This window comes from Orycteropus afer, unplaced genomic scaffold, assembly GCF_000298275.1.
Source record: "Orycteropus afer afer isolate SDZICR_OR568_19922 unplaced genomic scaffold, OryAfe1.0 scaffold00292, whole genome shotgun sequence".
NCBI classification, from domain to species: Eukaryota; Metazoa; Chordata; class Mammalia; order Tubulidentata; family Orycteropodidae; genus Orycteropus; species Orycteropus afer.
The window spans coordinates 3650341-3704257 of record NW_006921879.1 but is presented as its reverse complement, the minus strand read 5'-3'; the positions used below and the strand labels follow the sequence as shown (position 1 = coordinate 3704257).

At 44.4% G+C, this 53917-nt stretch overlaps 2 protein-coding genes across 2 annotated transcripts; both read left to right on the top strand.

Moving 5' to 3' along the window:
* The first annotated feature begins 20988 nt into the window (after positions 1–20988).
* On the top strand, positions 20989–30783 carry CUNH14orf93 (chromosome unknown C14orf93 homolog). The gene is made up of 7 exons (XM_007951181.1): positions 20989–21567; positions 23844–24164; positions 28700–28761; positions 28986–29089; positions 29986–30098; positions 30370–30484; positions 30605–30783. Exons 1-7 carry the CDS (start codon positions 20989–20991, stop codon positions 30781–30783), a joined length of 1473 nt encoding a protein of 490 aa, XP_007949372.1.
* A 4328-nt stretch (positions 30784–35111) lies between these two features.
* AJUBA (ajuba LIM protein) lies at positions 35112–44647 on the top strand. The gene is made up of 8 exons (XM_007951179.1): positions 35112–36147; positions 38857–38958; positions 40646–40713; positions 40840–40902; positions 41701–41831; positions 41915–41966; positions 42678–42746; positions 44522–44647. The coding sequence occupies exons 1-8, from the start codon at positions 35112–35114 to the stop codon at positions 44645–44647; spliced, it is 1647 nt and encodes a 548-aa protein (XP_007949370.1).
* Positions 44648–53917: the final 9270 nt, after the last annotated feature.

The window sequence follows — 53917 nt, the reverse complement described above, 5'->3', positions numbered from 1 at the left end:
GGTAGTGGGTTTAATGAATGGTCAGGAGTTCTGGTGGTGCAACACTAAGTACTCACTCGGCTGTTAGCTGAAAAGTGAGCACTTTGAACCTACTCAGTGCAAGGAGAAAGACCTGAAGATCTGCTCCCATAAAAATTACAGCCTAGAAAACCCTATGGGACAGTTCTACTCTGACACTTGTACTTACTATGAGTCAAAATCACCTTGACGGTACCTAACAATAACAATGAATGATCAAGAGCACAGGTTCTGGAGTCATCTGACTTGGATTCACATTCTGACTCTACTATTTAATGAATTCAATGACCTTGAGGTAGATTACCTTCCATCTTCAAGTCTCATTTTTTCAGTTTCTGGAAAAACAGTTGCCATTGAGTTAACTCTGTTTCATGGTAACCTCATGCGTATGAAAATAGAATTGTGTTCTATAAGATTTGCAATGGCTGATTTTTTTGGAAGTAGATCACCAGAAATGTCTTCTGAGTTACTACTGAGTAGATTGGGACCTCCAGCCTTTCAGATAGCAGCTGACTCATTAACCATTTGCAGCACCTAGGGACTCCTCAACATTGAAAGAGGAAATACAATAGTACTTATCTCATAGAACTGATTAAGTGAAATAGAGTGTCTGACACCAAGTAGGCCCTCAATAACTGTTGATTGTAATAGTTATTATTAATATTTCTGTTTTCCCTGCAGCATAGTATTTTTAAAAAATGTATCACTTTTACATTTGAGGATATGAGATATTCTAGCATATTCCTATCAAAAGTTAATATTTTCCTAGTGATCTCATGGCTGGCTTATGTTATAAAAAATGTTTAAATATAAAACATATCAACGGTAACACAGAAAGTCTACAACCTTTAGGAATATAAATACTGCTGTTTCAATGTCAGGTAAAAGACAAAGCTGGGTTGTCACATAAAACTCATTACCAGCGAGTTGATTCCAACTTACCGCGACCCCCATTGGATTTCCAAGGATGTAATTTTTTTTTTTTTTAAATTTTTTGGTTTTGCAGTGTCTCCTCCCCTCGCCTCCCACCCCTGGTAACCAACAAAGAAAGTTCCCTTCCATATATAAACCTTTCCTTGACTTTTTACAGTAATGAACTAATACAATATTTATCCTTCTGTGATTGACTTATTTTACTCACCATGTTGTTGTTGTTATGTGCCATTGAGTCAGACCTGACTCATAGCGACCCCTCCTTGGGTTTTCAAGGTGGTATCACTACAGAAGTAGATTGCCCAACCTTCCTTCTGAGGAGTGGCTGGTGGGTTTGAACTGCCAGCCTTCTGGTTAGCAGTCAAGTGCCTTAGGCACTATGCTACCAAAGCTCCTCACTCAGCATATTGTCCTCCAAGTTCATCCACATCATGAGGTGTTTTGCAGAGCCAAAGATGTAACTCTTTACAGAAGCAGATTATCTTATCTTTCTTCCACAGAGTGGCTGGTGAGTTAAAGCCACTGACCTTTTGGTTAGCAGTCAAATGCCTTAAATCAGAGCTACATCAGAGCTCCCTGTTGCCATGTAAGCTGGGGATTAGGGGTGAGGGTGGGGGACAACATTGGAGGCAACAGATCTCCCTACTGAGGACCAGATCCTACCAAGAACTTCCTGGACTTTGAGAACAAGTGTGTGGACCAGGCCTAACTGAAGGCCAGTGCAGAAATGTGGGAGAGCGGATAAAACAGCTGGTGTGGGGTTTTGGGTCTGTCACTTGTTAGCTATGGCATCTTCTAGTAAGCTCTCCCTGAGCCTCAGTTTCTTGTAAAATGGAGATGTCCATAACTTGCCTATTTAACACTGATACAATCATGTTATCTAATAACCAGAGCATATTCAATTCCCCCCAATTATCCTAATAATGTCCATTATAACTTTTATTCTGACTCAGATCTGATCAAAGATCATACTTTGCATTTACTTGTCACATCTCTTTATTGCCTTTCATTTGGAAGAGTCCCCTCACCTTTTTGTATGGTTTTCATTACATTGATATTTTGGAAGCCTTCAAGTCATTTGTCATGTGACTGTTGTGAGGATCAAATGAAATAACAGTATTTTTAACAACTGTGCTGAGACATAGTGATTAAGAATTTGGGCTATGTAGCCAGATTTTCTGGGTTCAAATTCCAAGTCTGCCTATTGTTAGCTGTATAACCTTGGTCAAACTGTGCCTTAATCTCAACTGTAAAATGGGGATAATAATAATACCTACCTATTATTGTGGAGAGGAGCTCTGGTAGCATAGTGCCTAAAGCACTTGACTGCTAACCAGAAGGCTGGCGGTTCAAACCCACCAGCCACTCCGCAGAAGGAAGATGGGGCAATCTACTTCTGTAGTGATACTGCCTTGGAAACCCAAGGAGGGGTCGCTATGAGTCGGGTCCGACTGGACGGCACATAACAACAAGGACCACAATTATTGTGGAGATTAAATGAGTTAATAGATAAGTGTTCAGAACAGTCTCTGCACAGTAAGTTCTTAAAAAATGTTATTATAGAAGATAAATACTTGTGGTAGCTGTCTTTGGAAACCTGTGCTTTGGCTAAAGAATACCCATTCATTTCATCATAAATAATTTTTTTTCAGATCTTACTAAATGTCTACAATTAGCCAATGGCTGCAGTAAGAATCAAAGAGTTATTGAATGGAAAAAGAAGTTTAAGTTCTCTGATCTCAGATACCTTCCAAAAACCCAAAGTAAACCAACTGCTATTGAGTAGATTCTGACTCACAATGATCCTATAAAGCAGAGTAGACCTGCCCCATAGGGTTTCCAAGGCTATAAATCTTAAGGGAAGCAAATGGCCTCATCTTTCTCCTACAGAGCAAAACCAGCTAACTAATTACTAAAATAACTGAAATAAGTAGAGATCGGTGCTGCTAACCTGAATAGTATGAAGTTCATGCTTAGAAGAAAAAAGGAAGTAATCTGTGTAGAATTAAACAGTTGAAGAAGAATGAATAAAACTTGAATCGTCAGAGAAGAGAAAGCAGGCATTCCAGGGGGACAAGACTATTTTAACAAAGGAATATTTTAGGGGTGCAAAAGTGAGGGTACTGAAAACTAGACGCAAACAGGAAAGGTGGAAACGGATTATAAACAGCCCAAAATCTACACAGAGGCAACCAGTTTTCGCGCAGGAGGTAAAGGGGAGCCATTTTAGGTTCTTGAGAACTTGGCCCTAGCAAAGCAGAGAAAAATGGGAGCTCAGGTTGAGCAAAAACAATCCCAAAGACTACTTTGTCTTTCCCTTGAAAGATGTCATATACTCATAGGAATGTTAATTTAAATGTTGAAGTGTTAAGCAATAGAAGTTACTCAAAGATACTGGCATCCGGAAATCATGATTTTGGGCCCACCACGGACCTAATGTATGAGTCCGATCCGACTCGACAGCAGTGAGTTTGGTTATTTTGGTTTAATGCTTAATCCCAGTCTAGAATTTCATTACCTATTTAACTGAGTTTAGTAAATTGTCAGAAAGGGGTTCTCTCACCGGAGGTTATACTGGTGACTGGGGGCTGGTTTTACTGAGAAAAGAGAAGAGGGAAAAGGGTGAGAGGACTGTGAGAAAGTGAAAGAAAGAGAAGTCTTGGTAAAATAGGCGCGAGCAGGGCTAGCAGGTTGATGGCTTGGGAGGTCGGGGGTCGGGCGGCCCTTAGGGGCCCCCCTTGGGGCCAGAGCTTCGGGCATGGTGCGTGTGCTCGCGGGCGGGGCGACCGGCGGCCGCCGGCGGCCAATCCGGGCGGGCGTCCGTGGAGGGGCGGGGCTTGCAGGCTCCAGCTCCGCGAGTCCTCCTTTTTGCACACACACGAATACAAAGAGCCATACGACCTTCGGGTATCCTTTTTCCATTTTTTTTCCCTCCTTAATCTTGTGTGTGTTTTCAAAAATTTAAAGAAATAGAGATCGGTGGCAGTGCTGGGGTGAGGAAACTGTTGCTAAGGGGAATTTGTTCTTGCCCCCTTTTCTTTCCTATCTCTCCTTCCTCTTTCTTTTTCCTGGTCAAGGTTTAAATATACCAAGAAGTTGAGACGCAGGATGGCCGTGTACAATTGTTTCCAGCCACATATATAGAGATTTTTTTCTTTTTGCTATCACATTTTGAGAACTGGTAAATTTTTGTGGTTGAGGGATTTAAAAAATTTAGCCGCTTGGAAAGTAAAGATTTTTTTTTTTTTAAAGCGGGCTGAAGGGATAATGTAAATTTCTGCCAAGGGCAACAGTCAAATGAAACAGATTTGAGATTCCCTCACAAAGCTGTTTGCGAACGTTTTACACACCCTCCCCCAGAAGCAAAAAGCAAGTGGCTTGAGTGTGGCAGTTGTCCAAGGCCAATAGGTTAAAAATACTAGGATATTATAATTAAGACACTTATTTCCCTGGGGAGAGGAGAAAGCCCTTTCAGTCTTAGTGTGTCTTGCACACGTTTTTTCATGAGGACATTTCTGGTTTTTTTTTTAAGCAAATTTCGTAAAGATTTATCTTGGGGTTTTGTTCTTTGTGTATATGTACAGTATGTGTATATGTGCCATATCGGATTTTATTTTCAAAAGTGACTTCCTTTGGTTTTATGTATGCAAAGTAGTAGGATGTGCATTTTTTGTTGTGTTCCCAAATGCGATCAAAACAATTTTGTGTGCAAAGTAGAAATCCTATGCTTAGCATACATAGGCACTTTCGTTCTGTGTGCATTTATTGTTTTCTGCTCTTTCTAAAGGATCAGATTAGTGAATAATTAACTAATTGCCAAGGAGTATATAATCCATGTGGCAATCGAGGGTAGGCAATTTATTGAATCTGCGGTTCAGAGCATTCTTCAGTGACTGTTTTGCTTTAGTGATTTTGCTTTTTATTGTCTCACGTGCTTAAATGTACAGCTTTGTGTATTTTGGCCTTTATATGTGGTTTGGTCGGTGTGTTCAGAATGGAAATTCTCTCTTGCCTGTTTAACAAAATAGTCGTTTATAGGTTGAGATTTGTTTGAAAAGCTTCACAGCTGACAAAGTATCAGGCAAATAATCCAGTCAAGTCTAATTCCCAAAAAACTGCTCATTGTGGTGGTGAGGGGGCGGGGAGCGGGGGCGGCAAGAGGAGGCAAAGGCAAAATGACAGGAGAGATAAGAAATGCATTTTGGCTATCATTTGCATTTTTGGAATGAAAAGCCTCCCCATACCTAAGTCACAGAAACGTTTATGAATTAGAGAACAGGACCTCCTGTTATATGCGAGGTAGTCATACTTCATTCTATTACAGAACCGTTGTCTCTTCATTAGAAGTCACAGGGAGAAAACACGTATCCAAATTTGTAGTCACAGATTGGAGTGAAAGCATAGGAAATACATGAGGTGGTGAGGGAGAAACTAGAATGTCACTAGGAGCAACTGGAAGATAAAGGATGTACTGCAGGGTTCAAATTTCATTACAACATAACTCTATAACGATAATACATTTCTATTCCTCAGCTCCTACTCAGTTTCAAGCAGTATTTAAAATATCTAAGAACTGCAATATAATTATTTGCACAGGTCTTCAATTTCATTACAATGAAATTGGACCTGTGTGGGCTTTCTGGGTTTCTTACCTGTACTACGTGTGTTTTATTCTCTAATGATGAAGTCAGATCAGGCTTAATACATTTATTTCAATTGTGGGTCACGCCACAAGTTCAGATGTGTATTTACTTGAAATCTAGTCAGATTCTAGTGACCTCTGTGATGCCTGCTGCGATGAAGTTTTAATGGAATTTTACTCTATTCAGCCTCACTGCTGGTCATCACGAGTATTTTTTACCTCATTTCTCACACATCTCAGAAAAGGGAGAGCTCCTCCTGGAGCGGTACACATCCCACATCCTTGACTTTCAAGGTTATTTTATTTCTAGGTCTAGAAATTTAGGTTCATATCCAATCCCCTAGCTTTGAGTTGCTTTCTTTGTGAGAGAGAAATTTCCCTCAGGAACATACCGTTGGCTTGGCCTTCCTATGCAAAACAAAAGTAAACCCGGTTGGTCAATTTGCTTGGGAATCCGCGGGGTGCCTTGAGATGAAAACTCTGAATCTGAACTAAGGGAACTGCATCTTTGTGCTAGTGTTATCTGAAAGATCTGTAACCAAAGTCAGCAGGAACTAAAATCATCTACCACAAAATGTGTGAAACCTATTTGTGGCCCCTGTACTTAAAATCGTGTACACCCAGCTTTGTGAGCAACGGGAAACAAAAGAAAGTAAACAAAATAAGCTAAGATGGCGTCTGATGGCCTTGAAAAGGCCTGACAAGTCGTGTTCCTCCCTGAAGAGGCCCCTCCCCATTCCTTGCGCGTTGAGTGACTGTGAATTACAGCCAATAGGGTCCTTGGCTATTCTAGCGCATGGCCCAACCGCCAATCACCGGGAGCCAGAGAGCAAACGGGGCGGTGCCTCTCCGCGTGCGCGCGCTGACCGAGTACACGGGCGGGCGCTGTTGCCGCCTTCTAGCTCGCGCGTCCGCCTCAGCCTCGCTGAGTAAGTGGGCGCGGCTGTGCAGGGCACACGCTGTGGAACACCCTTAGGGCTTCTAAAACGCGACCGACGCTCACAGCCCCAGCCCTTTGACCTTTCAAGGCTAGGGCGATCCAACGAGATCCTCGATCACGCCTCAGGCCACTTCACTCTTTGGCCGCCCCCTTCGGAATTGCCCCTCTTTCCGTGGAGCCTCCCAGGAGACACTTTCTGGTTGGGCTGAGTGGCGGGTCGTCCTGTCACCTGCGGCCTCATTGCTCGAGCTCTTCGCTCACCCTGAATAGCAGCTATCGCCCTGTCAGCCCATTCGGAAAAGGTTCTGCCCTCCGTGGTACCCACCTTGTCATCTTTGACTTTAATATTTAATCAACTAACATTTACCGACGACTTCCTGGGCACATGATATAATTCTAGGAGCTAGTTTTTAATTTTCTCCAGAAACGCAGTAAGAGTCCTTTATGTCAGGCACATTTATATGAAAATCTTAAACCAGAAATTTTAATATTACCAAATTGTTGCATTTAGCAAATGTAAATAAAAGGGGTTGTGTTGCTGTGGGTTGAAAACTCTTGTACTAGTATACAAGTATACTTGGAAGTTTTAGATTACATGGAATCCTTTTTGTTAGGATCTTATTCTGCCCTCTTGGCCCACAGTTCTCCTTTTACCCCATAAATGAAGTCTTAGGGTTTTTTTGATCATTGGACCAGACACTTTTAAAATGTAGGAAAACAGTGATGTTATGGTATTTGCTTACCTGCTTTTGTGTGACAAGGAGCTATTTCTGATAGAAATAGGTTTTGAGAGACCCTTCCAACTGGTGAGCCATTTTACACCTTGAAGTGGAGGAGCAGAGCGGACCAGTACAGCAGGAACTTTAAGTGGCCATTTTATTTTTAAAAATGAAGATTATGGTATGAATTGCCATGATTGCAGTAATCACATTTATGGAAGTCCACTGCTAGCCTGACCCTGAATGAGTCAAGGGCCCATTATAAAAAAAAAAACAAAAAAAACCATGTATCATCTGAGTGATGACATACTATACACATGTATTAAGTAGTGGAAAAGCTTTTATTTTTCATAGTTTGGAGGTGAATGCAGTCATGCAGAAATTTCAAATCCAGAATGGGGAGAAAGTAAGCAAGGGAGCTGCCAAGAGTATGCTATATTTAGTTCTAACAAAAATGCATGTGACTTGGGAGGAGAGGGGTAGTTAAGATTATGAGCAGCCTCACCCTGAACAGTCTATCTAAAAGAGATGAGTTTTCTTTTTAATCTAAATGTGGAAAAATAGAAAAATTACTGAAAAGTACATTTTATGGGCACTTTTCACATGTATTAAAATTAGACTAATACTGAAATGAGCACCAAATATGTATATTTTATGCAAACCTAAATTTGCTATCTACTGTAATTTTATGTTGGCAACTCATCATAAGATTGAAGATAATTTTCCTAACAATTCATGAAGCTGATAGTATTTTGCAAAAGGCAGGTGTGTTATTCTATGGTGGTCCATCTTAGTTTATTCCTATGTTTTATTTCTTGAACAAAATATGAACTTGGTTTAAAAATAAAATACCTAGCAATCTGAAATAGCAAAAGTTTATATTATTAATATTTAATAACATATAGATGCTGCCTGGGTAACTTACCTGTGCTAACCATTGCTTTGCCAAAAATTCCACAGATTGCTTCCTGGATTATTGAATTAATTTGCTCTGCCTTTTGAGAGGTAAAATAAGAATAAACCAAAACCAAAACCAAACTCACTGCTGTTGAGTTGGACCCGACTCTTAGCGACCCCTTCTTGGGTTTTCGAGACAGTATCCCTAGGGAAGTAGGTTGCCCGACCTTCCTTCCGAGGAGTGGCTGGCGGGTTTGAACCACCAGGCTTCTGGTTAGCAGTCAAATGCCTTAGGCACTGCGCCACCAGAGCTCCCAAAATAAAAATATCTGAGTAAAATCGACTTATGTTAATGTTGAGAGGGATAAGTGGTCTGGAGAAACTTAAGCTTGTGATGGAAAAGAAGCAAAAGTAATTATATTAGGTCTGAAGTACAGAGATGTGTGGTGCAATGGATTGCTTTACCTAACGTGGTCTTTCTTGCCATGGTCTTATAACTCCCATCAGATGATTGGGTGGGACTATGTGAATAAGGTGCCTGTGACAGCTTGCTAATAATGCAGATAAGGTGCATGGCACCCTTGTAGGGGTGGGACCATGAAAATAAGGTGTGTGGAACCCTAACAAGGGGATTGGTCAGTTTTGCCATCCTGCTAGGCTTAAAATGACCGAACCCAGAGTCAAAGGGGATTCACTGCAGTCAAGAAAAAAGAGCTAGGAGTGGAACATGTCTTTGGGCCTTGGGTCTCTACGCTAAGAGCCTCCTAGGTACAGGAGACAAAGAGGGAGCTGTAACGCAAAAGACAATGAGAGATGGCAGAGCAGCAGTAACGAGCAATAGTACATGAGACAGCAGGAACCAAGAGATCGGATCAAGACGGCTGAGGTGGGGTTTGCCAGCCCAAGGAGCTAAGAGTTATAACACTTGCCCAAGAAGCCCCCCAGCAGGGCCTGGCAGCAGAGGGCAAGAAAAGCTGTCCTGATTAAGAATTGTATTCTGAGTTGTTCCTGTTACTTCTAAATTGATGCTGATCCTAAGCTGTACTCTTACTTCTTTAATGAACCCCATAATTGTGAGTATTGTGTGGGAGTTCTGTGTGGCCATGGCAATGAATTTCCAACCTAGCAGAGGAGTAGAGAATGCTGTGGGAGGGATCTTTGGTATCAGCATTGGTAAAAAGATCGGAAGAAGGAGTTATGTCTGATCTCTGCCTCAAGGGAATCAGCCTTGGGCTGTTGATCTTCCCCCTTGTGAAGTTAAAGGAAGTGGGACACCCCCTGCCACATCATTTTTCCAGATGGTAGGGATAGAAAAGCAGAACTTAACAACAGATAATGCAATAGCGACTATAATAAAGTTCTTCTATCAATTTGAATTATTCATATTGAGAAAACTCTACCTCCAGAGTAAAAAGGATGTGTCTATAGTATACAGCTTTGTCTTCCTTTCTCCACCTCAACAAATCTTTGCCCCTGCATCCATTTTTTCTTCTCTGCAGTCGCAGGGGAAGGAAGAGCTTGTCTTGCTTCCTTCTTGTATTGGGAGGATCTTTGCCATAATAAAACAAGTCCTTTTCTAATGTCTTCATTCTTTTAATTTTTCACTGACTTTTTCCTTTCTGCTTTTTAAATATACTGAAGCTTTCTGGGTCTTAAAGGTACTTTAGGTTTAAAGCCTCTTCTGACTTTCTACTTCATTTCTTTTTCTTTTTTTTTGCATTTATTGTGGTGAAAACATACATAAGACGTTTGCTAATGTAACAGCTTCTCTATATACAGCTCAGGGACATTGATGACGTTTTTCATGTGCCATCGTTATTACTATCCTTTTCCAAAATATTCCACCACCATTAGCATAAACTCAGTGCCCTACAAAGAAAAGCTTCCCCTTTCCCCCTCCCTCCTAACTCTGGTAACCACTGATAATCTTTGGTTCTTTATATATACTTTATTTTTCAACCTATCTAGGAATTTAGCCTCCCCTTCCTTTCCATTTCTGGTAACCAACAAAGAAAGTTTCCTTCCATGTATAAACTTTTCCTTGACTTTTTCCAATAGTGGACTAATAATAATATTTGTCCTTCTGTAATTGACTTATTTCACTCAGCATAATCTCCTCCAAGTTCATCCATGTTCTGTGGTGTTTTGCAGTCTTCATTATTACTCAGGGTTGTATTCCACTGTGTGTATGTACCCTAGTTGGGTTTATCCATTCCTCAGTTGATGAGCACTTAGGTTGTTTCCATCTCTCTGCTATTATGAGTAGTTCTGTAATGAACATGGATCTGCATACATCTGTTGTGTCCTGCTTCTTACTTCTTTAGGATATATACCTAGTAATGGGATTTCTGGATCAAATGATATTTCTATTTCCAACTTTTTAAAGAATCACCATGCTGATTTCTACAGTGATTGTATCATTTTACAGTCCCACCAGCAGTGTATGAGAGTCCCAGTCTCTCCACATCCTTGTCAGCATTTGTGATTTTCTGTCTTGTTGAACTTTGCTATCAATGCTGGGATGAGATGATATCTCATTGTTGTTTTGATTTGCATCTCTCTTGGAAACCCAAGGAGGGGTTGCTATGAGTCAAACCGACTTGACGACCATGAGTTCGGTTTTGGTAATGGCTAATGATTGTGAACATTTCTTCGTGTATTTGTTGGTTGCCTGAATATCTTCTTTGATGAAGTATCTGTTCATGTCTTCTGCCCACTTTTTATTGGATTGTTTGTCTTTTTGATGTTGAGGTGTTGAAGTTTTCTGTAAATTTTAGAAATAAGTCCTTTGTCAGGTATGTCATTTCTGAATATTTTTTTCCCATTCTGTAGGTTTTATTTTTACTCTTTGGGAGAAATCTTTTGATGCACATAAGAATTTAATCTTTAGAAGGTCCCAATCAACTAGTTTATCTTCTTCTGTTTGTGCATCTTGGGTTATGCTTGACAGTCTATTCATGCCATAAATTAGGGCCCCTAAATTTGCCCCTATTTGTTCTTTGATGAACTTTATAGTTTTAGGTTTCACATTTAAGTCTTTGATCCATCTGGGGTTAGTTTTTGTGTATAGTGTGAGGTATGGATCTTGTTTCATTTTTATGCAAATGGATATACAATTTTTGCAGCACCATTTGTGAAAGAGACTATCTCTTTCCCATTGAATAAATTTCGACCCTTTGTCAAAAATCAGCTGACCATAGGTCGATGGATTGATTCTTGGTTTTCAATTCTGCTTCACTGGTCTATGTGTTTGCCATTGTACCAATACCAGGCTGTTTTGACAACTGTGGCTGTTTAGTAGCTTTTGAGATCTGGGAATGTGAGACCTCCTACTGTGTTCTTCTTTAGGAATGCTTTGCTTATCCAAGGTCTCTTGCCTTTCCATATAAAATTAGTGATTGTTTTTTCCATGTCTTTAAAGAATGTTGATGGAATCTGGTTTGGGATTGCATTGAATGTATAGATTGCTTTGGGTAGTATTGACATTTTCACAATGTTCAATCTTCCTATCCATGAGCATGGTATCTTCTTCTATTTATGTAGCTCTCTTATAGTTTCTTGAAGTAGTGTTTTGTAGTTTTCTTTGTATAGGGCATTTGTGTTCCTGGTAAGATTTATTCCCAAGTATCTTAGATTTTTGGTAGCCATTGGTTGATGGTTGAAACCTGTCAGCCACTCTGTGGAAGAAAGACTGAATAATCTACTTCTGTGAAGATTTACTGCCTTGAAACCCAATGGGGGTCACTATGGGTCAGAATCGACTCGTTTGCCGTGAGTTTGGCTTTTTGTTTGGTTTATTGTAAATGGTATTAATTTCCTTATTTCCTTTTAAGTGAGCTCTTTGTTGTTGTTGTTGTTATGTGCCGTCGAGTCTGCCCCGACTCATAGTGACCCCTCCTTGGGTTTCCAAGGCAGTATCACTACGGAAGTAGGATTGCCCAACCTTCCTTCCAAGGAGTGGCTGGTGGGTTTGAACCGCCAGCCGTCTGGTTAGCAGGCAAGTGTCTTAGCCACTATGCTACCAGAGCTTTGTTGGTGTAGAGGCATCTAACTGATTTTTGATTTATGTTGATCTTGTATCCTGCCACTATGCTAAATCTTTCAATAAGTTCCAGTAGTTTTCTTGAGTTTTCTATATATAGGATCATATCATCTGCAAATAGAGATAGTTTTACTTCTTCCTTACCGATTTGAATGCCTTTGATTTCCCCTTCTTGCTTTATTGTTCTGGCTAGGACTTCTAATAGTGTTGATTAGGAGTGGAGATAGAGAACATTCTTGTCTGGTTCCTGTTCTTCAAGAGGAATGGTATCAGTCTCTTTCCATTGAGATTAATGTTGGCTATTGGTTTTGCATATATGTCCTTTATGAGGAATTCGCCTTTTATTCCAATTTTTCTGAGAGTTTTTGTCGGAAATGGGTGTTGGATTTTATCAAATGCCTTTTCTGCATCTATTGATATGGCCATGGGATTCTTTCCTTTTATCTTACATATGTGATGGTTTATGTTGATTGCTTTTCTAATGTTGAACCATACTTGCATAACTAGTATGAATCCCACTTAGTCATGTTGTATTTATTATTTTTATTTTTTTAATATGTTGTTTTTATTTTTTAATATGTTGTTTTATTATTATTATTATTTTAATATGTTGTTGGAGTGTCTTGGCTAGGATTTTGTTGAAGATTTTTGCATCTATATTCATGAGGGATATTGGTCTGTAGTTTTTCTTTCTAGTGGTGTCTTTGCCTGGTTTTGGTATCAAGGTTATGCTTGCTACATAAAATGAATTTGGGAGGATTCCATCCTTTTCTATGTTGTGAAATAATTTGAGTAGGATTGGGGTCAGTTCATCCCTGAATGGTTGGTAGAATTCTCCAGTGAAACTATCTGCATACAGCTTTGTCTGGGCCTCCACTTAAATGTCTCATTTCTATCATTCCATCTGTGGTATCATCTTCTGACCCTCAGGCTTATAATCTTGATGTTGTATTTAACAAATATCTTTAGTTCCCATATTTATTAATCAGTTCTTCCTCCTTAATATGGAACCTTCATATCCACAGCCCTCATTCTCAGGAGCTCATTCTTCATCACTTAAACAGTCTCATAATCTTTAACCACTCCATTTTAGGTATCTAAAACAAGGTTGACAAACTATAACTAGTAGGGTAAATCTGACCTGCCATCTGTTTTTGTTGGCCTACTGGCTAAGAATTATTTTTACATTTTAAAATGTAAATATTAACTGTAATATTTTGTGACATGTGAAAACTATATGATGTTCAAATTCCAGTGCCCATAAATAACGCTTTATTGAAACACAGCCATGCTAACTTATTCACATATTGTCCATACTGCTTTCATGCAGAGTTGAGTAGTTGTGACAGAAACCACATGGCCTGCAATGCAAACCCTAAATTATTTACTATCTGACCCTTTACAGAAAAAAGGTGTTGACCTCTGCTTTAAGGATTTCCTTAACTTGGTTTTCAAAGTCTTCTGTCAGCTCTCCTTACCTTGCTACATAACCCCCTTTGCTCTAATTTCTGACATGTACCGTATTAATTTCTTTGATGAGTATGTTTTTTCTCTTCTTACTACCCTAGCAGTTCATCCTATCCATTGTTCAAGACTTGGTTAGAGGCTTATCTTCTGTAAGAACACTTTGTCATATGATTTCATTCTGTGTTGATCTTGCTGTTATTTTGAAGTAACTCTTCAAAGAATTTTTTAGTCTCTACCATATTTAGGAGCTCTGGTAGCATAGTGCCTAAGGCACTTTACTGCTAACCAGAAGGCTGGCGGTTCAAATCCACTGGCCACTCCTCGGAAGGAAGGTTGGGCAATCTACTTCTGTAGTGATACTGCTTCGGAAACCCAAGGAGGGGTCACTATGAATTGGGTCCAACTCGACAGCACATAACAACAATAACCATATTTTTAGGCATTTATGTGTTTTATTTAGATTCAACTTGTATGTGAGCAGTTGATGCTCTGTTCTGCAGTTCTGACTGATAATATTGAGCTTCTCCATTGTCTCTTTCCACAGATGTAGTTGATTTGATTCCTAGTCTATCCCATCTGGCAAGGTCCACAATGTAGTCATTGTCTTAATTATGTAGTACTGCTATAATAAAAATACCACAAGTGATGGGTTTAGCAAACAGAAATTTATTCTCTCAGTTTAGGAGGCAAGAAATCCAAATTCAGGTAGCCAGCTCTGGGGAGAGACTTTCTATCTTTGTGGGCTCTGGGGGAAAGTCCTCATCTCCTTTCAACATCTGTGGGTCTGGCATTCCTCTATGTGTCTTGGCAGCAATTTTCCCCTGGGTCTAGGAGGTTCTCAGCGCAGAGATCCTGGGCCCAAGGGAGATGCTCAGATCCCAGCTCTTTTTTTTGTTTGTTTTGGTGATACTGAAGTCCTTTCTCTGCTCACTTCTGCTTTATCTCTTGTAAGATAAAAGATAATGCAGGCTACACCCCAGGGAAACTCCCCTTACACTGGATCAGGGCTGTGACTTGCTTCTGACCCTAATCCCCTTACAACTGATTGACTGATCATATCAGATCAAATCATGGTGGATGATCACATCATTACATAACGGTCAACCACTGAGAATCATGGCTCTGCCAAGTTGTAAAAATAGTGTGGAGGTGGTGGTATCTGACTGCCTCTAACTTCACAAGAGGAAAGGAAAATCAAAGTTAACAATATCAGTCCAAGGCTGATTTTTATGATGTGGAGGTTAAACTTGCCTCTCCAACCCCCCCCCCCAAAAAAAAGCAATATTTAATCTTCTGGTTAAATTTAAGTCATCTCTAGTTGGCCTGAAGGCAGAAGAAGATACTGGGAGGAGCACAAGAGTTAAAAGTAACAAATGTAGACACTACCATATACACAATCCTACTTTTAGTTTAAAATCCACAATATATACATACTACAATACCAGCAATAATAATAATCTACTTAGATTACACATGTATGGATACATAGACACTAAACCTGAATAAAGATGGAAGATGAATGGGATATACCCATGAATATATATAAGTTTGACATAGTATAGTTCTATTTATGTATTCACAGTTACTGCAAATATACCCATGAATATAGTAGAGCAAGCAGGGGCAAAGCTATGAAGACCCCCCAGCCACAACCAAACACCCTGAGAGAATAAGTCTCAAGGGTTCAAGTCTCAAGGGAGCTCAGGACCAGTCTCAGGGAATACCAGGATCAACTGGCACAATAGTCTGCAAAGACAATGTTCCCCATCCCACCTTGTTTTGTTTTGTTTTTCAAATTTTTATTGTGATTTGGATAAAAGTTTACAGAGCAATTTCATTCTCCACACAGCATTTCATACACATTTTATCTATAACATTGACTGCAATTTCCCACGGTATAACAGCTCTCTTCCCACCTCCTCCCCATAGTTACCTCTTCCCTGTGTCCTTCCCTCCCATGCCCCCCTGCCCGCCAAGTGGTCTCCCTGTGCATACACAGTCCTTCTATTCTCCTATGATTGATCTCACCAAGGAGTGTGTCTACCTGATGTAAATGTTCAGCCCATATCCTGGTCTTTTATTTGCCATTCCAGGCTTTTTACCAATTCTGACAACAGTCCCTCCCAAGGCACTATACCCTGCTGGGTTCTATAGTTCTTTGCAGTGGCCACACAGACCATACTCACAATTACGTGGTTTATTAGGGAAATTATAGGATATAACTCAGAATTATGATCAACTTAGAAGTAACAGGAATAACTCAGAATACAGTTCTTAATCAGGATAACTTCTTCTCACCCTTTGCCATTGGGCCTGGCTCCGAAGGCTTCTGCCTTGGCCCTGCTCAGACCCTTCTTGGGAAAGTGTTAACAGCTCTTAGCTCCACCACAGCATCTCATGTTAGTCTCCTGGGTCCTGCCATCTCACGCTGCTCTTGCTCTTGCTCTTATCTTCTTGTAGCTCCTTGACTTCTGAGTCTAGGATGTTCCCAGTGAAGGGACCCCAGGTCCAAAGGACAGGCTCCACTTCTGTCACTTTCTCTTTCAGTCTACTTTTTCTTCTGGTAGGCAGGTCCCCCTTTTCTGCTAGCTTCCCTCTCCTTTTATAAGATAAAAGGTGTGACTCAAGCAAGGGCATGAGTCCAATAAGATGGTAAAGGAGTGGAGAGTAGTGACTTGAATAAGGGTGATAAGGGTAGTGACTGGGGTAAAGGTGGTGACTTGAGTCACACCCTCTAGTAAGGTGGTGACTCAAGATACATTGCATCTTAATCCTGCCTTGTTAACATAATGGACAACTCACTCCCAAATGGACCATAGCCATGGGTATAGAGGCTAGAATTTACAACACATCACAGAATAGAAAATAGATCACAAAATGGAGAACAACTACACAGTACTGGCGATCATGGCCTAGCCAAGTTAACATATAACCCCTACCATCACCGGTTCCATTTACTTTATTTGCATAGTGCCACCCAGTCATTGTGTGAGAGTCACAAAGACTATGACTCCATGGGGTATATTAAGTAATTCACTGCATCACAGGAGTTGACATATATTCTGGGGGGACACAATTCAGTCTGTGACAGTCACTGTTTATGTTGTTGAAAAAAATTTCTAATGTCTTTCCAATGAATAAGTCATTGGTCTTGCAAAATTCAGCAGTAGTGTCCATGGAAACCAAATTAGAGTTACTTGAATGCCCATTATGCTGTGTTGCACTATACCAGATTGTTAATAGACAGATTAATCCAAGAAAATACATATTTGTTGCCCTGAGTGTGACATTCTAAAATGGACACACTGTGATCATACACACAGGAGAAAAGTAAAGAAATTCAGGAACAAAATGAACTCACATGGGAAGATAAATATAGCATTAAAAACTATCAGAGTTGAGTATTATCTTTAATCTAAAGCCAGGTCATGTTGTAGTTAGATGCCATGGAGTCAGTTCTGACTTGTAGTAGCCCTGTGTGAACAGAATGAAACACTGCCTGGTCTTTGCCATCCGCCCAGTCGTTGCTGTTTGAGCCTATTGTTGCAACCACTGTGTCAATCCATCTCATTGAGTGTTTTTCTTTTTCACTAACCCTCTACTTTACCAAGAATGATGTTCTCCAGGGACTAGTCCCTTCTGATAACATGTCCAAAGTACATAAGACAAAATCGCACCATACTTTCTTCTAAGGAGCATTCTGTTTGTACTTTTTCCAAGACAGGTCATGATTGTTGCTGTTGTTATGTGCCGTCAAGTTGGACCCGACTCATAGCAACCCCTCCTTAGGTTTCTGAGGCAGTATCACTACGGAAGTAGATTGGCCAACCTGCCTTCTGAGGAGTGGCTGGTGGGTTTGAACTGCCAGCCTTCCGGTTAGCAGTCAAGTGCCTTAGGCACTATGCTACCAGAGCTCCCTCATGATAGTAAGTACTAAATTGCAAATACTCTGTTTTCTCAATTACCTTTCTAATTTGCATCATAGAAGGTTTTGTGCTGCAATACATCGTTATAGACTTGAATTTATTATTTCTTAAAAATTTGGTACTAAATTTAGAGGGGGGAAAACATCCCTAAATGCAGTTTCAAGCTGTTGCATTTTATTCAAGATCAGGGAATCAGGATGGGTGTCCAGGGTGAAAGCACAAAAGGTTTCAGGAATGATCATAATATTATCCAGATGAAATTTGTGGAACACTGCCTGTGTGCTGGCACTCTGGAGGTGCCTTATATATTGCTTTAGTTCTCTAGTGCTGCTGTAACCACAAGTAGGTGGCTCTAACAAACAGAAATTTATTCTCTCACAGTTCAGGAGGCTAGAAGTCCGAATTCAGAGTACTGGCTCTAGGGGAAGGCTTTCTCTCTGTATCTCTTGGTCATAGGAGGATCGCAGCGCGGGGACCCTGGGTCCACAGGATGCGCTGCGCTCCTGGATTTTTCCTGGTGGTAGTAGGTCCCCCCACACACACTCTGCTTTCTTCTCTCCCCTTTTGTCTCTTGTAAGATAAAAGATGTTTCAGGCCACACCCCAGGGAAGCTGCCATTACACGATCATGGCGATGTTGGGTCAAAGAGTGTTGCATCCCACCCTTAATTGTCTTATATCTGATAGGTTTATCACATCATATCACAGCATGAGGTATCATTACGTATCTGCCACATTACATCGTTGTTGTTGTTAGGTGCCATCAAGTTGACTCCAACTCATCGAGACCCTATGTACAACAGAATGAAACACTGCCCAGTCCTGCGCCAGCCTCACAATCCTTGGTATTCCTGAGCCCATTGTTGTAGCCACTATGTCAGTCCATCTTATTGAAGGTCTCCCTCTCTTTCTCTGAGCTCTACCAAGAACAATAGCAATTTTTCGGCAATTGGTCTCTTATGATGTGTTCAAAGTAAGTGAGACCAGGTCTCGCCATCCTCGCTTCTAAGGAGCATTCTGGCCGTTATCAGTTTGTTACTAGAAATGGGTTAAACAACCCACTCAGTGTCCCAGCCTGATGCTCTGGTAGCATAATGCCTAAGGTACTTGACTGCTAACCAGAAGACTGGCGGTTCAAACCCACCAGCCACTCCTTGGAAGGAAGATGGGGCAATCTACTTCCGTAGTGATACTGCCTTGGAAACCCAAGGAGGGGTCGCTATGAGTCGGGTCCGACTCGATGGCACATTACAACAACAACCAAAAGACTGGTGGTTTGAACCCACCAACCGCTCCATAGGAGAACAGTGAGGCAGTCTGCTTATATAAAGATATAAAGCCTTGGAAGCCCTATGGGGCAGTTCTACTCTGTCCTAAAAAGGGTCAGTGTTGGTCGAAATCAACTCCATGGCAGTGGGTTTGGTTTATTGGGTTTGGACCCATTGGCAAGTATTTGTATACTCTAGTCCATTATCCCCAAACCATAATTTTTTTTTTGTCCCTCACAGCATAAAGTTTAAGATTAAACTTCTTGCATGATGTTGGTTAAAAAAAAAAAAAAAAGAGAAAAAAATCTGAAGGAGTAGTGTAGGTCCTTTTTTAGGAAGGAAGAAGATATATAAATAATTCATCCATAAATTGACATAGAAACGCTTAGTGCTTTCCTCTAACCTTTAGTTTTAATTTGGCTTTAACCTTTAGTTTTAGGTTTAGCTATGCCTTCCAGTGACTCTAATGACAGGGAAGCTATAAATGGATTTGAGTTAAGTTCTTGCAAGAAGTGAGTATTTGGCACAGAAACGCTGTTTCTTTGATATAAAGGGTGGAAAGAGCAAATTAAAGACTATTCTTTAATAACCAAATGTAATTAAAATGCTTTGTCAGATTTACATTTCAGTACCTCAGAGGCACTGATATTGCCTGTTTCTGAAATGAGATTGCTGATTTAAAAAAAACCACCTCAATATATAGAAATTCTCTTAATCTGCTCTCCTTTTAATTGTGATGTTATAATTTATAGAGTACGACAGAACTGTATCTCTCTCTCTCTCTCTCTCTCTCTCGGAAACTGTAAAACACACTTAAGGTTTTGTCGCTTGTGAAGCTTCAGGTAGAAGTGCCCCCCCCCCCATAATCAAGTATCATTTAGAAAGTGACAATGTTTATTAAGTTCCTTGTAGTGTTCTCAATAGTACAAACCAGCCCCTGCCCCTTTCTACCTTATTTTTCCTGAGTAGTTTAGTGGCTGAACCATACTAATTGAGAAGAGAGGCAATTTCATTTATTATTGATATTCTGGGTTCTCCTTTTTGGGGGACTGGTCAGGTGGGCAAGCAGCAGCACTTAGATATGTAGACATTCCTGTTGAGCATGAGAAGTGGAATGAGGGGCCCAGAGGTGATTTCTCTGCCTGCTAGCTGGGGAACTCAGGGCAGCAAGGTTCCTTCACAGGGGCTGAGGCACAGGTGTAGCCCTGGGTCACCCCAGCTCACTTCCCCCATCCAGCCTTCATGTCATTTTCCTGCTCCCACCCTCAAAGAATCAATGATGTAATAGTTGGTGACATGTTGAGGGACATAGTGATTGGTGTTTTCAGAGTCTTCCTCTGACTGCATCTGTATGAAAATTATAGAGGGTAGAATCGTGATTCCTCGTGTCAACAAAAAGTGGTAGCTGTTCAGGAAAAAAAAAAAAGCACTAGACTGAAAGTAGCAATAACTGGATTCTGCTATCTGCCTCTGACCTTGAAAAAGACATATAACTTCTCTGCGTGTCTCTTCCCTGCACCTAGAGTAATACGTGTTTCCTAGAGCTTTTGTGTAGATGAGATAACCTACGTGAAGCATTCTGAACTCCTTCAGGAATAATGTCAAAGCAATAAAATGCTATTGTTATTATGGTAAGATAGGGAGAAGATGACAGATCTACATTTTCTTCCTTAATCTTCTAATCTCTCCAGATGCTGGTGGGTCCTTTCAAGTCCCCTCTCTGTTCCTATGTTGGGATGGTGGGAGGAAAGGGGAGGGCTTCCATGCTTGGGTACAAGAATGCCTTATACCCTCTGAAATTGTGTTCCTCAGGAAAGCCCTTTAGGCATCCCCCTTACGGGGTGAGCGTGACACCTGTGTACTGTGCTGGGGAGCAGATCTACAAATAGAAGAAAGCATCTCTCCTCTGCAGGCTACGGCGTGGCGCCATGGACTGTATATTCCTTCCCTGCGTGCATACTCCTCCTTCACAGATCCACCACCTGGTGTCCAGGCTCCTCTGAGTGCTCTCAATGAGAAAAGAAAGTAAACCCAAAGAAACCAGTGCTTTCTACCAAACTTGTGAAGTCTGGTTTGATTCAGGACTCTTTGGAAAGGTCCAGCTGTGTGAGCAGGGTTATCATTGCTTCAGGCAGCCATGTCCTTCAGTGCCACCATTCTCTTCTCCCCACCCAGTGGCAGTGAGGCCACATGCTGCTGCTGTGCCTGTAAGAATGAGACTAGTGGGGGCAGCACGGGCCCGCAGGGCGGGAATCCTCCTTCCAGCACCCCTATCACCGTGACAGGACATGGCCTGGCGGTTCAGAGTTCAGACCAGCTCCTACATATCATCTACCAGCGGGTGGAGAAGGCAGTGGGATTGGCTGAGACTGCTCTGGGTCTTGCCAGGGCCAACAATGAATTGTTAAAGCGTCTACAGGAGGAAGTGGGTGAGCTAAAGCAAGGGAAAGTGTCTACCCCTCATGAGGATGGAGAAGGTGGTGCACAGAGTTCCCCACCTGAAGAGCCTGGGCCTCTCAAAGAGAGCCCTGGGGAAGCCTGCAAGGCTCCGTCTACCATGGAAGAGGAATGTGACAGCGTGGGCAGTGGCGTGCAGGTGGTGATCGAGGAGCTGCGGCAGCTGGGAGCAGCCTCAGCTGTGGGGCCTGGGCCTTTGGGTTTCCCAGCCACTCAGAGAGGTGCCCTGGCCAGTGAGGGAGGCTCCCTGCTCAATCCTGTGAGTATGGCAGCAGAGAAGAGCCATGAGAGCTGCTGTTCCTTAGTGCTTCTGTCTCTTTTTCTTTCTCTGATTTTCTTCCCATCTTCAAACCTTTCTATTGTTGGATTTATGATAGAACAATAGTAGTACATTTCCTTGGCTTTTAGGGACAGTCAGCACTCCTATTTTCTTCCTAGGTCATAAGGTTCTTTGGCAGGAGGTCATTTTTGGTGTGTGTGGAAATGAGGTGCCCTTCTCTCCCTCTCAGTAGCCCCACATGGCACCTTCTTATCCACAGCTGTCTTGGCTGCTCCGTGGGCTCTGCCTCTCCTGGTGAGAATGCCTGCCGTGCACAGACGGCTCATTCATATTTTATCACGGCCCTCAGCTTGCCAAGAGGAGTTCAGTACAGAGAGAGGTGGGAGAGGGAGGCACAGGTGGAGAGAGAGAAGGACAAAGTGAGAGAGAGGTCAAAGATAGTAGGAGGTAGATGCTGGGAGGGAAAGAGGCAGGTGGGAATGGAGGGTTGAGGGAGGAGGAAAAGTGGAGTATGGAGCTTAGAGGAAAAGTAAATCTGTGTGGGAAGGGAGACTGCGGGGAGGATGGCAGGAGAGCCAAAAGGAAGGAAATCAAATGAGGAAGAGAAATGGAAAACTGAGAATTGATAGTAAAAGGAATAACAGGCAGGGACAAAGAGTGAAGGGAAAGAAGCAAGTGAGCACATTCGTGAGCAGGAAAAGACAGAAGTACATTGTTCTGTTTCAGTTTCTTTACTGCTCAGGGCCATATGAGCAGGGAAATCTGGCTGGGCAGAGTAAAAACTGCAGAATGTCACACATGAAAGTACGGAAAGGAGATGGAGCAACTATAGAGATTATAGAGATGGGAAAATAACAGATGTGTTGCCCCTTGAGAGACAGTGGGAGGTCTGTCAACTCTTCTCCACCTTGTTCCCTGTGTCGGCCCTCCCTCTTTTCCTCCCCCCCCCCCCGACAAAGCTCAGACACCCAGTGAAGAGTAAAGAGTAAAGGAACAGAACACGGGGTAGATAGAAGGGATGAGACTCCCAGCCCATCTGCTGGATCTGAGAAATGAGTATATAAATTCCCCTTGCCCCTCTAGTGTAACACAGCAACTGGCCACTGTTCGCCCAAAAGGCATAGCCATGTGGCTAATGGTCACTGCTGCTCACCCTGTCTGTGCCTTTTTAGGACCATCAGTGGTTGAGGACTGAGGGAGGAGGAAGTGGGAAGATGGGAGGCAGGAGGGGTCCAGGCCAAGCTACGTTCGGTTTCTTTCAGGCAGGGAAGTCTTCCAAGCTGACAGGATGGAATTAGATTCCACAGAGCAGAAAGCACCTCACAGGTCTATAAATCTCAGCTCCTCCCCTGCTTCTTTCTGTGTTTTTTTTTTTTTTTTTTTTTCATCCCCACTTTCACTGTTTTGTTTTCTTGGCTGCAGAAGTCCTCCCTCCTTTCTTCTCTCTCCCCCTTCCTCCCTTCTTCCTTTCCCTGTCCTGTGTGTCCTTGAGTGAGGGTGCAGACAATCAAGTCGATGTCAGGGCAGTGACTGTCAGATGCTGCCAGTGCAGCATCAAGGTGAGGACGGAAGACTGGCCCCACAAAGGGGATGTAGAGTAGGTGAGTGCAGCAGTCAGTGCCAGCCTCCCTAGAGATTTCTGACTTTTTCTCTCTCTCCTTCACTCACATTTTTCTCTTATTTCTCCTCTGTATTATTGCTAAGGAGCTCTGGTAGCACAGTGCCTAAGGCATCTGACTGCTAACCAAAAGGTTGGTGGTTCAAACCCACCAGCTACTCCGCAGAAACAAGACTGGACAATCTACTTCAGTGAAGATTTATCACCTTGGAAACCCAGTGGGGTCGCTATGAGTAGGAATCGACTCAGTGGCAGTGGGTTTCGTTTTTCATATTGTTGCTGTCATTTTTTTCTTGTTCCTTCTCTTGCTTAGTTTCCCTTTCTTGTTATCACTTCTCTCCCAATCCATTTTAGACAAAAGATTTTCCTAGCTGCATTTCTTACATCCAAGGCAAACTATAAATTACTACTCATAGAGCATCAGAAACATGCTTTGCCCTTGTAATCAGTCCTATGGTAATGACCCAATTTGAGAGGCCCTGTACACCCAAGAGATACTACCCAGGACTCCCATGGGAGTTCCAGAGAAACAAGCCATTGACCATTAAAGACTGTGCTAGGTTCTCCCCACGTTTCCACTCTCTGTTTACTGTTCTAAGTGAGCTGGCTAATAGGCTATTCTCTTTTATGTTCTTAGCTGGTGGATGATTACATGACCTCTGAAGGTGCAGTACAGCGGGTGCTGGTCCCTGCTTATGCCAAGCAGCTCTCACCAGCCACGCAACTGGCTATCCAGCGGGCAACCTCAGAGACGGGGCCAGAGAATGGAACCAAGTTGCCACCACCCCGCCCTGAAGATATGCTCAGTGCTGCTGCTGCGCTGGACAGTGCCTTGGAAGAGTCAGGCCCTGGGGGAACTGGGGAGCTGAGACACTCTCTAGGGTTTACTGCTTCCCAGTGCAGAACCAGAGGGAGTGGGCAGAAGAATTCCAGGCGCAAGCGGGATCTAGTACTCTCTGTGAGTAAGCTCAATTTCTATACCTTTTTTTTTTTTTTTAAGTTTGGAGAGATGAATGAAGATTGAAGGGTGGGTTGATTTTAAACCTCCTGTAGTGAATGAATGTTATCTTGAATCCTAATGGAGTAGAACGAGCAAGGAGACAGATTCATGTCATATCCCTAGTGATAGGATAGGCAAGCCCCCTGTGAAGCAGTTGAGGTTTTTTTTTTTTTTTTTTTTTTTTTTTTAGGCTTTTCTAGAGAGGTTAATATTTTACTTTTAAAGAAGAGAAGGGAATTATATCACATCTCCTAGTAACCTAATAATCCTGATAGGAGGATCTTTAAGGGATTGACCAATGACTGGAAATTGCCTGTAAATTTAACCAATGTACAGGGCAAGCAGCCAGGAGCCCCTTGGATGGAAAAACCAAATGTCAGGTTGTCCTAAACCCCAGAGATACAGAGGACCATTAGGCATTCATCTCAGTTACAAAGATTTGGAGATTCTAGTAATTCTAAGAGCTCTTGGCAGGGAAGAGGCTGGCCTGAACTGGTCTGCCTGAACCCTTGGGGTGGCTTGGAACCCTAGGAATATCCTGCTGAGCTGGGAGCCCTCTAGCCCGGCAGCTAATCCAAACCTACGGATCTTCAGGGGTGGTAGTTCTCAACCACGGTGATTTTTTCCCCCAGAGGACATTTGGAAGTATCTAGAGACATTTCTGATGGTTATAACAGGGGAGAGAGAGGGTGTTACTAGTGTGTGTAGAAGCATCTAGTGGGTATAGAGGCCAGGGATGCTGCTCAACACCCTCTCATACACATGACAGCCTCCCACAACAAAGAATTATCTGGTCCAAATGTTGGTAGTGCTGAGCTTGATAAACTGTCTTCTATGGTGACCACCAGTGGCGTCACTAGTAGGGTGTAGGGGGTGGGTGGTGTGGACTGCACTGGGTGACACCGTCAGAAGTGGTGATGCCAAAATGACTATAGCCACTCTGCAGAAGGAAGACTGGGCAAACTACTTCCATAAAGATTACTGCCTCAGAAACCCAGTGGGGGTCACTGTGAGTTGGAATCGACTCGATGGCAGTGGGTTTGGTTTGGTTTGGTGTATTGCTTTCTTGTCAGAGCTGTCACATTACCCAGTTACAATGGTGCTTCGAATCACCTGGTTTTGTCTGCATGTGATATAAGCACAGGCTATTGTTTTCGTTACTGCCAGTGTTTTTATAGTCATTGATTTTGTCAGATTTTCTGGTGTTTTTAGCCACAATATTGTGATAAGTAGTATTTGTAAACCTGTATCAATAACTTTTTTGAGAATGAAGTAGTAATTAAAGGAAAAGGAGAAAAATCAAAAGAGGTTTCCACTTACTTACTAATAATATTGTAACTAATAATGTTGCAATTGAATGTAGAAAGATTTTACAAAACAATTGTGTTGTTAATATTAATATACTGTAAGAAATATTACATCTAAGCAATTTACACGTATATTTATCACATATTATTTTATGATTTATATTGATAAAAAAAGATTATGTGTATGGTCTGGTATGAGAGAAGGTCTATGGGGTAAGTAACCACACTGGCTGATACCGACACTAGTGATGCCACTGGTGACCACAGTCCTTTGGATCATCTCTGTGCCCAAACAAAATCTTTTTGGTAACCTTGGGAATATTCACACACACATACACACACATATGCCATACAATGTCCATATTGACTGTAATGGGTTTCCATTCCCTGGATAATGGCTATTGTAAAATAACTTGAAAGTCTCAGTTGGGAGTGGAGGTCACCTGTCACATCATAATATACAGCCCATTTATTTTTGCTATTGTCTAGTTTGAAAGTCGCTGATTGCCATTTATATATCCTTTATTTATATTAGTCTCTTCCCTCTTTCCACAGATGCTCTATGAGCTTAATAGACTTAGTATCTTTTCCTTTTTCTCAGATCCCATTCTTACTCTCCCTTTCTTTTGATTTGTCTTTGTCTTCTGAAATCTTTTCTACGTGTATTTCCCTCAAGTTGAAGCATATGGCATTGGGCCCAGGACCCCACCAGAGGTTATGTAAGTCTGATTTTCCTCTAAGACCTCAATTTTACATTGAGGGATTCTTTTTTTCCTCGCGAAGACACCATTCATAATCAGTATCAATTTGCTTCTGACTTTCATTTTCCATTTTGGTTATATTCAGGAACACCTCCTCACTTAACAAGAACAGGAGATGGGTTGTTTCTCTGTCATGGATTTCTGGCCCAAGATAGCCACTCAATTCTTGTTGCCAGTAATAGAAATGGAGGCATATGGCTAGAAATACATTTCAAGGGATTTCCCAATACTTCATAATGTTTAAATCATGAATAAATGTGCAATAATTATAATTTGCATGAAGTCAAGATTTTCAGAGCCAGTCACTTCCATTCCATCCCTGTCTACTGTCTCCAGAGTGGAGCACTGTGAGATTTGCCTTTTTTCTGCCCTTTAATGAGCTCAGTGAAACTGGGAACCTACTGGGGAGAACAATATGCTCACTCATCATGCTTGCTATGAGAGTACTTGACAAGGATCTAGAGGGCCAGCCAGGGAATTCTGCTGCCCATCACAGAAGAAGATTTAAAATATTCTTGTGGGCTCAACAGCCAGACTGTGGTTTTGGGGAAGGAGAGAGGAAAAATAGTTGCAGATCTTTGTTATTCCAATCATTAGCTCTGGGGAAGAATCAGAAAAGCCTCTCTCCAGTGTGCTTCGGTGGCTGTGGATTGTTGCAAGGGATCCTGTGAACCAAAAGGACCAAACCAAAACTCTTAATTCCTTGGAATGCTGCAGACCTAAGCCACCTCTGGGAAAATGTATTTATTTTTAGCTCATTGAGGAGGTAGGTGAGCCTTAACACTTATTATTGTCTAGAGTATTTTCTCTTTCCACTTCAAGCTTGGTTTGATTTTTATCACCTGATCTCTTCTACGCCACTTGAGTTGGAAGCTATGCCAAGTCCCCCTCCCCTTTTTTGCAACTCTCCCAAATGCTTTCTGAAGCATTCATCCATCCCCTTGTGATTCCTTAAGTGTGGACTTCTAAGAGATAAAACAACTGTATAGATATGAAGCAAGTATAATGACAGTATGGTGGAGACCCTAGCCATAAAGATGTGACAGTACTTTCCTGAGCTGACATATTCAGTCAGCTATAGAAGCAGAACCTTAAATTGGGGATTTCTGAATGTGGAGTTAACGCCCTATTATCAGGATGTAAACCCATCAACATGGGGCTACATAAGTTCCATTGACTGAGAGAGCTTGGGATGAAAATCTAATCAGAAATAACAAAACTAATAGGAAGAATCATACAATCCTGCATTAAAGTTTTACAAACCAGTTGTAGAATGGTGGAGACTGTAATTCATGTGGAAAAATGTCTGAGGACTTGAGTTGACTATAAGCTCTTTATGAATGAACCCTGTGGCATTGTAAGTGGGTATGGGGTTACTAAGAAAGGTAACACCATCTTGAGTTTCATTCCTAGAAGTGTTGTGTTCCACTCAGGACGGTAATGCTCTCTTTGGCCAGATCTCACCTCCTGAGTTATACTCAGTTCCAGGTGCCACTATGTAAGAGGGACAAAGGCAAACCAGAGAGCTTCATAATTTGATGAGGAGTCCATCTGGAAACTCTTATCTTGAGGAATGGCTGAAGGACTTGAGTTTGTTTAGACTGGATAAGAGAAGACTTAGGGCTGTCTTTGAACATTTTAGGTGCTGTCATGGACAAAACTGGAGCCATATTTAGAGGCATCTAAAGCAAAATTTATTTAACTATTAAAGATGTTCAACAGTAGAATAAGCTGTCTTAAAAAGTAGTGAGTTGTATAAGCAAAAGGTAGCCTGTTTGATAACGTGAAAGGAAGGTTGGGTGATAGAGTCTCCAGTCCTTTCCAAAACATGCTTCTGTTATTTTAGGTTCATGTTTTTCAAACCATGTTATATGTACTCCTGGATTTGTAATAATGTGTAAAGGAATAGATAAAACCATTGATAAACCTGGAGCATGTTCCTGGATCATCAATTTTGCTAGACAATTTTGGAAGACATTTTTATATGAAAAGAAATATAGGTATATTTTAAAGAAAAATAAAAAATTTGCAAGAATAGGGGTTTCAAAAAATGTTTAGTTGCAGTAGCCATGGTGTATACTTGTTCTCTCCTGCTGTTAGGAGTATGTCGGTGGGAATGTCTGAGAACTTCTGTTTTAATGATCCCATTCTGCAAGAGCAGAAGTTAGGCCAGGGATGATCCTGGAATCTGGACACAAATTAAATGAAAAAGGGGAAGAAGGGCCTCATTACAAATACTAATTTTGATAAGTCTTTCTGGCTCTCTGGCTCAGATGAGGCATCTACAGAAATGGTACCCAGACTGTGGGAAGGAATCAGGCAGAGAACTACATAGGGACTATGCTTTTTCACCCTACAGACTCGAGGAGAGTTTTTTTTAATAATATCCACTCCTGATTTAATTTTTTTTTTAATTTTTTCCTAGAAAATGGTCCATAATGTGCATAACCACATCACCAATGACAAGAGATTCAATGGGTCTGAAAGGTATGGTCCTCTAGAGGGGAAATAATTCAAAAGGACCCTTATTTACTAAGGGGAGGGAAGGAAAGAGAGATGACCCAATCTAGCAGTGAGGGTAGGGCTTTGATCCCACCAGTACCCCTAGCATTCTGTCTTGGGCCATGGAAGAATTTACACTAAGTTGATTAGTGCAGCTATCTCTGTTTGCCTCTTAAAAAGTGGACTGCCTTACTTTCTTTTTGTGGCAGCATCAAGTCCTCCTGGAATATTTCAGTAGTAAAGTTCCTTCTGGAGAAGCTCAAGCAGGAGCTGGTGACCAGTCCCCACAATTACACTGATAAGGAGCTAAAAGGTAAGAAGAAACTGAGTTAACTTCCATCCCATCCTTTCTGCCCACCTCCCTTCACCATGTTCTTGATTAGAGAAAAGAAGGCATAATGGAGATGATTTAGGTGGTTTTGAAAACAGTAGTCTTCAAATTATTGATTTTTTGGTTATTTTTCTCAGTCTAAAATGAGAATGGGAGGAAAGGGCTAGAACACCATCATGTATTTATGTTTATGCAGAGCCTGAATTTGAAGCGTTAGGAAAAGGAAATCAGAAGCCAGACCTGCCCTTTTGTCTCTAAATATTTTGTTCTAGATTTTCTACTAGGAGCTCTGTTGACATAGTGCCTAAGGCATTTGACCACTAACCAGAAGGCTGGCGGTTCAAACTCATCAGCCACTCCTCAGAACAAAGGTTGGGCAATCTACTTCTGTAGTGATATCGCCTCAAAACCCAAGGAGGGGTTGCCATGAGTCAGATCTGACTCCATGGCAGTGGTTGCAGTTTTTGTGTTTTAGGTTTTCTACTTTCCTTGCTGTCTTCTGGTATGTGTCTATAGCTTCTTTAGGAAACATGAACTGGAAAGCTTCTGCTGAAAAAGTACCCATAATAGGCTATCAGCAGAGTTGCAGTGGGAGTAGGTTTAATTGGTGGTGGTGGGGGGCAGACGGGAACAGAAGTAGTTGGAGTTGTCTATTTCCGTGGGAGATAAGGGAAGAGTTAGAATTGGAGATATAGGTGGGAAAGAGAGCTGAACCAGAGGGGAGAATAGATGCCATTGGGAATGCCAAGAAAGCCCATCTTCTAGTGACTCAATCTCCCATTCAGTAGTGTAAAGGCAGGAAAAAAGGCTGAGGACCACTGCTCTAAGGACCTTGCTTATTGCTCCTTTCCTCCTCCTTCTCTTCTCTGCCTACCCAGGAGCCTGTGTGGCCTATTTCCTTACTAAAAGGCGTGAGTACCGCAACTCCCTGAACCCCTTTAAAGGCCTGAAGGAAAAAGAGGACAAGAAACTTCGAAGTCGCCGATATCGGGTACGTTTCTAGACCTTCTTTCAAGATGTTAAACTCTAAACCCTAATAAGCTACAGTGGAAAGGGCCAGAGGACATAGCATTTGAGAATAGGATTGAGAGCTAGAATTATAGGCAAATGGAGGAAAAGGAGGGTGAGCCAGTTCTAAGATTTGACTTGGGGACTGGGTGCCATCAAGCACAGATTTTACACAGCTTTCCTCCCCATTGAAACGCTTCCCCAAATCTAAGCCATACTCTTCTACTAATCTCTGTCCTGGCCTCCTACTATAGCTTTTTGCCAACCGATCCAGCATCATGAGGCATTTTGGACCTGAGGACCAACACCTGTGGAAGGATGTGACAGAAGAGCTGATGTCAGATGAAGAGGACAGCCTTAATGAGCCAGGTGTCTGGGTGGCCCGCCCTCCTCGTTTCCGGGCCCAGCGCCTCACAGAGCTCTGCTATCACCTGGATGCTAATTCTAAGCATGGCACCAAAGCCAATCGTGTATATGGCCCTCCCTCAGACAGATTACCTTCTGCTGAGGTACAGCTCCTTCCACCAGAACTTTACAATCCCAACTTCCAAGAAGATGAGGGAGGTGATGAGAATGGACCTGTCTCCCCATCTTTTGACCAACCCCACAAAACCTTCTGCCCTGACTTGAACTCATTCATTGAAATCAAGGTGGAGAAGGATGAATGAAATCTGAATACAAGAATTACTTTGACTTCTGCCACTACCCATGTCCTAGAAATGAGTGGCCAAGGGACTTCCTAGAATAACAAAATGCCCTCTGCAGTCTGAGAAAGTAAATTTACCTCTTTTCTTAACACAGTCCCTGTCAGAAGTGGAAGCTGGCAGCTCTGGCAGGATAGAAGGGTTTAATACAGAAAGAGGGGAAGCCCCCTACTGTGAACGGCAAGCCAAAAGATGCTTATTCCTAAGCGTAAACAGTACCTGGGAGCAACCTGGAATGAAGAAAGGAGGAGGATGGGTCTAAGAAACATGAGAAACATGAGGGCTTCTTGACATATGCCCTGGGTCTCTGAGTTTATTTTCTGGTTCCACTCTCAGGTTTGGGGAAGCAGTCTTGTGTACCTTGTTTCCCGATGACTGTTGGTCTTGCTCTGCAGTGGAAGAACAGGCCCAGCCCGGGGTAATACTGCCCTCTGGTGGGCTGTTTCAGTCATGGGCTGGATTCTTTTGAGCAGAACATGGGGTCCATTCCTATTTGGGAATCGGGATCTAGATATAATAGTTACTGTCTGTTGAAGTATATAAGGCAGATCTTATTATTCTCATCTTATAGATGAGGAAATTGAGGCTTAGTTTTCATGTCCCACCAGCAGCTGCTCTCCCACTGTGTGATTAAGCAGTATACACAGCTTTGTAGCTATTTCTTACTCCTGTCAAGCCAAACTGTTTAGGAGTGGGAGTGTGTGTGTGTGTGTGTGTGTGTATGGGAGAGAAGCACAGAATTTATTCATCTTTAATGGACTAAGAAGTAAAAATTTCTTTATATGCATTCATTCAACAAATACCGATTGCTAACTATGGGTGAAGCACTGTGCTAGGTGCTATTGATGCAATGTTGATCAGATGTCGATCATGTATTTTATTGTCTAGTCAGGAAGTTGGGCATTACGTATGCAGTGAAATGAATTGTGATAAGGGTAATGATAGGGGTGTGCAGGGTGCAATGGAAGCATGTAACAGAGCTGTTTAACCTACTCTTGGGGTCAGGAAAGGCTTCTTAGAGGGAGTGATGTTTAAATTGCTGCCTGAAAGATGGGGATGAGTTGACCAGAAGGGAAAGGGAGGTCAAGGGGAGGTTCCAGACATAACGAATAGCAAATGCATAGCCCAGAGGCAGGAGAGAGCAGAGAAAAAGTCCAGCACTGCAGAAGAGTTTGAGAAGGGGATGATGTAGGGAGACCTTGTAAACCATATTAAAGAGTATAGGCTTTAGCTGAAGGGCAGTAAGAAATCACTGGAAGGTTTTAAGCAGGGAAATGAGATGATGAGTTTTGTCTTTCAGAAGAATCACTTGACCTCAGGGTTTTAGAGTGGATTGGCAGGAGCAAGACTCAGCAGGGAAACTTTTGCAGTGGTTCAGGAGAGAAAAGATGGTGGACTGACATATGTAGTGGTGATGAGGAAAGGATAGGTTTGAAATATATTTGTTGTTGTTATGTGCCCTCGAGTCAGCCCTGACTCGTAGCAACCCCTCCTTGGGTTTCCAAGGCAGTATCACTATAGAAATAGATTGCCCAACCTTCCTTCCGAGGAGTGGTTCAAACCCACCAGCCTTCTGGTTAGCAGTCAAGTGCCTCAGGCACTACGCTACCAGAGGTCCTGAAATATATTTGGAAAGCAAAGTTGTCTTGGTGATTGCTTGGATTTGACCATTAAGGGAGAGGGAGGACACAGGTTGATGCTCAGAATTCCACTTATGGAGCTAAGTGGTTAATGGTGCCATTTACTCAGGGAATGCTGGAGGAGCTAGTTTCAAGGAGGCAAGGAAGATGAAGTCATTTTAAGGCATAGGATGCTTTTGAGACAACCAAGTGGAGATGCTAGTAGTCAGGTGAGTTTTTAAGTCCAAAATTCTGGGGTGGACATAGAGATTTGGAAGTTACCTGTATAAAGATGGTAACTGAAGCCCTGGAGATGGAGAAGAGGGTCTGTGGGGCTTCCAGGTCAGTTCAGAATGCAAACAGCTGGCCCTAGGTTGTGAGCTGTACTGCAGTACTAGTTATCTTGCACCCTTCTTCCCCTTCACTTGTCCCTGCTTTCTATTACTCCCTGAAAACACAAACTGCTGAACTCAGCTGTGCCCATTGCTAACACCACCAACTCCTGGATGGGCCTCCTTTAATGGCTTCTCAACTTTTCATAGGATTTACTCTTCCATCCTTCCCCCAAAAGATCAAAGCTTCCAAATATTTGAGGCTGTACAGATATTTTGGATGTAAGTAATTGGGAGGAAGAATTCAGGTCCTACCCCTTCTGTCACTTCCTCAAACACTTGGAGACAGGAAAGGAGCAGCAGCCTTAGGGTTAATTCTGAAGACACTGCTCACTGTACTTTCTGGAGCCAACCTGTTAGCCCTTCACCCTCTCAGTCCTCCCTGCTTCCAGTCTAATAGTAAACTCTCCTCAGGATCAGAGAAAAGCTGACGGCTTGACCAGGGGAAATACAGAGGCTGCTTCTCAGGAGAGATGGGGTCAGGGAGACAAAGCAGCTGGGACAAAGAAACCAAATAGTTTGTGCCAAATTAATTTCCCAAAGGGTATCGGCCTCCTTTCCTTCCCCATTCCCCAAGGCTACACTAAGATTATAAAGGGTGTCTAATGGTGGCATGAAAATAATATGCATCATTTGCTTGCATATCATTTTCATATTCACTTACCAACAAAATACAAAAGAGTCATTTTCCTTCGCATTCTACCTTCTCCACCTCTTACCTCTGATGTGCTAGTTTGGGCAAAATAAGTTGATTGATATTTAATTAGGTAGGTTCAGCCTTAGCCACGGTTATTCTTGATCTTTCCAGTAGGGCAAATACTAGCCTCTTCCTTTTCCACCCTGATCATTCTCACTTGCTATCTACTCTAACTGGCACTTCCTTTGTTCCTTTTAAGTTGGTAGTTGCTCTTTATAACCAATCTCTTGTGGCCCAATCAAGCTCTAAAACCAGGCGGCCTATCCATGTAGTCAGTCACTCACTCACTGCGGTGGAGTCGGACCAACTCAGAGCGACCCCTCCTTGGGTTTCCAAGGCAGTATCGCTACGGAAGCAGATTGCCCCATCTTCCTTCCCAGCCTATCCATGTAGTCATCTGAAATATTTGCTAAAAATCTCATTTCCTAACACCAGCGAGGGTCTATCCATCACTATCCTAGCCAGAGAGGTAAGGGTACCAAACCTTTTCCTCACTCCTTTTTCTTTAGAAACACTAACTTGCACGCGCTCTCAGCACCGTCATGGGAGCTTTGAGTCCAGAAAGTGGTTCTTTATTGCAGACTATCTACTTGTCTCTCATTCTGTTTTACACAAGTTTGTCTTTTTTCTTTATCCATTCTTGGACAGCTGCACCGCCCACGCTCTCGTTTGCTTCCTCTCTCCCTTTTTTCGCTCGCTACCTGTCTTCCATCACCTATCAGGGGCTTCCTCGCTTTTCACGACTGTCTTCACGTCCACGCCTCTGAACCTCTTTATAAATCTACTTTTTTTTTCTCCCTGTCTTCCTTCTTATGTCTCTCTCCATGTCTCAGCACTCTGTATCAGTCTCTCTCCATCTCTCCCACAGTTTTCACACTAGGAACAAAGTCACGGTATGTGCGCAGAACATGCCTGCTGTCGCTCCGTCTGAGAACGCGACATTCCATCGTGTCCCTCCGCGCATTCCAACTACAAAGAGTCCCCTTCCTCGACACACACACACTTTCTCGTTCCAGTTCGTGAGGGATATAGTAGCAGCTTCCCAAACTGCCCCTTGCCTTCTTTCGCCTTCAGTCGGCAGATGTCCACCTCCAAGACACAACAGCGCCAAACCCCCCCCATTCGGCGTACCAGAGATCCCTGCGCAGACACCCCCCCTCTCTCCTGCTCGCAAACGCGGCGCTCCGCCCTTCCCGGAAAGTAGATCCGGCCAGGCAGACAAAAGTTTGGGAGAGAAGTCTTAGTCTGTGCGGTGTGTGAGAGTGAGGGGGGCGGGCGTGGAGGCCGGGACCGTGGGGCAGCAGGGCTAGTCGACGCATGAACAGATAGACCGGCGGACAGGACAGCTGCGGCCGTAGGCCTTTCCAGCCCCGCTAAACCCCTGATGCGCGGGAGGACGCAGCCCCTCTCGCTGGGGGATGCTGCAGGATTCCTGGCGCCGGGCATCCTGGCTGCCCGCTAAGCCCCTGTGCCCGCCCTGCGTCCCTGGGGAACTAGAGTCCGGCCACAGGGGAAGAGAAGCGGCCACCGAAACGCTGCAGGGTGCCGGGCAGGGAAGGGGCTGCAGGCCCCAGACCCGAGGGCATGGAGCGGTTAGGGGAGAAAGCCAGTCGTCTGCTGGAGAAGTTAAGACTCTCGGACTCCGGCAGCGCTAAGTTCGGCCGCAGAAAGGGTGAATCTAGCCGGTCTGGGTCCGATGGGACCCCTGGGCCGAGCAAGGGGCGACAGAGTGGGTTGGGAGGACCTAGGAAATCCGGGCCCCGAGGAGCTTCTGGGGGACACGGGGATGAGCCGTTGGAGCCGACTCGAGAGCAAGGCCCCCTGGACGCTGATCGGAACCCGCGCAGCTCCTTTGAGGCGCAGCGCTACGAAGGTGCCTTTCCCGGGGGGCCGCCCCCGACCCGGGCCTTGCCTCTACCTCAGTCATTGCCCCCCGACTTTCGCCTGGAGACTACGGCGCCGGCCCTGAGCCCCCGCTCCAGCTTCGCCAGTAGCTCGGCCAGCGATGCGAGCAAGCCGTCCAGTCCCCGGGGCAGCCTGCTGCTGGACGGGGCGGGGGCTGGCGGAGCCGGAGGTAGCCGGCCCTGCAGCAATCGCACCAGCGGCATCAGCATGGGCTACGACCAGCGCCACGGTAGTCCTCTGCCCGTCGGGCCGTGCCTGTTTGGCCCGCCCCTGGCCGGGGCTCCAGCAGGTTATTCCTCTGGAGGGGTCTCCCCCGCCTACCCGGAGCTCCATGCCGCCCTGGACCGACTGTGCGCTCACCGGCCCGCGGGGTTCGGCTGCCAGGAGAGCCGCCACTCGTATCCCCCGGCACTGGGCAGCCCCGGAGCTCTAGCCGGGGCTGGAGTGGGAGCGCCGGGGCCCTTGGAGAGACGCGGGGCGCAACCTGGACGACACTCGGTGACCGGCTATGGAGACTGCGCCGTGGGCGCCCGCTATCAGGATGAGCTAACAGCGTTGCTGCGTCTGGCGGTGGGCACGAGTGGGCGAGAAGCCGGCGCCGGGGGGGAGCCCTCGGGGATTGAGCCGTCGGGTGCGGAGGAGCCGCCAGGACCCTTTGCTCCGGAGGCCGCTCGGGCCCGGATGCGGGAGCAGGAGACCAGAGAGGACTACTACGGTAAGAGAGAAAATAAATGATTAGGGACCAAAAGGGACACCCGTCTCCGCATTCGGTTCCCCACTACCCGGACGGCTGAAATTGCTGGTGCCCCCAGGTTAAAGGCGGAGACGCGGAGGTAGAAAAGAGGCACGAAGGGCAGAGCGCTTTCTGGAACGTCCCACGGGGTTTCAAATAGACCAGGGCACCTAGTTCCTGCTAAACTTAACCCCCCTGGTCATCTCATGAGTCCTGATTTCTCGAATAGTAGAACCTCGGGTTCTTTTGGTAGAAGGCTTCGTAGGGAGGGGACCCAGTGTGGCGGTAAGAACATACCCCATCTTGCCTCCCCCCCCCCACGGCGGTGCCCCTGCAGGCTTCTGCGTGCGGCGCCCCCACCCGGCCCAGGCTCCACCCCCAGGAATTCGGGGAATGCACGGATTGGGGGGCGGGGCGGGCGAGCCGGGTGCGTGCCGGCTCCTGCCCCAGCGCTCCAGGTGCTCCGGGCGGGGCGGGCTGCGGCGGCGCTGGGCGACGCAGGAGTTTTGGGGGGTGGGGGAATGCTTTCTCGCGGTCGCGGAGCCGTGGCCGCTGTCGTGGAAATGGAAGCTGGGCGGTAGGATGGAGCACCTAGGGCGAGAAGTGGAGACCCAACTGCTGCCCCGCCCCGTTCTAATGGCTCCATGCGTGCGTGGGCTTTTAAGGGAAGGAGACCGGTCGTGCCAGCTCTATTTTCCCTGTCCTCCGGAAGTCAGGGCAGAAGCCATGACCATTGGAACACCATCCCCCTTGGCTGGGTAACAATCCTGTGTAACTGCCAAGAATAATTTAATCTGGAGTTCTGGCTATCACCTGCCCTGAACTCAGACTAGAAGTTGCCCCTTACTTCCTGTTGCTGTTAAGGAAACCTGGTCGCTGTCTCCCCTCCCCCACTGGGTTAATTTCAACAAGTATTGATTATATATTTCAGCTGTAGGAGATACTGTGATCTTTTGACCAAAACACACAGGAACCACTGCACTATATATTAGAAAAATATATATATATACGTATGTATATATGTGCTAATCTGATAGTGGAGAGCTCAGCCCCAGACATTTCCTTCCCACCTTTTTTTTCTCATCACCCATGCCCTTGCCTTGGACCCCATGCTCTAGAACTCTGGCTAGAAATGTGAATGTTTCCTTGAGAAACAGCCAGGAAAGGATGGATGGGAGGAAAATTCAGAGGTAACTAGGCTGCAGATTGGAAGGGCCTTCTCTAGTTCACTTCCAACCCCATTCAGAAAAGCCCAGGGCAGATGATGCTAAACCACTTTGGTCAGGGAGGCTGAGACACAAGGGCCCTTTTCACAGTTTCCTTTTGTGGCCCAGGAGAAGGGGGCTTGGTGGAAGAAAGTCTCTGTGGCTTAACCAAAGAGTAAGACAGGAACTCGGAGGGAGTGCGATTAAATGGCAGGAAGAACCTAAGTGTGGGTGTGCTTAGGGAGGTGAGGCAGAGATGTCTGAGCAGTTTCCCCTTGTCTTCCCACAGTGCCCAAGGCTTCCCAAACAGGTGGCTCTGACAAGGTCCCCTGATACACAGTCCAGGGGCAGATCTTCTCCCTGGGGGTCAGGTTGCCTACCCTGACAGAGCCCCTGCAGGTTTCTGTGCCTCCAGCCCCAACCTGACTTACTCTCCTACTCCTGCTCCTAGTAGGGGCCCTCTTCCTTGGCTACTGCCTTGCCCAGCTGCCAGAGGGTGGGAGCAGGACAGGCCTGGGCCCATCAATTACTGCAGCTGCTGCACGGGCTCTCAAGCCCCTGGGCAAAGACTGGGATGGGCCCCAACAGGCAGGGAGTGTGGCAGTGTGCCGAGGGGGAGAGGTGGGGCGGGGTGAGGCGCACCCGTTGGGATCTGCTCCCCAAAGACAGGCCCTAGCCCTCACTCATGGGCCTGGAATTGGGGAGTGGAGGGAGGAAGGAACACACCCAGGAAAAGTGAGTACCAGAGCCAGGTGTATGTATTTTAGATATTTTAGGGGGTTATCTGGGAAGAGCAGTTAAGCTCTTGTCTCTGCTGTGGTAGAAGGGAAGCATTAGGGGTTCTGCCACCCTTCTGTGCCCCTCATCTTTCTTATGCCACCCTCATCCCTAAAATACATCCTGCATTCTCAGCAGCCACTTCCCCACAAGGGCTGTGTGCATATGGTCTGCTCTGCCACAGAGTCCTCTCCTAGCCATATCCTTCCTTTCCATCTTTGGAAGCCTGGAAATAACAGAACAAGAGAAATCAGTATGTAGCTGAATAGCAGCTCATTTTACAGATGAGGGAACTGAGGTCGCAGAGAGGCTTTCTGAAAGGCCCTGGCCTGTTTTCACCAGTTCTCCTGAATCTCTCTGTGGACTAGCATTCAACAAAAATTGTAATAATCTGAAATGCAGGGACCATGTCTTTGACTTTCTCTTATTTCCTACAGTATTGAGCACTGTATTGGGCACAAAATAGATGTTCAGAAATATGTTGATTAATCAGTAAACAAGAACGGTCTGTGTAGCCAAGATCTTTCTGCATCCCATTTCTTGCTGCGCTCCTTTCCCAGAAGTGAGTTAAGTGTCATCTTTCCCCCGAAACTGTCTTTGGTGGTCCTCTGGCACACTCAGGGAAGAGCAGGCATGAATGAGTGGGATTCATACTGGACATGAGCTGGAAAGTGAAGTGTGATGCTGACAACCTCTTCTCTCCCCTCAGGCACCTGTATCAAGTGCAACAAAGGCATCTACGGGCAGAGCAACGCCTGCCAGGCCCTGGACAGCCTCTACCACACCCAGTGCTTTGTCTGCTGCTCCTGTGGTAAGTGCAGCCCGCCAGGCCTGGACCAGGGCCTAGACCTCTAGCACCCTTCTGTCCACCACACATGCACTCACAAGTGCTTAGGGAAACTGGAGGAGAACTTTTGCCTCTTCATTTGCTTACCAAGCACCAGCCATCAGGTCCCCGCCATGCTTGTTGACCACCGCGGCTGCCTCACTTCCATCCTGCTTCCCCAGTCTGTGCTCTACCTGTTTCTCCCCCTGCCTCATTGGGTCTGCTTTCTGGAGTCTCTTCCTTTTTTCCTTATTCCTGTAGTTGATCTTCCTCCTCCTCAGTCCTCCCTTACGCTGTTCAGCCTCTTTCCTTCCCTCTGTCCCTCTCTCTTTCTTCTGTCTCCCTGATTGCCCAGCCTGGACTCCCGCCCGGCCCTCTGGTCTCTCCTTGGTGGGGTTTGGTCTTGGGCAGCCGGAGTTGCCTGGGGCGACAGTGAAAGACAGGAATGTGGGGAGGGGGGAGTAGGCTGGGGGAGTGAGGAGCCATGGGGGGCAGAGAGGGGGGTTTTCTCTTGGCTGGTCAGAGTTCAGCCACCTCAGTAGAGTGCAGGCCACCGGGCCATGCCAAGCTGATGACATCACGTTCCAGGAATGCCCGCTGCTGTTAGCTCTGGAGGCCCGCTTGGGGTGGGGGTGCTCCCAGCAGCCTTAACTCCCCTGCCCCTCCCACAGCACCCCCTCCCCACGGCTTGCCCATTCTGATTCCTTTGCTAAACCTTTAATCTCCTATCTCTGCCTGTCTGACTCCAGCACTCAGCTTTTCTCTCCCTCCTCCAGCCTCTGCCTGAATCTCTATCTAGGCTCATCTGTTTGTCTGTCCTTCTGTTTATAGGGCATCTTCTGAGTATGCCTCTCTTTTCCTCTTCTCTGTCTCATGCTCTAAGTCAGCTTTTATAAATCACTAGGCAGAGCTGGAAGTAGAGAATTGAAAGAGGGTAAAGTGAGTACCTTTCCCATTCCTTGCCCTGCTCTCAGTCCTTCCCTACCCTGACAATTTAGACACCCCAGAGCAGTTCCTGGGTGTAGCATAAGGGAATGGTCCTGCCTTGTCTGTTTGCAGAGGACTGTGGAGACATTGGGTCTCTCTAATCTTGGAAAAGCAGCCTGGTGCAGCAGGAAAGGGGACTGGCTTTGCTCCTAAACTAAGCACTTTGTCCCCAGTAGTAATTCCAATATCTCCTGACCTCTGTGGAGCCTGTCCCCAGAGGGAGGGAGACGGGACTGAGAGCCAGGTAGCAAAGAGGGTCCTAGGTTGAAAGGTCCCAGAGGGCAAAGCCTGTGACAATGTGATTCTTGAGAATTGAATGGCACCTTGTTCATAGAGCTCCTTTACCAGGTACTCCAGTGTGTGGTCAGCTTTGCTTCCCGGAGTGGCCCCCCATACACCAAGTGCTGGAGAGGAAAGCACTCCCTTAGGGGGAGGTTCATGAAAAACTGTTGAAGAGGAGCAGTGAGCAGAGGACAGGGGAAGTTGGCTGGAACGAGGCCAAAGCAAATTGGACTTGCATCAGATGGGATTGTTATGTGGCAAGGGAGGACAGACAGCAGTTAGGAGGAAAATCACCAAATAAAGTCCAGATTTAAATATGCTGTATGGCATAGGGGAGGGTTGACCCCAGACTGGGGGAAGCCAGCTCCTCAGTAGGCTCCAGCCCCTTCTCTGCTGCTTCCAGGGCGAACTTTGCGTTGCAAGGCTTTCTACAGCGTCAATGGCTCTGTGTACTGTGAGGAAGATTATCTGGTGAGTGAGGGATCGTTCAGGCCTGGAATTGGCTCCTACATTGGAAATCCCTTGGTGGTGCACTGAGGTTGCACCAGCAGGGCATTCACAGTTTGGCAACGTCCTCCCTTCCTCTTTTCTTCTCAGTTTTCAGGGTTTCAGGAGGCAGCTGAGAAATGCTGTGTCTGTGGTCACTTGATTTTAGAGAAGGTAAGGAAAGTGTTTTCAGATGGGACTCTGTGAGGCTGAGAGGCCAAAGGTGGGAACAGGGCTAAATGGGCACTGAGAGAAGGTGGGAGCTGAAACCTATCACCAGATGAATCACTTTCATCCCATTCCTACTCAGAGCAACTGTTGACAGTGGTTTCCTTTTGTCCATGGAATCAGATAGCGTTCCTAACCCTGCTGTCCCAAGCTTCCATGACCTAGCACCTCCCTAATTCTGTAGGTACAGTTATGCCCTCTAGTCTGAACTAGGGGTGAGGGGTCTTGGGTCTTAACTTTTTTTCTACTGTTGACGAGGATGAGTTGGAATTTACTTTTCTTTTCTGTAGAGAGGGGTTAGATTAGATCAGAAGGTCTTAACCCTGATAGCAGATCACCTGGGAAAGAACTAAAATAATTCCAATGCCTGGGTCCCATCACCAGAAATTGTGATTTAATAGGCCTGAGGGAGAGGAGGCACACAGGCATTCATGTGCTTTGCTTTTTTTTTTTCAAAAAACATTTTATTGTGGTTTGGGTGCTTTGATGTTTTTTAAAAGCTCCCCATGTAATCTAATATGCAGCCAAAGTTGAGAAGCTCTGGGCTTACATGCTCTCTAAGACCTTTTTCAGGGTCTCTGCATGCCTTTTAGGACTCCTTAGTCCTCTCAGACTACAAGGCATTATTTTGGTAGGGTGCCAGGGGTTGGTTGAGGTTGGTCGTAGCAGCAGGCAACATAATGGATAGAGGGAGAGCTGGGACTGGGGCTGGGAGACTGACTCTCCTCCCATCTTGTGAGTCAGATCCTGCAGGCAATGGGGAAGTCCTATCACCCCGGCTGCTTCCGATGCATCGTTTGCAACAAGTGCCTGGATGGCATCCCCTTCACAGTGGATTTCTCCAACCAGGTGTACTGTGTCACTGACTACCACAAGTGAGTTCACCCCTTTGGGTACAGTATGGGGTTGGGCCCGGGGAGTCCTCAATCTCAGCTCATTTTTTCCTTTTCTTTTTCAGAAATTATGCCCCCAAATGTGCAGCCTGCGGCCAACCCATCCTCCCCTCAGAGGTCAGTATGTCTGGGTTTTCCTGAAGGGCAGCCAGCACTGCTGCCTCTGGGGAAGGGACAATACTGCTTGGCTTCCTGCGGGAAGTGGTGGTGCTGAGGAATGCACTCTGCAAAGATTCCCGTGTGACTCTGCCCTCGGTCACCACTCTGACCCTCACATCTGGCCTGGACGTGTCTGACAGCCTCCATCTCTTCTGTGCTTTGAGGTCAAGAAAACTTTGAGGAGGAAACTTTGAGGTCAAGGTCACCAGATCCCAGATGTAAGGGCTAGAAAAAGGTGGGAAAGACTCAGAAATTATCTAAATAAACTGTGTGCCAAGGTGTGCCTAGTGAGAGAAGTCACAAGCCAACGAGTAACCAGAACCTATTGGATCTCCTTGCCCCCAGCTAAGTCTGATTTACTGTGCTGCCTGCCCTCCCTTTCCTCTGCTTGCCTCACAGCTGGGAGAGTTGGGTAAGGCCAGGCCTCTATACAGAGAGAGAAAGATGAGGTCCCAGGTGGGGGTATGCTTTGCTAGAGCCACACCAGAGAGGTTGAGGGGGAAGTTCTGGTAGGCTTTTTGGAGGCCATCTCAAAAACTACTGATGATTGCAGAGAGGCTCAGGGGCCTTTGTATGATCTTCCCATTGGGGCAGGAGTGGGGCCTGTATAAGGGGATGAGATAGGGTTATTATGCTGCTCACATCCCCATGGGGATCTGTCTATTTCAGGGCTGTGAGGACATCGTGAGGGTGATATCCATGGACCGGGATTATCACTTTGAGTGCTACCACTGTGAGGTCAGTATTGGGGGCCAGGTTGCTGGAAGAGAATCGGAATGGGGGTTGTCGTTAGGTGCTGTCGAATTAATTCCGACTCCATTTATAACAGAAGAAAACACTGCCTGGTCCTCACATTTGATGCTATGTTTGAGCTCCTTGTTGTACCTACTGTGTTGATCCATGTCTTTGAAGGTTTTTTTCTTTTTCACTGATCCCCTACTTTACCAAGCATGATGTCTTTCTCCAGGGACTGGTCCCTCCTGATAACATGTCCAAAGTACATGAGATGCAGTCTTGCCATTCTCATTTCTAAGGAGCATTCTCCTGTATTTTCCCCAAGACAGATTTGTTTGTTCCTCTGGCAGTCCATGTATATTCAGTATTGTTTGCAACACCATAATTCAAATGTATCGATTCTTCTTTATTCATTGTCTTCTTATTTGTTGTCCAGCTGTCACATGCACAGGAGGCAATTGAAGATAAAATGGCTTGTGTCAGGCTCGCCTTAGTCCTCAAAGTGACATCTTTTGCTTTTAACACTTTCACACTTTTATGACCTGTGGGATATGCAGTGCCCACCTCTATTTTCTACCTCTGGGGTTTAGTGGGACTCTCCTAACACTTTTAGTGCATGCTGCCTTCTGGTGGAGGCCTGCATAACTCTGTGACTCTGAAGAAATGGGCCTCATCTTACCAACCCCAGCACCAGAGATCCCCTCGGGACATATGTGTCTCACTAATTGTATTGAAATTCCTATTACCTCAAAAAAAATTTTTTTTCCATCTCACTCAGGATGTCTTCCATTACTGGAAATACATGGTTTCAACAGAAAATTCAAATTCAGTCTTGAAATGGTTAAAGAGGTCTTGTGCAGCAGATCTGCCCAGTGCAACGTGTCTTTTGATTTCTTGACTCTTGCTTCCATGGTCTGTTGCTGTGGATCCAAGTGAAATGAAATCCTTGGCAGCTTTAATCTTTTCTCTGTTTATCTTAATGTTGCTTATTGGTCCAATTGTGAGGATTTTAGTTTTCTTTCTGTGAGGTGTAGTCCTTACTGAAGACTGTAGTCTTTGATCATCAATAAGTGTTTCAAGTCACCTTCACTTTCAGGAAGCAAAGTTATGTCATCAGCATATCGTTGTTGTTATGTGCCATCAAGTCAAACCTGACTCATAGCGACCCCTCCTTGGGTTTCCGAGGCAGTATCACTACGGAAGTAGGATTGCCCAACCTTCCTTCCGAGGAGTGTCAATGAGTCTTCCTCCAATCCTGATGCCATGTTGTTCTTCAGCTTCTTAGATTGTTTAGCATACAGCTTGGTTAAGTGTGGTGAAAAGACACAACCCTGACACACATCTTTCCTGATTTTAAGCAATAGAATAGGGGAGGGAGAAGAAAAAGTTGAGTTTTAGATTAGCTTGGCATCTATGGGAAAGATGAAAGGAATGGAAAACCAGGAAGGTGCTCTGATGTCTCTAATCCCATTTTCATCCTCCAGCCACTCTTCTGGTTGTGGTTGCTTAGTCCTTTCTGGATCTGGCTTCTCTAGAGTCAAGACTCTAGTTAACTGCTGGAAAGGGGGCCTGGTTCGTTATTCCTGCTGCAGCAGCGACACCTGGTGTCCAGCTGAAGTATTTTCTGATTTCTCCTGGAGCCCATCCCTTCTACCACAAGTTCCACAAACCTTTCTGCTAGCTGTCAGGAGTCTGGTGTTGAGTGAAGCATACTCCCAGAATGTCCTCCGTGTCCAGAGTGCCTGGGCTGGGGTGAAACAGGTGTTCTCCTTTCCTAGGATTGCCGGATGCAGCTGAGTGATGAGGAGGGCTGTTGCTGCTTCCCTCTGGATGGGCACTTGCTCTGCCACAGCTGTCACATACAGCGGCTCAACGCCCGACAGGCCCCTAGCAACTATATCTGAACTGCCGCCACCACCGCTGCCACCACCACCATTGACACACTCTTCTGGTCAGTGGGCCCTCAGGCGAGCAGAAGCAAGGAATGCATTCTGCTGGCCTGGGAGTAGATTCCTCTGGGAGGGCCCTAGGGCCAGAGACCCAAAGATTATGACATTCCAAATGATTGTAGACACAGAAACTTTCCCATTGCCGATGGGAATGACTGGCTTTCTCTGCATGTGTGCAGCCTGTGCTGTAGCTTATAGTCAGGCGCACACACAGGCAAATTCCAGTGCTTTCTGAATATCTGATTCCAATCTGTATCTCTAGTATATATTTGTGTGTAAGTCAAGCAATGTTTTGGTTCTCAATTACAGGAAAAGAGCGAGGACATCCTGGGAGCTCCTTGCTCTTTTGTTCTCCACATGTGTTAGATATGGGGCAAGCCATGTTAGATATGGGGCAAGCCAGGTTCCTACCACAGTATCTTACCTCTCCATCTGGATGAAGAAGTGGAGACTCAGTCTTTTAAATGAGTTATTTCTTGGCCTGTTCTAAGGAGTAGGAGAGCACCTCACCCCTCTGCTGGGAATGGGACCGGCTCTGGGTGAGCCTGCTACCTGTATTGCCCGTTTCTCAGGGACTCACATAGGCCTGGGGGAAGCAAGGTGGGTGCCTGTAATTGGTTCCTCTTCTCCTTAGCTGTGGGAGGTAATGTGTGGGTGTGCAGTTTGCTGGGTAGGACATCTGGGGAGCTTCAGGCTAGCCACGATCCCTGCACACTCCTCAGTCCTCCAGCCCCATGTATGCACACATGGTGTATTATCTCTTGTACACATGTAGGCTCACCCACACTCACACTCACTCCTGAGGTTACCTTCACACTTGGTTCCCTAGCTGAGCTCACCTCTCCAGATTGGCCATCTCTCAGAAGGACCCTAGGATTATATCTACTGCAACCCCAAACTTCTGGGATTCTGGGGAGCCAGAAGGAGCAAACCACTTTGATTTAGTTCTAGTCAGTTGGCTGAAACTAGTTCATCTAAAACTAGAGATCTTAAAATCCATTCACTGGAAATGTGTTGGCTTAAAAGTTCAGTCCACTTAATGATCAGTTTGCCAAAAGCTCAGTCCCCTTTTTGGATGTCTTTATATCCATTTAGGTGTCCAGTTCTTTTTGTCATGCTTTGGGTATTTCAAGGATTTATATCTATTCATCCAAGAATACTTCTGAGTTTTATAAATTATCAAATTTGCAGCACCTTGTAAATGATGAGATTGCTTCCTGCCTCTATGAATGTCTTTTTTTCTGTTAATCTACTTTTCACACACTTTTAAAAAGAGAAGTTTAAAGTTTCTAGCAATAAATATAATTGGTACAGACATTTTGTGTATTGTTTTATGTTTCCTAATTCAGTATTCCTTTACAAATTAGATGGTTTGAAAAATGCAGTGGAGCTCAGTACAGAGTTTGGCATAACTTCTATATTTCTGCTGTTAAAATGCCAATGTGTTCTAAACAAGCAAATAGGCATGTAGCATATTCAGTTGACTAACAATTCAAGGTTATGCAGACAACCACAGTAAAAAGTAAAAGGGTGAATCTAAGTCCTTTGAAATGCTGCAGATTTGATATTTATTTTAGACTGACTGTAGGTGAATTGGTTTTAGGCAAATTAATCTGGTAATCTTTGATCCTTAGTCTTCATTCCCTGCCACATGGAGTTTTATACTAGGAATGAGGACAGAAGTGTGACATTTGGGGTTATTCTAAGATGACTGCTGGCCAGCCTGGGAATTGCATAGAACAGCCCTCCCTCTAAAGAGTAAGAGTAAATGAAGAAGCTCTGAGTTCATCACTCCATGGCTTCCAGCCAAGCAATAGACACGGCATGTGGGGTGAACATTTACATCAGGTAGATACACTCCTTGGAGCGATCAATCATAGGAGAACAGAAGGGCAGTGTTTGCATAGGGAGACAGCTGGGAGGGGGGCAGGAGTGCAGGGGAGGGAAGGACACAGAGAAGAGGTAACTACAGGGAGGAAGTGGGAAGGGAGCTGTTACACTGGGGAATTATAGTCAATGTCATGAAACAAAATGTGTATTAACTGCTGTAATGGAAAATGAATTTGCTCTGTAAACTTTTACCCAAATCAAAATAAAAAGAAAAATATATGTATACTTTGAAAAAAAGCAGCTCTGAGTTCAGAGTCATACAGCTGAGGGCCAGAGGGGAAAAGTACACTTTTTTAGAGGAATATCTAACTAGATTACTTGGTCTACAGCTGGGGTTGCTTCTTCTGAACTATTGTTTATTAAAAAGTGAATACGAGAACCCTGTGACGGCCTTTTTGGCACCACGTTGCTCCTGCCCAGGCAATCCAGAGGAGTGTGAGTAGCTTTATGTCCACCCCCCTTCCCTTCTGTCTTTTTATTCTTGGAGATCTTGTCCACTCTGTCGCTCGGTGCCTTTGTTTCTCGCTGTGATCATGTTCCTCCGTTTCTGACTTCACTGACTCATTCCTTTCTAGGTGTATGCTGATCTGTTCCACTTTTGTGGCTCCCCAAGGCTCTGTTCTTGCCAGTGGGGCTTCTCTTTCCCTTCTTCCTGAGGAATAACAAGTGAGAGAACCTCTGCTGAGGACAGGCCCAAGGAAGGGCAGGCTACGAAGAGCAGCACAGCCGCCCCACGTCACCACTGGCAGGCTCCCAAGTGTACTCCATCTCAAGAGTGTCCTTTCTTCCTGTTAGGAGATTGCTCACCATTACTTCTAGCTTAACATTTACAGTTGAGGGTAAAAGGTTTATGGGATAAGGCCAAGGATACAGCAAAAGGTAGGCCTTGTTGGCCAACTTGCCATGTCATTTTCATCAACAGCTAGTAGTTATGAAATGGAAAAGGGGAAGAATGGAATGATTATAGGATCCATTTTAAGTCTCTTTAGAGGACAGTCCCAGGACAGTGCAGGTTTGTTTTTTTCCTCAATTGTGATTTGGGTGAACCTTCACAGAGCAAATTCATTTTCCATGCAGCAGTTCATACACATTTTGTTCCATGACATTGACTGCAGTCCCTATAATGGAATATCTCTTTTCCCACTACTTCCCTGTAGTTACCTCTTCCCTGTGTCCTTCTTTCCTATACATTCCTGCCCTCTGACTATCTCCCTGTGCAAATACTGCCCTCTGATTTCCCATGATTGATCTAAGGAGTGTGCCTACCTGGTGTAAATGTACACGTTATATGCGTGTCTATTGTCTGGCTAGGAGGTCTGGTAACACAGTGCCTAAGGCATCTGTCTGCTACCTGGAAGGTTGGTGATACAAACCCACCAGCCACTTTGTGGAAGCAAGACTGGGCAATCTACGTAAAGATTTACTGCCTGGGAAATCCATTGGGGGTCACGATGAGTTGCAATTGACTCAATGGCAGTGAGTGTATATATATATATTTTTTAATTGTCTGGCTGGAAGCCCCAGGAGTGAGTTTAATTTTAGGCCTGAAGGGTGACTAGGGGTTATAGTCTTGGGGGTTTCACCAGTCTCTATCAGACCAGTAAACCTGGCCTTTTTTCTGATTTTGAGTTTTGTTTCACATTGTTCTCCCACTCTCCAGGATCTCCTGCAGTGATCCCTTTCCAAGTGGTTGACAATGGCAGCCGGACACCATCTAGTTCCTCTGGTCTCATGGTCACGTAGGCTGAGGTTCGCATGATCCGCTAGTCCCTTGAACTAATTGTTTCCATGCATCTTTGGTTTTCTTCATTCTTCTTTGCTCTGAACAAGGATAGACCAATTGTTGCATCTACATAGGTGCTTATAAGCCTTTAGAGCCCAGTCACTACTCATACTCACCAAAGCAGGATGTAGAACAATATTCTACATGTTTTTGTCTAGTATGTTATGCCAATTGAACTTGGTGTCCCTTGAGACCGTGGTCCTGAGCCCACAGGTCCATCAACTTGTTCCTTCAGGGTGTTTGACTGTGGCAAAGAAGTCATAACTGCTCAGGGGTCAGGTTTTAAAAGCAGACTTCAGCTGTTTGCTCTGGCCAGCCCTATTCCCTATAGGTTTATCAAGAACAAGGCTAGTGATGGTTGTCTCTCTGCCTTACTCCTTGGAGACTTGACTGTCTCCCCACCACCACCTGGAGTTCTCAAGGCCTCAGGGAAATGGGTAAAATTCCATTTACATGTAGGCTGAGATTGTCCTCAGTCAAGGTGTTAGAGAAAGAACTATTTCCAGGCACATAAAGCCAGCTGGATGAGGTCCTTCAGATTGCACCAAAGTAGATAATGAAGAGAGGGAAAAGAGACCAATGGGACTGAGAGAAAAGGATTGGGAAAAACAGGTAAGCTAAGGGATTCTTACTTTTTTTTTTTTTTTTTCCAGAAGCACTCATATCCCAGAGCTGGCCTGGGGTCATTCAGAGTCCTTGTGGTGAGGCTCATAATGAGGGTCTCACCAATCCCACTTAGCCCTAGTTGTTTCACTTTGGAAATATTGAGAAAATTGTTACTAGGTCATAGATTAAAGCAGTTTAACCTGTAGCAGAGTCCTCAGAGACTCATTTTGTCACTGTGAGTGTTACTTTACCTAAACTCAACCTCTGTTGGAAGGGACAGCACTGACTAGTGGGATGGGAGCCTAGTACCATCCAAGCAGTGAGGCATGGATCATGAGGAATACCTACTAAAGGGTACTAGTTAGGCTTGTATGTTAGGTTAGAGCCATGCTGGGCGCAATATGAGAGATTACTTAATCTGGTCACTTCATTTTACGGAACAGAAGAAACGGAAGCTCTGTGTGACAAAGTGTCACACAGCTGGATACTAGAAATCTAAAATGACTTTCCAACTTTTGACTATTAATAACTTACACACACACACACACACACATACATACCCCCATCACAGAGATCCCAATACAATACTGTGGAGGTTTACTTGTGAACATGAAGGAGGTAAGCACTTCACTGTGATAGATCAGGCAATATTTTAGTGGGAAAGCTAAGGAACACAAAAGAGACAAAAACTTTTGGTTCATGCAAGTGCTTTTTTTGTTGTTGTTCGATAGTAAGAATTAGCAGTGGCCAAAGTAGCTTTAAAACACATTAGCAGAAGCATAAGAAATATACTACCATAGAGTCCCTGCCTTGAGGAGGTCACAGTCTAACTAGGGAGACAAATGGACACATAAAATGCCTTGAGAAGATTACAGGCAACATGTAAACGAGTGCAAAGTAATTGAGTATTAGAAGCAAAAGACCTAATGCCACAGAGTACAGAGCAATGACACAACACAGGTGAGACACCATCAGGCTTAGATTGGAGGTTACAAGGTGGTTGCCCACAGGCTAAATCCTGCCTCAAAATGCGCTGGGTTTGACCCACTGAGAGTTAACTCAGTCTGAGGCATCACTATGGAAGTAGATTGTCCAATCTTCCTTCCGAGGAGTGGCTGGTGGGTTTGAACCGCCAGCCTTCTGGTTAGCAGTCAAATGCCTTAGGCACTACGTCACCAGAGTTCTCCATGAACCATTTCACCTATGGTTTTAACACCAATTAGTAATCCTTACCTGGATCGATTTTATTCAAGTTCACAAAATAACTGGTTTCAAATTTTATCATTCTGTCTACATTAGCTGCTGTTTTTTATGTCAAGATCTTTCTCAGTTGCAGTTCAATTAATACTATAAATTAGGGTAAATTTTTCCTACAAATTGCTGATGTCATCCATTATGAGTCAACTCCTATATTTTCACTATCTCAAAGTATAAAGAAACAGCCAGTTTCTTTAACAAAGCCTAGCACATACTATTCAAGATGGGTAATGTGGGGTGACTCTTCATGGGGTTGGGCAGCACAGGGAAGTTGGGCCTCAGGGATTCCCCTCTCTGCTGGGAATCCCCAGGCTAGTCTCCAGGGATGCTGATGACTGAGAAAGAATGAAGCCTCACACCCTGGGACACTTGATATTCACCCTTCATTGAGAACCTTGAAGGAACAGATTTTATTGGTCTAAGAGCCCCAGGGTTTCCTAAACAGGCATGATCCTAATCCAAGTTCTGGAGGCAATTTACTTACCTTTCTTTATAGAGGAAAAATCAACAAGACTTATCAGATGTGATAAGAGGCAGGTAAAGGGTATGACTGAAAGAACGAAGGTGAGGCAGTAAATGTTGAGCTCTCTTTTGAAAAATGTGAGGGAGAGGCAGAGGACAGCTGATGTCCAAGATGCTAACACTTAGCTCTCACTGTCACAGCCTTGAAGCCCCTTCCCATCTATTCCACAATAGTGGTGAGGGGCATCTCCAGCAAAAGCTCCGTCTTGACCAAGACAGACCACCCTGAGCTCTGAACAACCCTTTTGTCCCCCCACCCCTGCCATGGAACCAGTATTTTGAAAGATTTCTCTACCAAATTTTATTAATAAGCTCAGTAATTAATCTATTTTTCCATGAAATAATTAGAATTAACATACTTGATTTACTGTAGTACCACCAAAAACAAAGACACTTGAGCAAGATATAAGTGCAATGATAGTCAAGGAATCATTTTTGTAATACAGGAAATTGGAAACAATCCAAATATCTATTATGAAGAAAATGGTTAAACTGTAACTGTCATGCTAATATTAGCTAATATTTATATACATATATTTGTATATAAAAATTTGCAGGAGAAATAAATATTTATAGGAAAAGGTCTGGCATTATACACACTAGATCATTCTGGTTACCAGTCTGGGAAAGTAGATCGGGTTAATGGTGTGTGTTGGGTGAGGGGGTGGGGCATCCATTGTCCAATATTTTACTTTTTACTGTATATACTTTGAATTTTTTACAAAGCACACTTCTTTTGAGCCAATAAAGATTAAAAAAAAAATTGTGCAGCACTGTTGCAGGCAGGTGTTCCCTTTTCTTTAGATTCTGGTAATATAAAAAAATACCTCACTGTCCATCATCAAGCCCCTTGGGGAACCAGAGCTGGGAACCCCTACCTTGGAAGCCATTTTGCTTTCTCTGGCAGTTAGAAATCTAAACAGCTGTCAAACTCCAGCTCCCCAGAGAAATCTTGATTGGGTATTTTTCTCAATTTTTGGTCATTTAAAATGAAAGTTTTCTTTGGTACGTGATTTGCTCATCTCTAGCACTGTGCCTTCACCTTTTCCTGCCCTTCTTTGTAGCTTTTTCTAAAATTCTATCCCAAGCTTACCTTCTCTACAAAGCCTGAACCAAATCTACCTTTTCCTACTAAGGCTCTACCTTATAAATTGCTGACTCACTTCTCTTGGTTTGCAAACATTTTATTTGCACTGCTACTTCATATTCTAGGACTGTTTTTGTGTCTAATATTGGCTATAGGTTATAAATATTAAGGACAAGACTCACTTTTATTATTATTATTATCCTTATTATTTAAAATACCAAAACCCAGGATGGTTCAGGATGAGAGCATAATTAACTGATGAAATCTGAATGCCATATAAATATCAGAAAGAAAAGCCAGGAGTAGAGCATATCCTTGACCTAAGATCCTTGCACTGAACCTCCTCAACCCAGGAAACAGAGAGCTGTAACACTTTGCTGAGACGGTGACATATGCTGGCAGAGAAACCGTGGCAGCAAAACCAACAGAACAGCACAAGACAGAGCATTGGGCTTCCCAGCCTATGGAGCTAGAAAGCTAAGTGCCTTCAGCAAGGGGCTTGCTGGAAGTCTAGGGTGCCTCTCTGGGCACCTATCTGCAGAGCTTAAAGAGCTTTGTAACATTTGCCCAAGTAGGACAGAGGCCAAGGCTAAAGAGAAGCATACCTGTGACATGGCTGAGAAGAGGCTGTCCTGACTGAAGAACTGTATCCTGAGTTGTTTCCAATCCTAAATTGTAACCTGTTACTCCCCTAATAAACCCCATAATCAGGAATATTGTCTGAATTGTGGGTGGCTATATATGGGAGCTCTGGTAGCATAGTGCCTAAGGCACATAACTGCTAACCAGAAGGCTGGCGGTTCAAACCCACCAGCCACTCCTCAGAAGGAAGGTTGGGCAATCTACTTCCGTAGTAATACTGTCTCAGAAACCCAAGGAGGGGTCACTATGAGTCAGGTCTGATGCGATGGCAGTGAGTTTTTGGTTTTTTATATATGCAATGAATTATTGAACGCAGCAGAGTAGAATGCCATGGGAGGGAAAGTTGGTGTCAGAATTGAAAGATTGGAGGTGGCAGTATGTCTGACCTCTGCCTCATAGGAGCAGCTCTCTTTAGGTTTTTTTTTTTAAGTGAAATTTACCTTCTGAAAAATCCAGGCCAGTTACCTTGTAGAATGTTTCATTGTCTAATTGTTTCCGTGTTCTTCTCCTGTGCTGTCCAATACAGTAGCCACCAGCCACGTGTAGCTATTTAAATTCAAATTTAAGTTAACTAAAATTAAATCAAATTTCGGTAGGTTGGTGGTTAGTGTATTAATGCAGATGTAGAGTGCTTACATCATTGCATAAAGTTCTATTGAACCGGAAGCCTATTCCTGTAAATTGGAAGTTAGGTCTAGTTGTTGTTGTTAGGTGCCATTGTGTCGGCAGTGACCCCATGCACAGCAGCATGAGACACTGCCTGGTCCTGTGACAGCCTCACAATACTTCCTATACCTAAGCCCATCATTGCAGCCACTGTGTCAGTCTGTCTCGTTGAGGGGCTTCCCATTTTTCATTGACCCTCCACTTTACCAAGCATGATATCCTTCTCCAGAGAATGGTCGTTTCTGACAACACGACCAAAGTAGGCCATTCTTGCTTCCAAGGAGCATTTCAGCTGCACTTCTTCCAGGACAAATTTGTTAAGTTCTTTTAGCAGTCCATGGTATTTTCAGCGTTCTTCACCAACACCACAACTCAAAAGCATCAACTCTTCTCCAGTCTTCCTTATTCACTGTCCAGCTCTCACATGTATATGAAGTGATTGAAAATACCATAGTTTGGGTTAGGCACATTTTAGTCTTTAAGGAGATGTCTCTGCTCTTCAATACTTAAAAGAGGTGTTTTACAACAGATTTCCCCAATGCAATATGTCTTTTGATGTCTTCGTTACTGCTTCCATTGGTGTTGATTGTAGGACTAAGTAATAGGAAATCTTTGACAACTTCAATCTTTTCTCCATTTATCATGATGTTGCTTATTAGTACAGTTGTGAAGATTTTTGTTTTCTTCATATTGAGGTGTAATCCATACTGCAAACTGTGGTCTTTAATCTTCATCAATAAATGCTCCAAGTCATCCTCACTTTCAGCAAGCA

What these genes read in the sequence shown, in the direction of transcription:
- CUNH14orf93 (XM_007951181.1), top strand. Translation starts at nt 20,989, where the DNA reads ATGTCCTTCAGTGCCACCATTCTCTTCTCCCCACCCAGTGGCAGTGAG. An exon ending in GAGGCTCCCTGCTCAATCCT is followed by an intron (nt 21,568 to 23,843) that starts GTGAGTATGGCA and finishes TTATGTTCTTAG; the next exon opens with CTGGTGGATGATTACATGAC. An exon ending in TTCGAAGTCGCCGATATCGG is followed by an intron (nt 30,099 to 30,369) that starts GTACGTTTCTAG and finishes CTCCTACTATAG; the next exon opens with CTTTTTGCCAACCGATCCAG.
- AJUBA (XM_007951179.1), top strand. Translation starts at nt 35,112, where the DNA reads ATGGAGCGGTTAGGGGAGAAAGCCAGTCGTCTGCTGGAGAAGTTAAGA. An exon ending in GACCAGAGAGGACTACTACG is followed by an intron (nt 36,148 to 38,856) that starts GTAAGAGAGAAA and finishes CTCTCCCCTCAG; the next exon opens with GCACCTGTATCAAGTGCAAC. An exon ending in TGTGTCACTGACTACCACAA is followed by an intron (nt 41,832 to 41,914) that starts GTGAGTTCACCC and finishes TTTCTTTTTCAG; the next exon opens with AAATTATGCCCCCAAATGTG.